Source organism: Rhinolophus ferrumequinum, chromosome 10 (genome assembly GCF_004115265.2).
Source record: "Rhinolophus ferrumequinum isolate MPI-CBG mRhiFer1 chromosome 10, mRhiFer1_v1.p, whole genome shotgun sequence".
Taxonomy (NCBI): Eukaryota; Metazoa; Chordata; class Mammalia; order Chiroptera; family Rhinolophidae; genus Rhinolophus; species Rhinolophus ferrumequinum.
In genome coordinates, this window is record NC_046293.1 from 27,387,908 (window position 1) to 27,459,996 (window position 72,089).

General features: G+C 40.3%; 2 protein-coding genes and 1 long non-coding RNA gene across 12 annotated transcripts; 2 read left to right on the top strand and 1 right to left on the bottom strand.

Moving 5' to 3' along the window:
* The first annotated feature begins 8,534 nt into the window (after nt 1-8,534).
* CREBL2 (cAMP responsive element binding protein like 2) lies at nt 8,535-25,878 on the top strand. The gene is made up of 4 exons (XM_033117727.1): nt 8,535-8,876; nt 19,691-19,888; nt 21,104-21,248; nt 23,386-25,878. Exons 1-4 carry the CDS (start codon nt 8,862-8,864, stop codon nt 23,388-23,390), a joined length of 363 nt encoding a protein of 120 aa, XP_032973618.1. The 5' UTR covers nt 8,535-8,861; the 3' UTR covers nt 23,391-25,878.
* A 5,610-nt stretch (nt 25,879-31,488) lies between these two features.
* Nucleotides 31,489-56,737, bottom strand: GPR19 (G protein-coupled receptor 19). Of its 10 annotated transcripts, XR_004424201.1 has the most exons (7): nt 56,394-56,737; nt 55,992-56,044; nt 49,862-50,018; nt 47,926-48,140; nt 46,985-47,092; nt 33,688-35,022; nt 31,489-32,313 (listed from the first exon to the last, which is right to left on the bottom strand). XR_004424201.1 is itself a non-coding variant. In XM_033118473.1 (6 exons), exons 5-6 carry the CDS (start codon nt 46,990-46,992, stop codon nt 33,753-33,755), a joined length of 1,239 nt encoding a protein of 412 aa, XP_032974364.1. In that variant the 5' UTR covers nt 46,993-47,092; nt 47,926-48,140; nt 49,862-50,018; nt 55,992-56,044; nt 56,394-56,737; the 3' UTR covers nt 33,186-33,752. The 10 variants fall into 10 exon arrangements, 9 of the variants coding, with proteins under 9 accessions (XP_032974364.1, XP_032974365.1, XP_032974363.1 ...); XM_033118473.1 differs by lacking the exon at nt 31,489-32,313 and having other exon boundaries at nt 33,186-34,983; XM_033118468.1 differs by lacking the exon at nt 31,489-32,313 and having other exon boundaries at nt 33,187-35,022; nt 56,519-56,737.
* LOC117029295 (uncharacterized) lies at nt 36,028-49,846 on the top strand. Its single transcript, XR_004424202.1, has 3 exons — nt 36,028-37,122; nt 39,533-39,653; nt 49,590-49,846. It is a non-coding gene; the product is annotated as an uncharacterized LOC117029295 (long non-coding RNA).
* Nucleotides 56,738-72,089: the final 15,352 nt, after the last annotated feature.

A 72,089-nucleotide genomic window follows, 5' to 3' on the forward strand; every position in this document is an offset into this window, starting at 1 on the left:
AGCTTATTAGAGGAAGGCAGCATTACTTAAGATAAAATGACTTTCTGTTCTACTTTAGAAAAATCTCTAAGAAGGTACAGCTTAAATGTAAAGTAAATCTATAAAACGTTCAATGACAAGTATGTACTCCTGTGAAAAGTAGAAGGAGGTTGTTGCTACTTTCGTGTTTTGAATCTCATCGTCCTGAGGGCAGCTGGAGTGTCAGGAGAGGCGGTAGCCCTCTTAAGACTTTTCCATTCCTATGCTGCATTATAAAATGAGTCCCGTAAAGAGAGTAACTAGTTGTATAAGCAGTTAGTTCCAATAATACCCTGGTGTTGGGGAATAAGGTGGCTATCTAAAGATCTATTTTTTTTTCTTTTTTAACAGGACTTTATTGGGGAACAGTGTGTACTTCCAGGACTTTTTTCCAAGTCAAGTTGTCCTTTCAATCTTAGTTGTGGAGAGTGCCATTCAGCTTCAAGTTGTTGTCCTTTCAATTTTAGTTGGGGAGGGCACAGCTCAGCTCCAGGTCCAGTTGCCATTGCTCGTCTCAGGGGGCGCAGCCCAACATCCCTTGAGGGACTCAAACCGGCAACCTTGTGGTTGAGAGGACGCGCTCCAACCAACTGAGCCATCCGGGAGCTCAGTGGCCGCTCAGCTCAAGGTGCCGTGTTCAATCTTAGTTGCAGGGGGTGCTGCCCACCATCCCTTGCGGGAGTCAAGTAGTTGAACTGGCAACCTTGTGGTTGAGAGCCCACTGGCCCATGTGGGAATCGAACCGGCAGCCTTCAGAGTTAGGAGCACGCAGCTCCAACCGCCTGAGCCACCCGGCCGGCCCTGAAGATCTAATTTAAAGAGGAAAAAAATGAAAGGATCAAAGAGCTTAGTATTTGCATGGAAAATATGTATATACCTATACAAAGTTCCTATAGATCACTATATTTACATGTCCCCCAAATTTCTAGTTGAAAGCCCCAGAAAATGTCAGGCAGCACCATGTCCAGAACAGAAATGAAAACAGAATCATTATTTCACTTCGATTAAAACACAACCAAACAAGCAGAACTATGGTTCATCCATATACATCCACACATGTGGGAGGTGTTACTGAGTCACTCAGTGACTGCCCCGGGAAAGAGAGGTGCCAGTGTCAGAAACAGCTCAGAAAAGGGCCACGGCAGAACTTTACAGGGGTCAGGTGTGGGGAAAGACTCTAAAACAGTACGTTTCATCTTGGATAGGTAAAGGCTGAGATAAATTTATATATGATATAAATTTATATAAACCATAAACAGTATGGGCAGAATCAACATAGTCTTGTTGACAAAATAAGGATGAAAGGGCGTCCTTTGAAACCCCTTTGAGATAAACTTAGAATAAGTATTTTTAGGACTATTTCACAGGGCAAGCAGAAAAAAAATCTTTAAATAACTTAGACACATTTATGAATGACAGACAGAGATGGCTACTCAGCAGAATTATGCTATCTAACTTGTAGGGATAATGTTAGCGAGAACAATCCTGCTGTTCTACCAAAAACTGCTTGTTGGTGACAGAAGTACTGTTAGCACTAATTGGTCAGCTTCCATGTGATAATACCTTCATGGCTATAAGATAATCACGCAAACAGTTTTAGAACCCATCAAGTGGTATTACCACTGCTACTCTTATATTTTATCACACAAAATATTAAATGCTATATCATTTAGGTAACTTTTTTTTTTAATTTTATTGGGGAATATTGGGGAACAGTGTGTTTCACCAGGGCCCATCAGCTCCAAATCACTATCCTTCAGTCTAGTTGTGGAGGGCACAGCTCAGCTCCAAGTCTAGTTGCCGTTTTCAATCTTAGTTGCAGGGGGCGCAGCCCACCATCCTATGTGGGAATTGAACTGGCAGCCTTGTTGCTGAGAGCTTGCGCTCTAACCAACTGAGCCATCTGGCTGCCCCACTGGCAGCTCAGCGGCAGCCTGTTGTTTTCAATCTAGTTGTGGAGGGCACAGCTCACTGGCCCATGTGGGAATCAAACGGGCAACCGTGTTGTTCAGAGCTCACGCTCTAACCAACTGAGCCACCCGTCCGCCCCCACTAGGTAACATTTTATTGACCACAGAAGATTGACATTAACCACCTTCAGACTTAAATGTTTTCGAAACAATTCTATGTGTAAGCAAAAGGTTTAAAGCTATATTCTGGAATGGAAGTCTTCCTATGTACATTCGGGAAGACTTTAAAGTCAAAGAACTTGAAAATAGGCTTTAAAAGAATTCTTAACCTAAATATGGAAATGAGTCAAAAAATAAATGAAGATATGTGATACTAGATAGAAAAATAAGAATATCCATAATATGAAAAAGTGATGCCAGAAAGAAGGAGTCGAAGGTCTTTATGTCTAACAGTAGATAGCACCTAATAAGAAGTGGGAAATACAACTCTTAAATTCTCACAAATATTATTTGTGGCTTTTTGAAAATATCTTTGGGGTCATAAATAGTAGGTCCGATAAGGTCCCAATAGTAAAATTTAGGTTGCATTTTTTTCCTTAGAAACAGAGAAAATTGAAGGAAAGTTTGGAGTAACTAAGGCTATTCATAAAATAAGAAATGGGTCCTCTGCTGCTCTCCTGAAGTCTGCAGGTACCAAAGCCACTCGTCCTCCTGGATAACCCAGGATACTCGTCTTTTGCTCCTTAAAAATACAAGCTCCAAAAGAGGAGCCCTGTCAGATTTTCCATTCCACAAACAACTCTGGGTTTACCAAACCTTACACTGGAAACAACCTCAAAAGTGAACTTTGATGGAAGGAAGCTGCTTCTGTAAAAAGGTTTCTGAGCAATAACGCAAGCTGTGTTTTTACTTACTCTATGCCATGTGCCACAGTAAGTTTAAACTTCTTCAGATTTGAGTCAGTAGAATAAAATGTGCTTGTCTAATGTGTGTCTGTTGGGTAATTCCTCAGAATTGTGAAAGAAGGTACCTGGTCACTTTTTCGTTCTGTATCACTCTCCTATCTGCCCCACCCTAAGTCTATCCAGTGTCTACTTGCTACTCTTTCACTGCTCAAAGCCCCACCAGAACAATCAGATCTACCGAGATCTCTCCCCTCCTTGTAATACCTATCCTCCCAAACCATGTATTCTTCTATTCACCCACACCTAAACTCCATCTTAAACTAATCTTTAGGTAGCAAGTAAGAAGGAAGAAAACAGCACATTCATACTAAAGAGTAAATGACTAATAGGGATGCTTAGCAAGCCATCTCTTATAAAGGGTAGTTCAGTTTTAAACAGTTACTTATTGGTTACAAAAAATACATTTCCTATTATTTCCTCAAATAAGGGCACACTTTATTCTTTTCTACATATATATGGAATAGCAGCAGCATTTGAAGTGGGAATGGTAGTTAGGACAACATTAAGAAAAGCTATTGTTGAGTTTGAGGAGAAGCTTTCAGTACGCTGGTGAAGGGGAAGAGGTTAAGGCAAAGCCTGGACGTGGAAGGTTTTCGTTCCTTGGGCTTCATTTTCTCTTCCTTATTTTTATGCTGACTGGGTTTCTTTTTCCTTTCTTGTCAACAGACGGCTTCAGTCTTTGGCGTTATTTATTTATTTTGTTCCTGCTGATAAGCTGGAGGCTGAGTTCTGTGCTCACTCTGAAAATGTTTCTTTAGGCTCATTTCTCTGAGCTTTCTAACCAATGCAGAGGACATAGGTACAGTGCTGGATGCAAATATAGGCATATTTGTCCGTGTAGGCCAAAGAAGGGGAGGCATTTTGCAACATGCCTTTAGAACAGAAACAAACTTTTGAGATGGAATATTTTTATCGCCTCGTGAAAAGAGGCTAAACTTTTTGGAAACAAAAAGTACAGAGGCATACTTATCTATACAATAAATTGGGAAAAAAAAGACACACAAAGCAAAAACGTGACTAATGCTTCCACAGTGAGCTCACCTCAAGTATTTCATGAATTTCACATGACCCACCCACTTTTTCTCGGTACCTCTCAAGATTACCATATCAGCAGCAATAATACTCTGTTGTTCCCAGTGTCAGATTAACATATCAACGTAGCACTGGCATTCCTGAATGTAACATATTGTACTGTTCCCCTTGTTTGTGGTTTCTATAATATGAGAAGGTTAATTTTTGTTCCCTTACCCTCCTCTCTTAATCTCATGCCACCCCCTACCTCTCTTCAATCAGCGATTTGTTTTTTTCTTTGAATAGTTTTCCTCCTTTCTTTCCTCAGTCTCTGTGTCAAATTTTGAACTATTCACGAATTCACTGTACAACATGCTGCATTTTAAAGTCTTTATCACTCAGCCATAGATGATCAAGTCTTTGAAAAGATAAGCCAGGGACAGAGAAGTAACAGCTGGTCACCTCTGGGAAACTCGATGATACCTTCTTCCCCAAATATACACTGTGTTTTAAAGTGGGTCAGAAGCTACCCTGGTAGATTTCATGGCCACTTTTGTTTCTTTCTTGGTAGGATTTGTTTTTCATTATTGCTATCTCTAGATTGGAGATGGTTCTACCAAAAATTTCCATGCCAGAATTGAATGAAACAATTTTCATTTCTAATGAAAGCTTGGAAAGGGCTGTATGTGTAGTTTTTACGTTCTTACGTTCTTGTGTGTCAAACTTCATGGAGAACCAGCCGGAGCCTAACAAGCTATCCGGATGAGCTTCCTTTCTCTCTGATGTGCCCCAGGGGATATGTGCCAAGCAGACCCGTGTGGCCCAGGGAGTAACATGATCACTTGGCTCTGTTTAGACACCTGTGCCCCTTTAGCCTAGCAGTAAAGGGAACAGGAGAGCGAGGGATGAGGGCAGGGAAGGCCTGCAGACCTAGTGGGAGTGGGTGTGTGCCATGCTGCTTAGGAATTCACTACAGAAACCACAGCAGCAGAAGAGGCTGATGCATCGCAGGGCAACAGTGCCTCTGTGTGGGGTGTCTGAGAGTATATGAAATGTGTCTGTGTGTGTCAGGGACAGAGCTGGCGGGGGGGGGGGTGGGAATAGGGAGGAGAAAATTATATGCATTTTTAAAAGGAATTGGAAGCCTTGGAGGTTCTTTTTGAGAAGGCGATATAGGAAGAAAAGATTGAAACCATGGATATAAAGAATGCCCAGGACCCTGAGAGCATATTCTTCTTCTAAACTTCCTCCCATTCCTAACTCACACACACAAACACACACACACCCGCGCGCGCGCGTGCACACAGAAAATACTTTTGCTGTGTTCACTTTTTGTTTACTTTTGGTTTACCCAGGAATGAGTCTGATGCTGGCTCTCCCTACCCACTCTGCACAACTTAGCACATAGATATTAAACTTGATCTGTATTATTTTTCACTGGATGCCTTGTTTAATGATTGTTCACAGTCTCTTGTATGTGTGAATTTCTCCTTCCTGGATTATAAAGACTTTGAGGATTTATACTAACTAATAGAAGCTAATACTCCCTCTTGTTCTTCCTTATCGCTTTTGAGAAGGCAATACAGGAAGAAAAGTTACCAAAAATTCTGGGTATTTTTCTGCAAATGGTTAACATATGACTACACAGTACTTCTTCTACTTCTTCCTAAGAATATCTTCCATTTGCAAGTCTTATTTCATGATGTGGTGTGTTTTTTATAAATTGAATTTTATTTTTTTTAAGATTTTATTAGGGAAGGGGAACAGGATTTTATTGGAGAACAGTGTGTACTTCCAGGACTTTTTCCAAGTCAAGTTGTTCTTTCAATCTTAGTTGTGGAGGGCGTAGTTTAGCTCCAAGTCCAGTTGCCCTTGTTAGTTGCAAGGGGTGCAGCCCACCATGCCTTGGGGGAGGAATTGAACCAGCAACCTTGTGGTTGAGAGGATGCACTCCAACGGACTGAGCCATCCAGGAGCTCAGTGGCAGCTCAGCTCAAGGTGCCCTGTTCAATCTTAGTTGCAGGGGGCGCTGCCCACCATCCCTTGTGGGAGTCGAGGAATCCCATGGGCAACCTTGTGGTTGAGAGCCCACTGGCTCATGTGGGAATCGAACTAGCAGCCTTTGGCGTTAGGAGCACGGAGCTCCAACCGCTTGAGCCACCGGGCCGGCCCCCAATTAAATTTTTAAAAAATAAAATACTTGGACACTTTCTAAGGTGAATGTGTTTACAGTTTTGTTTTTAATTTAATTACTATTTTAATTGTGTAATATTTGAAATGTACAGAAATATTACAAAGAGAACAATATAACATGCATTCCACCACTAGATTTAATATATTTGCTTCATCTCTTTGAAAGTTAAATATACAGCTAATGGTCCCAGGCCCTCCTTTTCCTATTCCCCTCCTGCCCTAGAGAAAACCACTCTCCTTAAACTGGTGTACATTTGTAAGTTTTCAGATTTTCATTACACGGTTCAAAAGATCTTAGTCCTCCTTCTGGAGGGGCTGGCATTGGGTCTGTGAGTTGCTTACACACAGCCAAGCATTGCCTCCGTGGTAGGGCAGGGTGGATAAGCAGAAGGCCGGTACACTTCTGACAGCTGGAATGTAGGAAGAAAGAGAGGCAGAGGACAAAACCAGGAGAAAAACAGTTCCACCCCAAAGAAGAGGGCTTAGCAGTGGCAAGGGAGTACCTGCGGAGGCACATTGAGGCCATGCTGGGTTCAAGATGGAGGCTGGAAGGAGGTGGAAAGAGACTCTTGGAAGTATTGAACAAAAGGGGTATTAAGTGAAGAAGAGGAAGAGAGCCTGTGAGCACAGACTTTTGCTCTCTTGATCATTAGAGAGGATATGGCTAGGCGACTCTCAGGCTGCCAGGAATGCAGTTTGGGAGTTAGGGGTGCACCCCTGGTTAGGCCCAACAGCTAAAACCCCAGCATGCCAGACCTGTTACCAACCACATGACCTGCCCAGGCTGCATTTACTTGGAAAAACTGACCTGCTTTGGTGCCTCTGAAGCGTTATACAGGTCAGACAGAGACGATTCAACTTGTCTAGTATTACTCTTCCTCAATTTGGAATTACCAGATAAAATAGAACACCCAGTTAGATGTGATTTCAGATAACCAATGCATTTTTTTGGTAAATGTGTCTCAAATATTGCACGGGACATACGTATACTAAAAAAGGGTATTTGTTTATCTGAAATTCAAATGTAAGTGAGTGTCCTATATATTTATTGTTAAATCGGAGAACTCTACTTCAGTTGAATTTTGGAAGGATTTAGCACTTTAGGAGTATTTAAAAAGGAGTACATCAAAGAGTTCTCCAGAGTAACATTAATGAACACACAACCTTTGTCACATTCTCAATGACCTAACATAGGCTAAAACACAAGAACAACCTTCCTGACTATTAAATCAGGAGAACCCAAAGACACTCTTAGCTATTTTTAATGGCTTGAGATATAATTCACATACCATAAAATTTACTCATTAAAAATGTATAATTCAGTGGGTTTTAGTATATTTACAGAGCTGTGCAGCCATCACCAAATCAATTTGAGAACTTCCATCACCTTAAAGAGAAACCCAGGGGGTGGCTGGTTAGCTCAGTTGGTTAGTGCGGTGCTCTTAACTACAAGGTTGCCAGTTGATTCCCCACATGGGTCACTGTGAGCTGCGCCCTCCACAACTAGACTGAAACAACTTGACTTGGAGCTGATGGGTCCTGGAAAAGCACACATAAAATAAAGGTTAAAACAAAAACCCAGTACCCATTAACACTCACTCTCCATTCCCAGCACCGCTCCCTCTCCACTGTTTCACAATCCTAGCCACTGGCAACCACTCATCAACTTTCTGTTTCTTTAAACACCTATTTCATTACATATGGAATGTACAATATGTGGCCTTTTGTGTCTGGCTTCTTTCACTTAGCATGTTTTCCAGGCTCATCCACATTGCAGCATGCATCAGTACTTCATTTCTTTATATGGTCTAATAATATGCCTAATTATATGCCACATTGACTTATTCATTCATCCATTGATGGACATTTGGGTTGTTTCCACTTTCTATTATGAATAAAGCTTCTAGGACAGAACATTAGTGTACAACTTTTCACTGTGGTCATTTGTTCCCATTTTTCCTGAAATCATTAGGCTACATGGTAACACTGTATGTCTAATTATGTGAGGAACTGCTCATTTTTCCCCCAAAGCAGATGAACCATTTTACATTCTTGGTTTTTTTGTTTGGTTTTTAGTAAGTTTGTTTTTTAATAAGGATCCTTCAAGGTTTCCTCAGCGTCCCTGAAGAGAGCCTGTGCCCAAAGGCCCCTCCTTCAGGGTTGCCTCGGCTGGGGCCCCAAAGCTCCTAACTCTTCGTGCACACAGCGCTGCAACCCAAGGGTCAAAACCTGCAAGGGAGCGCACTTTGGGAAATGTAGGTTCGCCTCGCGCCTGGTCCCGCCTCCGCAGCAATTGCGGCGAGAGAAAAACAGACGCTTGGCAGAGGCTATGTGGACATTGTAGTTTTCCTTCTAGTCAGCCGAGTACAGACTGCGGCAAGGAAAACTACAATGCCCAGAAGGCCGCGGTGCTACGGCAGCTGAAGGGGCAATTCCGCATGCAGCACTCCTGCCCACCCTCGCGTCCGCCGGGCTCTCCTGGGCGTCTGTAAACACACCCAGACTGTCATGGAGGGGGAGGAGGAGGCGGCGGCGGCGAAGGGAGGCGTTTTGGGCCGCCTCCAGGGTCCGCGCTGCCATTCCTGAACTGGTCCCTCGTCCCCGTGACTGTGGCATCAGGGAAACGAACTGTTAGGCGAGAGGAGGAGGCAGTCAGAACCATATCCCCTTCTTCCCCCGGGGCGGGGGCCGGGCCGGGCCAGGCCGGCGGAGCCAGGGAGGGCAAGGGGAGGGAGCGCCTGGCCAGGCCGGCCTGTCTGCCGAGATGGATGACAGTAAGGTAAGTCCTGGGGTTTGCACGCGCAGCTGCCGCCGCCGCCGTCTCCTGCTTGTCGCTAAGTGCTAGTCCCGCCGCTGAGTCTCAGCTTGGTAGTTCATGCCAACACCCAAGAAACACCTGCCGCAGACATCCCTGCACCTCCAGTTGTTACCCCATGGTACCCAACGAGGAAATCAGGGAACAGTGGGGCTGCGTTTTCCCGGACAGGGCCCTTTCCTCTGGAAAATTTTCACTCCCAGAGCAAGCCTGTTTGTCAGCTTTTGCAGATAGCGCAAACCCTACTCCTTGACTTGCCTACCAAGATAAGTGAAGAAACTACTCTGCTTTCCCTTTTTGCCTTCCCTCGCCTCCCTCCCAGCCTTTCTCCAGTTTGGAGATTTTAACTAGGGCACCCTGAACCAGCCCTATTCCCCTATGACGGCTCCCCTTTCTTCTCTCCGGCTCCCTTACTCAATGCCCCATTCATATAATCAGTTCACTCCCCCTCTGAGCTATTTTCCTGTGGTTGGTTGGAACACTCTGCTAAGCTCCTGTTGCTATTCCCCCAGAGTGTGGAATCTAACCTCTTCTAGAAAGCCCGAGAGAAGTAGTGAATTCTTTCTTGTTAATCTGATTATTTTATATCGCATCACCATCCACCTTTCCCTGTCCAAATCACTTATCCCTATGATTATAACAGGCAAGGTTATAATCATTGTTGGTTAATTCATATAGTTTATTATGTGTAACCTACTCTTTATGTCTATCCACATTAGTGTTGTGTAGTTTTAGTTCATGAAGATAGGGACGGTCAGCTTATTGATCACCAGACTTCTAGAATTTGCCAAGTTTTGAAGTAGAACTCACTCCTTCCCTACGCTTTCCAGAAGTCTTACTTTCCACAATCTCTGGCATGCTTCTTTTCTCTTTGGGTACCCTTTTTGCTGCCAGGTAACCAGTAACACTTTGCTGCTATCAAGTTTTTGTTTCATCCATGCTCAGACAGATTAGAAAGATTTCCAGCTTCTCTGCACTGCTTGTGTTCTACGTTATCTCTTCCTGTTGCTGCAGAAGGCGCTGAGAAAAGTGTGAGACAGACGGAAAGCCCAACGCAGTACGCTGGAACAGTTTGCTTGTGAAGTAGCAAACCCCTCCTAATAGGAAGTGGTATTCCCAGGACAGAAGGGGGGGGTCGTTCTCAAAGTTTTCCAGAAAAATCAGAAAATAATTTCTTGTAAAAGTCTTTGCTAGCTTGATCATTCAGTGTTAATTTTGAAATGACGTCTGAATACTGTATCCATTATCTTGGGAAATAATGTTATGACTGTTTATGGATGCTAAAATAACATATTGTTCTTTAATTTCCTTAATCTGAGACTGTCACGGTATGTTCTACAGAATTTTCAGTTTCCTTTGAAACATTTAATAACTTTCTCAACATCTTCAATAATCTCAAATAAGTCTAAGAAAAATATGATTTTGAGTTATTATGCTTACCTATAAGATCACATAGGAGTTATTTCTAAAACTAGCAAACTGTAGTGGGCGGGCGGGGTGTAAAATGTTATTGTTTTGCCTAAAAGATTGAAGTTAAATTTAAGGGGGTAGACTATCCAGGGCTTACTTCCTATTGGGTTCACAGGTACGCAAAATGAATTCAGTATTCATTCTTTATTAAGTCATTGTTTTTATGAGAGAATTTAGAAACTGGTAGTTTCTTAAATCTCTAATGATTATAGAAAATAAAATCCATTTCAGATGTCTCTGGATGAATAGTGCCCCTGTGAATACACTACTTTCACTTTGACTACATGTCATAGTTAGAGATGAGTAATGTTTACATGCCATGCACAACAAGACGGGACTGCTTTCAGCAGTCAGTGTGAAACTGCCCTGAAGGAAAGCTTTGGCGGCTCCCAGTCCTGCCTTTCTCTGTGCTCTAGTTGTTACAGTCCTACAAAATCGCATTGCCCTCCTAGTATGTACAACATACTCACACACAAAACACACTTTTCCCTCAAATAAGGTATGGGTGATGGAGTCTTAGGTTCCATTTTCCCATACATGAGGGAAGGTGAAGGTTGGGGCTTGGGAGGATGGCAGCTATGCTGGAGAGAGTACAAACGCTGCCAGCAACACCAGGGCAACAGGAAGAGGATGAAGCAAACAGAAGCAGCAGTTAGAGAGAGACAGTAATTGAATTAGGTCAAGAAACAGATGATGATGATGATGATGGGAGGACCTCCCTTTAAAAAGATTCTGTATCCTGAGTTGTTTTCGTCGGTGACAATGAGTTTGCCAAGAGCTCTCCACATTCTGCCGTCTAGCTTCCTGAAGTAAGAGCAGGGCTGAATTTTATGGGGATGCAGCTTTGCCTCCCAAGCGTCTAGCAACGTGCCTGATACAGAGCACTAGTTAATAGTAATTGAATTAAACTGGGACAGAGTGGCATTAGGGAGAATGCCCTGAGGTTCTTGGGTTTTATTAATCAGTGTGCTCCATATACAACCAGAGTAGACAAATGATAGCAAATGGGAAGAATAAAGCAAGAGATAATAGTGGGCGTCTAAAAGTGGGGCTTGGGAGAGTGATAAGGAGCAGAGCTCAGAAAGTGAGAACTAGGTCTCTGCTATGCCAGTTGGGAAGGAACACATCTTAGCTAAGTTATTCAACCTTTCTGAACTCGTCTGTTAAATGGTCAATACCTTCTTCACAGGCTTTATTGAGGATTAGAGGTAATGCATATAAAGCGTCAAGTACAGAGTCTAACACAGAGTAGGCACTCAAAAAATGCCATCCTTATTATATTACCTAGCAGTGAGCTCCTTGGTCCTTAGCACAGTGCAGTAAGCACCAGAGATGCTCATTTTAGTAATTCTTAAGTGTGTGCTGTTGCGTAACATTTGCAGCCCTGTTTATACCTACACTACCCTTTGCTCCTAACTCTGCCCCCAAATGGGACAGGAGCAATGGGATGGAACGTGCAATGAACTTAAATTGTGCCTTTAACTGTCAGATTACGTGAGAAAGGTTTCCCAAACCCAGACCTGTCCATTGGCCCCTGAAGTCCCCTCTGTTGGCCCTTAGCCATCTTTTGCTACAGTTGGAGCTACCCTCCTTGGGCAGTGCCACAAAGCTCAGACACTTTCTACTTTTTCTGTCCTTCGACTCTATCAGTGCTTTCCCCACGACTAAGAAGAGCCAGCTCATCTACTAAGTAAATCTCTGACAGTAGATGTTAATGCTCAGTGTGCCTTCCTTTCCTGTCTAGGTTACATGCACATTTTAATTAGGGTACCTCTACAGATAGTTTAACCCTAAGGAGTAATTCTAATACTACAGAAACCAGTTGAAATTGAAGTTTTAATGACTTTATTCAGAATGTTTCGCTCTGTTTTCAGAAAAGTTTGTTCATTTATTCATTAATTCATCAGACATTTGTTAGAAACCTACTACATACCAGGCATTATGCTAGACAGTAGAGATACAAAGATCAATAAGAATTTATAACTATTCTTAGGAGCTTACCTTTTGGTGGGCTAGGCAGACACATAGAAAAATAATGACAATATAGTGAGGTAAGAAATAAGGGCAATAGAGGCACAGTGGTTTTGGGGGCACTAAGAATGGATGCCTAACTATCTGGGTATGTCAGAATCGGGCTCACACAGTAGGAATGAATCTGTGAGGAAGAATCGGAGTCCTCCAGAAAATAGGAAAGAGGGAATGTCCCGTACTGAAGCACATTGCACTGGAAAGGAACTATTTTGGTACAAGCTAGAGCAGGAATTGGCAAATTTTCTGTAAAGGGCCAAATAGTAAATATTTGTGGACCATATGATCTCTGTTGCAATTATTCAACTCTTCCATTGTGGCAGGAAAGCAGCCTGCAGAATGTAATGAATGGGTGTGGCTGTGTTTCAGGAAAACTTTATTTACCAGAACAGGCAACAGGCTGGCTTTGGCTTGCCAGCAGGGCTGCAGTTTGCTGACCCCTGAGCTACAGCATAAGGTACAAGTAGAGGTGTGGGCAGAGATAAGGATGGGAAGATAATCAGGGGCGGGATCATGATACGCCTGGCAAGTTAAGCTAAGACATTTGGGTTAGTATTTTTCAGAGTGGAATAAAGAAGACACCTGCTGAATCAGACCCTTTGAGAATGGGGCCTGGGAATTTGAATAGGCTTCCCAGTTAAGTGGCTTATATGCTTACTGAAGTTTGAAAACAAAGGCCATAGCTGTTGGGATGCCACTGAAGTATTTTAGAGCAGAGGGGACAATAGCAGATTTGTGTTTTCAAAGAAAAATGCTAATGGCTATATGGAAAATGGATTGGGGGAGGTAAAGACGTTGCAACTGAGACAGACGAGAGTCAAATGATTTACAATTAGGAAAGAACATGAGTTTTGGCAATTAACCCGAGTTTAGATCTCATTTCTACCACTTTCAAGCTGTTATGATTTTGGACAGATTATTTCATCTCTTCAGAACTGAACTTCTTCACCTATAAATTGGGTTTTATTGTGTTAATAAAACCTTACTGAGTTATTGTGAGAATTAAATGTACTACATATGTGAGCCCCTATCAAAAGAACTTAGCACACAAATGGGTTCTCGATAAATGCTAGTCCTTTCTGACTCCTCACTAGGTTGGTTAGATTGCTCAGAAGAAAGGCGATCACAGTGTAGGCTGTGGTCGATGCAGTGTGCATAACACCCTTCACGGATGAAGAATGTGGACAGAAGACAGCTCCCCAGACAGAACCCCGCAAAACTCTAAGGTGATCAGAAGAGGCTGAGGAATAGGACTCAGCAAAATACACTGAAAAGGAAAGGTTAGTGATTCAGGAGAACCAGAAAAAAGGGACTTTTATGCCATCTAAGGGAGAAGAGAATTTGAAGGAAGGAATTTAGTCTATTCTGTAAGATCTACAAAATAACGTCAAGTAAGGTAAGGAGTGAAAAGATATCCATTGGACTTGGAAAGTGGGAGGTTGTTTATGAAGCTGGCAAGAGAAGTTTGAATGGAGAGAGAGGGCAGAAGCCAAGATGTAGGTTGAGGAAGCGGAGTGTGGGAGAGAAGCAAAGGTAGTTAAGTATATGCCACTCTTACAGAGTCGGTTTCTGACAGTTTCAGGCATTGCTAAATACATGTAGTGTTATATTTAGCTTCCAACAGTGGTGGAGGGGAGGGCAGGCATAGGGACCGGGAGAGGCAGGAGTTAACTCCCAGTCTGAGATGCCTACTTCATCTCATTTCTTCTGCTGTTGACTATAAAACCTGTTAGCAGCAGGAAGATGTGATTAGACTTTTTCTCTTTGTGAAGATCTCGTACATTGGAGAAAAAGCCTAACCCATAGCTCTGAAGGAAGTTATGGAGCCTTACCACCAAATGAAAACGCAGCTACTTGTTTTGCTTTTTCTTTAAAGTGGTAAAGAGTAGTGGCTGGGCACATTCATATCTACCTTATTTTTCTTTAATCAACTGGAGATACAACTTTTCACTTTATGTTTTTAAAAGTGAAATAGGCTCTTCTGCTGTTTTCATTTTTAGCTGGGGCTGATGCTACCACTTCATGTAAATGCAGTAAGTCTCTTAGACTTAACAACTTGAAACTTTTATGAGTTGCCTTAAGAATCAGAGCTCCAGGATGTAAATAAGTGCAAAAAGGGTGTTAAAATAATGAGTCCTTAATTGGTTTTTCAAACTTTATGTCCCTTATGAAAGAGCTTTTTTCCCTGTAAATTGTTAGTAGTGATATCAACTTGAATCAATTTTAAAATATTGCTAATTTTTCTTTGCATTTATTCATTCAATTATCAGTCTTCTTAAATAAATGCCTCTGAAATTCCCAGCTCTGGGCTGGATACAATGACAGCTTCTGTGCCTGAGGAGCTCACACTGCTGGAAGAGAGAGAACTTAAATCTGTGAGGCCACTAAAAAAGGAACATAACATAAACTCAGTGCAATATTAACTATAGGTTCCAGAAATTTGGAGAAGAAAAATGATGGCAGAGGGTGACTGTCAGCGAGAACTTCAAAAAAAGAGGGCTAGAGCTGATCCTACACAACGAAAGCATAATATGATTTGCCGTTTCAGAGGACAGGGCGTTTCAGAGGGCAGGGCGGGTGAGAGGGCACCTTTATTGAACTGATGAGACTAGGCAGGCATGCACAGGATGGGGTGAGGTCCCTAAGGAGACTGGCCTGACTTGGTAGGGAGGCTGCCTGTTGGCAATAATGAAGGAGAAAATTGTCTCGGTGAGAGGGAGCCCGGATGTAGTGGGCTGCATGGTAGCCCCTAAAACAGATATAACCATGGAACCTGTGAATATCACTTCATATAGTACACGAGTGAATATTGTATGTCAAAGTACTGTGATTAAGTTAAGGATTTTGAGAGGAAGGCTTTCTCCTGGATTACCTGGGTGGGCCCTCCCGAAATGCCATGTCCTCATAAGGGTGAGGCAGAGGGCAATTTGACAGCTGTGGAGGCAGGGCAACCACAGAGCCCGAGATTGGGTTAACGTGGCCACAAATCAAGGAATGCTGACAGCCACCAGAAGCTGAAAGAGGTGAGGAATGGAGTCTTCCTCAGGGCCTTCAGCAGGAGTGCAGCCCTGCAGACTTAGCCACCAAGCTTGTGGTCATTGTTACAGCAGCCACAGGAAACTAATATACTGGGTATGGTGACCTAGTAAGCAGTGCGAAGCCAGAGGTGTCCTCTTGAGCTGGAGAGAGACATGGCCAAAGAAGCATTCAGGTGCTTCCTGTAATGATCAGGTGTTACTTTTTTACAATGAAGAAAAACACACTCAAGTTATTGCAATATGCTGAAAAGAAAGGTTCATTTGAAAGTTTTTCTGCCAAGATGGATTAACTAGGGAAATGAGGGTGGAAAAGGCGAAATGGTAAGGAGATCCACTGGGAACCTATTGTAATAATCTGAGAGTAGGGCCCTCACTAATTAGGTAGTAAAAATAGAGAGGAAGAGCTAAATCAGAGATTTGGTGAAGGAATAAATCGGCATGGCTCCAGTGGGCGGGCATGGAGAGTCACAGCTGTGGAGGAGATTTCAAGGCAGCGTGAAATGAAGCAGCGTGTTTCTTAACCTCCTTGCCATTGCCCCGCGTCACGTGCCTACTGCCGGCGAGTTGGATTGAAGGAGTGACTAGATAGCATTAATACAGCCGTGCATATAAAGCACCTGTCAGCTTTAGAGCCTTTTCAGGGAATTATCTGTTCAGGTTAATGAGTCATACCTACTCTTGGAGGGGAATAGTCGTGCTTGATGATAGTGAGTTATCTTGTGACAAGTCACTATGATGCAAAGCAGGGGACTTGGGTTGTAGACCCTGCTCTGACATTGAAAATCTCTGGACTAAAATTTTGTCATCTATGAAATAAAGAGATCACTGTGCACCTGTGTGTGTGTGTGTGTGTGTGTACATACTACCAGCAACACGCCTGCATACACTGATATCCTGCCATTTATAATGTTATTGTCCATTTCATGTCTGCTGTGTTTCATGAGTCTCAATAAATACATTAAAGGCAAGGGCCCTACCTTCTTATATTAATAGTTCTAGAGTTTCACAGTGTTTGGGGCATAGTGGGTGTTCAGTGAATGGGTGATAAATAAAGGAATTATTTCCCCCTCTTTACCTGAAAAAGGTGAGGATGATGGCGTTACCTCACCTGAGTGGTGTGAAACACCGGGAGATGATTACAGGTAGAGCGCCTGACTCCAGGCCTTGTCTGCTGTGTGTTCCCTCCCTGCACATGTGCATTTAAGTTTTTGTTGTTTGTTCCTAAAAAGCTAGAAGTAAAATGATCCAAGAACCTTTGGAATAGGATTTAATCTGGCTGCCTCTTTTTAAGAAGCCTCTAAAGGGCATGCAACTACAATCATGGCTCCTCTGTCTGCAAAGTTAAATAAACCTGTTGCCTGAGAAGCCTGTGCCACCCACACTCAGGCTCGGAAGACTGGTTTCTGTGCTTTCTCTATAATGGTTAAATTTAGAATTATCAGGAGCTCCCTCTTGGCTAAATCCAGTAGTTTTTGTCGTAATTCCCAGCCTTTTTAGACACGTAAATTGGAAATATTTAAATATAAAATACACAGATGAGAAAAAAGCTTCCTCACAGAAGAAATAGGAGAAAGCAAGGGGGCAATGTGGTTATTGCTGAGTTTGTGAAAATTTTATGAAACATTGGTGAGAATGATTTTTGGCCCAGAGACATTTAAGGAATTTGTGAGGTGGATTTCAGTTTTAGTTTCTGTTCCTAGTTTCTAATTAACTTCCCCTATCCATCCCCTAATCTTTATGTTTTTGAAATTAATTTACATTTGCATAATACCTTTTTATTTACAAAGTGCTCTCACACATTATTATACTTAAAATTTACAATAATCCTGTGATGTACTTGGCTCTCTTGAAAACTGGTACACTAATCAGATTTTCGTTGGCACCAAAAACCCAAAATTCAGCCTGTTACTAAAGAAAAATTAAGCTAGAGAGGTGGTGGTTATGTGGTTTTAAATGTAATTTTATAGGAGATGACATAAAATACAGGAACCCTGGATTCATTTACTGTGCCTTTTTAATTTAAAAAAATGGAATAACATAGTTCCAATTTAAATATTTTGCTACCATGAAAACTAAATAAAAGGTTATAACTTTTGTTTGATTTTTATGAGTGTGCTTGGTTTGTTTAAAAAATCAGTGAAGTCTATGAAGTACTCTCTGTTCTCTTGCTGGCTTCTCAAAGGCAGCCACTCCTGAATTAATGAACAACAGCAATATATGAGGTATTGGATTATAATGTTATGTGATGACTCATTTTACTACATTAGATTTGATTACCATTTATTTCACTATAGATAGGAGTTTATGCTGTAAATATATTCCTTTTTAAAAACGTGGCAATAGCAAATACACTTTGTTTTAATGTAGGGTAATTTCAAAATATTGTGTTAAAATTGTGCAATTGATGTGATAGAAGCATACTTTAAAATTTAGCCCATAGTAATATTTGGATCAACTAGTCATCCTGCAATTGCTCATCAAATATTTTGACTGAGGAAAAATTTCCTGAGACGTATATTATTATATTGGAATAAAGACATGATGATGCAGAATAGAAAAGCTTTAAAAGAGCAGTTTTTGAAAAGTTGAAACTAATTTGGGAGTAGTACTGAAGCAGCTAGCTTTTAAGATGGTGGGTGAAAAGGAAAGATTTTTTTTTTTTTTCCCCAGAGCCTTGGAGTATTCGATATCATTTCAGAGCCATCCTATAAAATGCTAGATGCAATGTTGGCCATCATGTTATCACACAGGGTCTGGTAAATGTAGCAGACCCCCATTTAAAGTGTGTTTTTCTTGACCTCAGCATTATACTTGGTATTGATCTAATCTTTGTAGGGTACTGGGCATTGTCAATGTCTGATATTCATAGCGATTTCAAACAAACGAATAAATCAGAGTTTTTCTATCCCAATGAATATTGATTATCTGAGTTTTGTTACCTGGGGAGATTTCTACATTTATTCCAAAGATTTGCCAGTGTTTGAATTTTGCATCTTCTCTTTTAGAATTGCCACTAAAGTCTCAGCAACATTCCTTTCAGTATACTGAAGTTAATGACATTTTTATTCTCTGAGGGTAATTTTCAGAGTGAACTGGACATCATTCAGAACCCTTGTCAGATAAACAAAATGGATAATCAGATTGTTGGGGAATTTAAAGAAAAATGTATCACTCTAAAATAAAGTATGCTCTAAAGGCATATTGTAAGTGCATATTGTAAGAAACTGGCTCCAAAAGCACTTTCCAAAAAAAGCTTGTTCATTGGAATAAATGTACCCCCTTTCAAGGTGACTGCTTTAAAGAAAACTTATTTGATATATAAGTTCAGGTTCGTGTATTTAAAAATTCATTATCTTTACCTCATATTTGCATCTTGTATAAGACCTTGGGGAGGTTCCAAAGCTAAACAATGAAGATTAAATTACTTTTCCAGTCACGAAAACATTGTGCCTATACAAGTAAATGAATAACAGGGATATTGAGAGGATATCTTATGATACCAGTGGGAGCAGGTAGAAATCTACTGAGACAGCCTAGGGTTATATTAATAATTATAGGTTGCTAAAGACAGGAGAGAATTATCCTGAAGATTTCAGGGACTTCCTGTGTGTTCCTTTGAGTTCCACAAATTTGAAGAGGGACTTTATGGCCCAATTTCTTAGGATACGTATTTATTTTTATATATACATAATTTGATGTACAAATTATACATTTTTTCTAATTGTAAACATTGAAAAATCATAAAAAATACAGGTGAGAAAAAGCTATTTATAATCACACTTATCAGAGAAATACTGGTTGACGTTTTGTTAACATCCTTCTATATGTTGTTTTATAATGTTGAGATCATACTGAACTTACAATTTTGAATTTTTTTTTATTTATTTTCTCAAGTCAATAAAATTTATTGGTGAACAAAATATTTAGTGGCAATCTTTTAATATTTTTATTACCCAGCTACATATATGGTTTGTAAAGTTTACTGTTAAACTTTATTGTTGTTTATTATTGTTATTGAAGAAATGATGAAAAATTAATTATTTCTTCTCTCACATTCATGGTATCAAAACTATCAGAAACAAATTATGAAGCAAAGACTCAAGGCATTTTATGGGATTATGCTGCGTTCCGTAGGCTTCATTCATTTATTATTTGTAAATGTTTTCCTTGCTAATATGCAGCTGTAGTCACTTTCCTAGACACAGAATTAAGAGAAAAAAATTATTCTCTCACTTTTTGAAGGTGGTTGGAGGCAAAGTAAAGAAGCCCGGTAAACGTGGTCGGAAGCCAGCCAAAATTGACTTGAAGGCAAAACTTGAGAGGAGCCGGCAGAGTGCAAGAGAATGCCGGGCCAGAAAGAAACTGAGATATCAGTATTTGGAAGAGTTGGTATCCAGTCGGGAAAGAGCCATATGTGCCCTCAGAGAGGAACTGGAAATGGTAAGAAAGTCTGTCAATAAATGCATGAAGAAAATCAACCTTAGTTTAGCAGTCAAAGAAATATACATTAAAACAAGAATATATCAATTTTCACCTATCCAGTTGACATGCATAGAAAAGAATATTCATTGGTTAGCCAGAATGTAGGCAATAAGCATTTTTGTACATTGCTGGTGGGAGTAGAATATACATGACTATTTCATTGAGGGATTGTTTATAATAGAAAAAAATGGGGGAATAACCAAAATGTACAACAATAGGGGATTGATTAAATAAATTATACTCCATTCATATATTGGACTACTTTGCAGCCAGTAAAAAATCACAATGCACATCTGTATTTACTGATGTAGAAAGATGTTTACAATATATTGCTAAGAGGGAAAAGCAATATAACAATAAATATATAACAATATGCATAGTATGATAGCATTTGCGTTTAAACATTTATTTATTTGGCATGTTTTATTCATTCATTCATTCATATTTTGGGTAGTGGCTGTAGAAATGTAAAAGAGAATTAATTAAAACCCCATTACTGTGAGCTTAGGGGAGGAGGTGACAGGTTGGAAAAGACAGAGATAATACTACCATGATCATTACAAAACTGGGACAGGCTACCTCAGCTTTTTAGAAGGTAAGAAAAAAGGTTGGGGCATGAAGAGAATTCAGATATAAACTATTCAGTAGATTTTTAAAAATATATTGAATTTGACTTATGCTTTAAGTTATTTCCTGCCTTCTGCAATGTAAGCCACTTGAGGGCATAATCTTTGGGCTGATTAATCTTTGTATACCCCCAAACTCCATAGTACACACTCTGGTAGAAAGTAGATGTTTAGTAAATGTTTATGAAAGAGAAAGGAATTACAAAACTATTTTAAGGAGTAGAAATAATGTGACCATTAGCAAAAAGAGATGAATTCTACTTTGTGGCACACTATGAGGGAGATGTTCTTTTAACCGGAAGGGACTTTTTAATCTGAGCAGTACTCCAGTATATCACAAGAAGATTCAGCAGTAGTTTTTCACCCTCTTCTGAAAGATGGCAGGCATCATACGTACCCTAGATTATAAATAAGAAATACAATGGAGGGCGGGATTCCCAGCAGCCAATTTGACCTCTAGGTATGGGAATTCTTATGTCTAGCATTTCTAGTGGTTCCTGAACTCTGCCTAGTAAAATTTTACTTAAATATATTTTACGTATTTCAGTACAAGCAGTGGTGCATGGCAATGGACCAAGGAAAAATCCCTTCTGAAATAAAGGCCCTACTCACTGGGGAAGAGCAGAGCAAATCTCAGCAGAACTCAAGCAGGCACATGAAAGCTGGGAAAACAGATGCGAACAGCAATTCCTGTGAGTACAATACAGGGAGAGTTTATATGTAGAGGAGTGTCTTAAGGTAGGTTTTCTATTGGCCACTTTCCTCTGTATGTCTGTTTTTTTCCTGTGTCATGTCTTTAAATAAATAAAATGTTGATGTCATTTGTAATACACTAATAAACAAGTGAAATGGTGTTAGATTGTAAATATTGAAATGCATTTTACACAAAAGGAGCAACTGATGCATTTATGGAATTTTTTTTAAAGTAGACCTATTCCACAAATTCGGAGTGTACCATTCTAGTTATTGTTAATAATAATACCTTTTATGTGTATTTTGATTTATAGCTTACAAAATATTTTCACTTAAATTTATCTTGTTTCCTCCAATAATTGTGTTAAGGAATCATACTTTTTACTTTATAGATAAAGAAGTAGCAGAGGGCCTAGGTAAGTTACCCAAGGCCAACATAGCTATAATGGTAGAACCTGTCTTCACCTAGTCCAGGTCCTATCTAGCACAGTAACCCCTCACTGTGAAGAACTTTTTTTTCAATTGAGGTGAAATTCACATAGCATAAAATTAACCATTTTAAAGTAACAATCCATAGGCATTTATTACATTTACAATGTTTTAAAACCACCACCTCTATCTAGTTGCAAAACATTTCATTGCCCTCCAAAAAAACCCCAAACTCATTAAGCTGTTATGCACCAGCATAAAAACTCCAGCCCCTAGCAACTATGAATCTGCTTTGTGTCTCTATGTATTTACCTAATCTGGATATTTCATGTAAGTGGATCACATAGTATGTAACTTTTTTGCCTGGTTTCTTTTCACCCAGCATAATGTTTTCAACATTTATCCACATTGTAGTATGCATGTATCAGTACTGCAATCCATTTTACGGCTGCATGATATTCCAGTGTATATACTTACCACAACTTGTTTATCCATTCATCCATTGATGGGTATTTGTTTCTACCTTTTGTCCATTGTGAACAGTACTGCTGTGAACATCCATGTCCAAGTGTGTATTTGAGGAACTGTTTTCAATACTTTGGGGTATATACCTAGAAGTGGAATTGCTGGGTCATATGGTAATTCTATATTTAACTTTTAAAGGAACCACAAACTGTTTTCCACAATGGCTGAAATATTTTACATTCCCACCAGAAATATATGAAGCTTCCTATTTTTCTACATCTTGCCAACACTTTTTATTTTCAATTTTTAAAAACTATAGCCTTCCTATTGGGTGAAGTGGAATCTGTCTGTGGTTTGGATTTGCATTTCCGTAATGACTAATGATGTTGAGCATCTTTTCATCAGCCTGTTGACCATGTATATATCTTCTTTGAAGAAATGTGTGCTTAAGTCCCTTGCCCATGTTTTAATTCAGTTCTTTTTCATTTTGTTGGTGAGTTATGAGAGTTCCTTATATATTCTGGATTCTAGACCTTTATCAGATATATGATTTTCAGATATTTCTTCCATTCTGTAGGTTGTTGTTTCATTTTCTTGATAGTGTCTTTCGGTGCACAAAAGATTTTAGTTTTGATGTAGTCCAGTTTATCTATTTTTTCTTTTGTATAGTGCCTTGGGTGTCATATCTAACAATCCATTGCCAAGTCCACAGTCCTGATTTACCCTTACGTTTTTTTCTAAAGTATGTATAGTTTTAACTCTTATGTTTAGGTCATTGATCCATTTTGAGTTAATTTTTTCAATATGGTGTGAGATAGGGGTCCAACTTAATTCTTTTGCATGTGAATATCCAGTTGTCCTAGCACTATTTGTTAGAGACTGTCATGATTTTAGAATGAAGATGTCGTGTATTGATTTCTTCATCATTGTGATTGCTTTGGGAAAACTTGAAATAATTATAAGGAAATGTAACAAACTTTTTATCTTTTAAAAATGTTTTATAAAATTGAAGGATTGGCTTTTTGATAACTTTTATTAGGTGAAGTAATGTGCCTTAATCTAAATTGAATTAAGGAGAAAAAGCCAAATCAGCTCAGTTTTCTTTCAGTCTGTATTTTAAAATAGCCTTCTTGTAGATACCAAATTTAGAAAAAAAAAATTCGTGCATTTTAAAACAGATTAGCTAAACTTCATAGCCCTTAAAAACATTCTTACATTGGTAACTTTGATTTCTTTTTTCAGGGTGAAGATCATATAAAATGATGAGTCAGTGATTGAAGCCAATATCCTGATTCTTACGGAGGATGAATGGGCAAGATTGTACCTCTTGGCTCCACTTACTACCTACTGCTCAGTAGTCATCTCTGTAAATCTGCAATTTCTGCCAAAATGTGTGATCATAGATCTCAAAGGATTTTCCTCTAACTTTTAACACTTAGAAAATTTACAAACATTCAGACCTGTTCTGGTTGGTATGGCCACCCCATGGCACTTAACAAGTTGCAATGCTTGAAAACACAGGAGTAGAGGAGAATGGGTAAAGATTGTATTTTTGCACCTTAACTCCACATTGCTTTTCTGGTTAATTTATATTCTTTCCATATAATTCATGTATTTGTATGTGTATGTGTGTTTAGGTGTCACCTCCTTTTATGTTTTTGATTGCCCTGCAAAGAGAAACCAAACGGGCTAATTACTGACTAAGTTCTTAGCCTTTATGGACCTAATTTTATTTCTTTATATTTACTTGAGTAATGTCTATTTTCTGCATGAACCATAATTTCTCCTGTGAGCCATTCCAGCATAAGCTGTGAATATGTATTAACAAATATATACATTTCTATTTTTTTAATCCATAATGATATGCCTGTTTTAAATAACGTACATGTTAATAACACCCATCAGGAAAGCCCTCAAGACAGCCTCCTCTATTCAGTAAAACTGAATAGTTTTACTTTTGTAAAAGTTTTGTTGCTGTCTTCTCAAACTGTGTTTATAAAAGTTTGCTAGGGCCTAATTCATACTTGGAAAAATAATAATTGAAAAAAAATTTTTTTAAGCAAGAAATAACCTTTTAGGCATTTCAGCAACATACATCATCTTGACAACCCAAGAGTATATATGTATGTTTCTATTGTATGTCCATATATATATATATTATATATATATATATATATTATATATATATATATGGATAGGGCAGGAGTGAATGAATGTTCACACACATTTCCTTGTGTGGTCAACTAACTAGGAGAATTTTTCTAAAGAAAATGGGATGAAATTAGCTGCTGAGATTGAGTTTCTGCCTCAGGAGATCTGGAACAAAATGAGGGACAAATCGCTGGTCGATCTAATAACCAGAACACTTAGTTTCTCCCCCGCAGTGAGTTCTCTCACGAATGTGTTCTGCGTCGGAAAGAAACAGTGTGGGTGTGCGTCTCACGCAGCCCGGGCTGCACTCTGGAGTGAAACACTAGCTAGGGTCGTGCACAGCCGCAGCTCCTGGGCCTGGCAAGAGGTGCAGAAGGACAGAGTCGTTCTTTCCAGTTCCCATCACAGCTACCTTTACTTTCTTCCTGACCACCAAGTGGAGTGATGGCTGAGGAACCAAGCGCATAGTACTATGATACACTCAAATAGACCTAGGAATCTTTTGATTTCCCCATTGAGACACTTGATCACTCTTCTCTTTCCCCTAGTTAAATCAGGAGCTGTGTTCTCTGTTGCTGCTAAATTATAATTGTTCTTGGCTCTAATGAAGTAAATATGTGGCTTCCAAACACAATAATGCTTTGTTATGAAATGGCAGTGTAAGAGGAGGCATCATGGTTTAGATTGTCTGTGAGGGGGGAACTGAGATGGACCTCATAGTTTCAGATTACAAAGTACTTTGTCCCCTTCTCTTAGGCCCTGCATCTGAATAAAGTGCCTCCCCTTAGCCTGAGTTCCTAAAGATCTCTTGTGCTTAGGTTGCAAACTCAGATCTCTAGTCCAGTCCTGTGTGACTACTGATATACCACTAGCCCAGACTGTTGGGTCTCGCTGTGTTTTGGTGGACCGGGGGGTTTAAGAGTATTTAATGTCTTTTTAGGATCACAAATGTAGATAAAGGATTGTTAATATTCAAGCCTTCAGAGTTTAAGTGTTTTAACTATAGTGTTCAGATTGTAATGGGTATGTTTTGCCATCTGGTCTACTCAAATGTATATTTTTATTTTGCGAAACAACCCAAAATGTATTCTACGTTGCTTTGTTCAGTACCTTTTGAATTCCCCAGAAGAGTTGATTTCAAAGCAAACATTCCAAAATGAATGTGGCTCTCTTCAATGGAATGTCTCCATTGTGCTTGAAGTATTTCTTCTCTAGTTGTAATTTTACATTACAGGGTCATTTATTTGAGCTACCCGCCCTCCCGCATTATCTTTACAAGAGAACTCAGTGACTTTGTCCTTGGGTAGAGGATGTGTAATTTTTGGTGAAAGTAAATTAGTTTATTCCTAAATCTATCTCTTTGGTATTTTGCAGTAGATCAAACCAAGAGAAAGTTCCTTGGTTTTAAAAAAGGAATGTTTTGATTGCTTTGGGTATTGTGCTGGCTGCACACTTTGGCCACTTGTAGCATGTTAATAAATGTCACTGATTAAAACAGCTGGAACATTTCTTTCCCTGTTCCAGTTAAGGAGCAGCATACTGAAATCCCAGCGTCTCTCACTTAACTTGTAATGACAACTTGCAGCCTGAGAGGGAACAGAAGATGAGAGAATCAGTAAGCTCCATATCTCTGGATTGCTGCTGTTCTTGCTCTCTGAGTAACAGAGTAATGTTTTTCTTTTTTACCCAAAGAAAGGAAGGTAAGGGGAAAAATATGTTTGTATATTTAGAGTAGCCGTAATCTGTCATTAATTTAGCATAGACCTACCATATATTAGAGCAACTGAAATATAATATGGAATAAGTTTGACTAGGTCAAGTTTTAAGATATGATTGACATTCTTAATTTTTTTCTATTTTATCTAAAATCTTTCTATTATATTTAAATCAGAATCTAGCTTACTACAGCAAATCCGTATCACAGTTTACCAGCTAATTGACAGTAGTTATCAGCATCACCATGTAGCATTTTATTTTATCATCTTTGAATTATGGTAGACTTGATTTGGCTAATTTCAAAAAGTATAGGCTAAACTGGATTGCCTTTAGTTAAAATAGAGGGAAAGAAAATTAAAAAACGTGCTATATCTCACAAGGAATCTGTTGCATATTATCAATTATTTAGTGTTGACAGAGGAAGATTACTGTTAAACCACATGGTATTTGGGGGCATTGAAGGGATTTTTCTTTCTCTGAAGATCATTGTACAATTATATTTTTATGAAAAAATAAAATATCTTCACCAGAAATATCTCCAATTGTCTGTTTCACGATACTGAACTATGTCTCTGTAAGAATAGAGTAGTAAGGAGTGTGTGACAGGCAGAAGAGCTGGTCTTGGATCTGTTTTCTAAGTCACCTTGACTTATTTAATCTTTCAGCCTGTTTCCTCATCTATAAAAAAGGAGGAGGAGAACTTTCACAGAGTAAGTACCCTGTTTCCCCGAAAATAAGACCTAGCCGGACAATCAACTCTAATGTGTCTTTTGGAGCAAAAATTAATATAAGACCCGGTATTATATTATTTATATTTTATTATATTATTATGTTATATACCTGGTCTTATAGTAAAATAAGACTGGTATTATATTAACTTTTGCTCCAAAAGACGTATTAAAATCATGCTAGGGCTTATTTTCCAGTTGGGTCTTATTTTCGGAGAAACACAGTACTGTACAAGTGGAAATCCCAATACAAGAATGACAATAAAAGTCTATATTCTCAAGTATTTTGTGTATCCTGATTTTAGACCATTCCTTCTCAAGAAATATTTCAAGGGGGAAAAAAGTCCCTTTGGGGTTAAAGGTGAATAGAAGTAGCTCTACTACCTACCTCCCTTCCATTCAAATTCCTGCTCCCAATTATTCCTTCCACCTTGAGTCTGCAAAATCTCATCAGAAAAAAAAAACTAGAGAAGGAAAACTGGCACAATTTGAGTGTGGTATTAAAAACCTGTTTCTACTAGAGTGAGTGAACACATGGCAGTTGGGTGCTAAATGACTTGGAAGATGGAAAAATTCATTGGGTTATCAGTGACTAAAACTAACAATAACATAACCTTTACTGAGGGCTTCCCACGTGTTTGTAGTGTGCTGAGTGATTTATTTACATGGATTTGGGCTCACTGTATTACTACAGCAATCCTATGAAGTGATGGTTAGTCTTACATGGGAATTTATCTAGGCATATTACATTACCTAGTTATTTTATCAAACCCTAATGGAGGTGTTGCTGTGAAGGTACTTTGTCGATGTGGTGAACGTCACAATCAGTTGACTTTGAGTTGATTGTCTTTGCTAATTTGGGTAGGCCTTATCCAATTGGTTGAAGGCCTCAAGAGCAAACATGAGGATTCCTGGCTGTGGCATGAAATCCTGCCTGTTGGCTGCTCTGTAGTTTCCAACCTCAAGACTACAACATCAGCTACCTGGGTTTCTAGCCTGTCGGCCTTTCCTACAGATTTCAATCTAGCCAACTCCCTCAATCACAAGCCAATTTCTTAAATACTTCTTAAACTGTTATCATCTATCTACCATCAAACTATGTCCTTTTGGTCCTGTTTTTCTGGAGAACCCGAATACAGGTAGGCATTGTTATTTCCCCCATTTTAAAAGTGAACAAGCTGGGGTTTCAGTATAATATGCTGGGTTAAACAGGTGGTAGGCACATCCTGACCTTCGACACAGAAGTTGACTCCAGAGCCCTTGAAAGGACCCATCATACTATTTGTGACAAAGGAAAACTTTGCTGGCTGGATATATCACTGGAATTTTGTGCCTAATTTTTACTAATTTTTAAAGGGTCTATCACACAGCCCAGAAGTTTAACTGAATCTAGATTGATGAACAGAATATAAATCCATTCCTTCCAGCATTGTCCTGCCTACCCTCTGCCGTACAACTCTCCACATGTTTTTATGCTGTCCAGGTATCGGTGCCATGGTCTTACCTAACAGAATATATAGCTTTCTTAAAGAGAATGTTCTTTGGAGGATATAGCAGGGGAGCAGAATAAAGGACCCATTCAAAATCCCTTAAAGGAGTTTTAATCACCTATATCTACCTGTTGTGGGCAAGCAGCTGAAATTGCTTTGACTGCCTGTCTGCTGAAAACCAGATTATATTTTCAAGCTTCCAGACCTACATCATAATCCTGAAACAAGACTCGTCACTGCACAGCTCAGCATTTGTTGAGGATCATTTTCCTGCAGAACTAAAATCACACATTCTTAAAATTACAGGTGAGCCCTAATTGTATAATCCTAATTGTATAACTCAATTAGGGCTGATAGTTTTTAAAGCAATATATAAAGAGGCTTTTTCTGAGAAAGAATACAGAGCTTTTGTACAGAAGTGTTCAGTTGAGCAAAAAGTTCAAAATGGCCCAGATTGTAGGGGCTCAGAAAATGACAGAGGGTCTTAGGAAATGAGACGGGCCTAAAATATACTTAACTGCCTACTATCAGGAGCATAGGAACATTTATGGAAAGTCCAGATTTGCACTGCTATGAAAAAGTCCATGAATTCTCTTAATCAAATGATAAGCAGAAAAGATAAAGGTCCTCGTACGTGTGGGTGGCACTACTGCCAGTTTGGTGGTCTGACGGGTTTTTTGGAAAATGTTACCATTTGTAAAATGGGTTTAAAATAATATTTTGACAAGTGATTTCATGTCTGCAAAAGGTATTAATTATTTTGGAATTTCCTCCAGTGTTTAGATGCTTTGTGTTTTGAACACACTGATTGATTAATCTACAGCTGCTTCTGGGTGCTCAGCAATTTTCACGGGTCTTGTTGCTATGAGACGAGGACTTCTCTGAAATCGCCAATGTGACAGGCATCATGAAGAGGCGGTGAGTTCTGCCTGTTAGCCACAGTGCCACCAAGCGGTCATTCTTCAAAACAGTTCGACAAAGTCGATTTGCGTTTCCACTGTTCTCTAATTACAGCACGGTCAGGTCGTCTCTCAGATAAATTATTAGCAGGTTAACTGAACAGTGGGGTATTGTTTACTCTCTTCATATTCTTCTGCACACAGTGAGGATTTTTTCCTCCAATGAATGAATCATGCCATGGCAAGCAGGATGGAAAAAAGAATGGTGGACTGGTTGGCAGAAGGTATTTTAGTTTACCCCTAATCTGACCTCTCTTGGTTTTAATTTTCTAAACAATGAGGGGCTTGGGCTACATCTCCCAACGTCTCTTCTACTCTAAGTTTCCAATTCTTTGCTTCTTTTACAGTTCTTTCTCACAGAGGAGCTGAACCTCTTGGTTATGTTGCTTCCAAGTGAATTTGAGCAGGTAGCGTCCAGGCTGAAGGGGTAAATGGAAGGACTGGGCCTGTTATGCAGGGTCTCTGGTCCCGCTTCCCGCACATAAACACAGGACATGGTGAGGCCAAAAAGGAACACCAACGGAGCCATACATAGGGGAGTCATACCACTACATTCTCGCTGGCGGCTGGGTTGGAGGCACAGGAAACAGGCTTGTGGGGACAGATTCCCAGAGAGCAGTTTCCAGGCTCTCGGCCTCACGTGAAAGGTGCTGGCTCGGGTAGTAGATGGCCATCAGCTGTGACTAGTTTGCCATCAGCTGTTACCGGTTAGCCATTAGCCACTAATATAATTGCCGTGGCTATGCTAGGAGGTTGGTTGTTGGTTGGTTGGCAGAAAAGTGAATGGCGGATTCCAGTTAGCAAGGGGTTGGTTGGTTGGCAGGGAAGCAGATGGCAGATTGCAGGTCGTGTGGCTCCTGCTTCCTGTGTCTCCAACCCAGCCGCCAGTGAGAATATAGTGGTATCACTCCCCTATCTATGGCTCCATGGGTGTTCCTCTGGCAGGACCATATCCTGCGTCCTTGTGCCGGGAGCAGGAGCTGAGACTCTGCGTGACAAGGCTCCACACGATGTGCCATCTGCTTCTCTGCCAACCAACCAACCCACTTGCCAGCGTAGCCACGGCAGTTATATCAGTGGCTAATGGCTGACCAGTAACAGCTGATGGCCATCCGATCACAGTTGATGGCCATTTACTACCTGAGCCAGCACCTTTCCACGTGAGGCCGAGAGCCTGGAAACTGCTCTCTGGGGCTCTGTCCCCACAGTTCCCACCAGGAGAGGCAAAACTGCCAACCTTACGTGGCAAATGATTCAGCTCCCCAATGCTTGGTGGAAGCCCCCCCAGTGAAAACAGAACTGTGGCCCAGGGGATCAGGTCCAGGCACCTTGGGTAAACCTTTGATGCAGGTCCACAGGGCAGCCCCTCTGAGCAGGATGTACAGGCTGGTTGGAATAATGCTTTTACTGAAGATGAGAAGAAAAGGAGAAATTCGAATTTCACCCAAAGGATGCATCTCTGTGCCTTCCTCTGACAGTCTGTGGGAGCCTGGAGCCAGGTAGGAGAATTGTCTCTCCTCTGAACCACGTCCCCCAGTGTGACCTTTCTTGAACTCCTGTTTGGAGGCTCCATGAAGCCAGGTCCAGGGTGCATGTCATTGTGTACCTCGTAAGGAGACTGGAGTAATTTCCTTATTCCTTCCGAAAGCCTGCCTCCCTGAGACTTCACTCTGGTTCTTGCCAGGTAAATGTGAAAATGCTCTTGTGTCACTGAGATTTATGCAAATATTCATCAATCTGGGTCTTATATCCAATTTTCTCCCATTTTAAGATCAAGTGAGACAATAGGAACCTTGAATATTAAACTAAACTAAAATCAGTGAATTACCAACATGCTTACAGAGTATAGCTGAATTTTCATAGGTCCTATGATTTGGGCGTTCTCTCGATGGTGATTTGACTAACCCTTTGTCATGCAGGGAGTCACGCAGGGTGGCATGCGGCGTCTCTGGTCCTGCTCCCCACATAAGAACGCAGGATATGGCGAGGCCAAAAAGGAACACCCACAGAGCCATAGGTAGGGGAGTCATACCACTATATTCTCGCTGGCAGCTGGGTTGGAGACACAGGAAGCAGGAGCCACAGAATCCGCAATCCACACTCCACCACACTCAGCGCTTGCCAGCCACCATCTTCTTGCTAGCCCTCATTTTCTGCTAGCGTAGCCACGGCAGTTATATTAGTGGCCAATGGCTCACTGGTTACAGCTGACGGCCAACTAGCCACAGCTGATGGCCATCCAATCACAGTTGATGGTCATTTAGTACCTGAGCTAGCACCTTTCCACGTGAGGCTGAGAGCTGGAAACTGCACTCCTGGCTCTTTCTCCACACCCTCTTAATTTGTCATTATGTGGGGTATTTTTAAAAAGCTAGTACCTTCTATAACAAGAGTTTATAAGATGGTCTCACTGAATTTCCACTTACTGGCGTCAGCTCTTAGAACATTAAAGACAGAATGGAGCTTAGTAATCACGCAGTAATCTCTTTTAGTTTAAACTGAGAACTAAATTAAACATAAAAATAAATTTGAAATGAATTAAATTTAACTTTTTACAATCTAACTTAAAAAAATAATATTCCACTTAAAAGGGCAAAAACTAAATTATTTCTATTTTTTTTAACAAGCCTGAACCATAAAATTCAAGGGCCAAGTGACACAAACATCGGGCACACTTTGTCATTTTTAGAGTACCGTTTACTGATGAGATGAGTTAGGAATATGAGGAGAAAGAAAAGGAAGAAAAACATGAGCGATTACTTTTATCTTTTGAATGTGTTGAAACACCTCCAATTAAAAACGTCAGCTCTATAGATGTTTTGCAGATGAAATGTTTTATCATTGTTGCTTACCCCAAATATCAACCCCAGTTTTGTTTCATATCCCTGTGTCTGTGAGGTGGGAATGTACAGGCTTCTTTCCGTATCTCAGACATTCAGCACCACTAATCCAACAACCTATCCACAGCCAAGGAAAAGGTGAGGGCCAGCTCAGTAAATTTCATCTAGACTCTCCTTTTAAGAATGGTCAGGTCCTCTAAACATTAGACTTCCACCAGAGCAGCAGCCAGGAAGCTCATCGAGGCCTGGATGGGTTTGGCCACTTGTGTGTTCTTTAGAGAGACGTCTGTAATGTCAAAGAAAGAGCAACAGACTTGCAGTTAGAAGAGCTGCGTGTGAATACCAGCTGACATACCCCAACTTGGCAAGTCACAGAACGTTGAGTTCCAGTTTCATCTATAAAACATGATAATAAGCACATCACAGAATTCTTGAGAGGATAAAATGAGATAATGCAGGTAAAAGTGCTGAACCACTGGAATTATTATTTGCAGCTCTTGTTAACTAAGGTGTGAAAATGCATGCTTGTCTCGTTTGTAAGTCCTTTACTGTTTAAATACGTGGAAGAACATTTTAAAAATGTGCTAGTCCTAGATTTGAAATAATGGAGACCTGGCAACTAGAGAAAGAAAATTCCGAGTTATCACAGGCAAAGAAGAGTTTGAGCTGGCATGATGATATATCTTGGAGAGAGATGAGGGGGAGGAAGCGCTGGCTGGAGGAATGGCCTCGTGTCTGAGTCTTGAGGAGAAAGAAGGTCCCCTGGCTGTCCCAGTGTATATGGTTAGGGCCAGGCAGCCAAAGGGCAGAGTACATGCGAATGCCATCTGTCATTTTTCCCTTTGGCATTTTCTAGGCTTGCCTAGCAAGGGCACCTGCTCATTTGCTTGAATTTAACTTAAAGAAGGAAAGTAAATGTCTAAACATAGCCTAGATTGGACACCGATGTGAGAAAAACATCCCACTGACTTTAAATTTTCCAAGGCATCCTCAGCCGCTTAAGTTAAGGGAAAATGAAAACAAGAGGGAGGGAGAGAGGGAGGGAGAGAGAGAGAGAGAGAGAGAGAGACAGAGACAGAGACAGAGAGAGAGAGACAGAGAGATTAGGTTAACTCTGTAAGCTTTCTTTCCCTAAGAATCCTGATTAAAATTCAATCCCAGAAGACTGCCCAGCAAGGTCCAGTATATTCCAATACTGTATATGGAGTGCTTTCTATAGCAGATCTGGGCAGTGACTACTTAGAAGGTAATGTAAAAACATATACAATATTAACGATTCCTAAATGTTGCTTAGTAGAAGCAGCACAAGTCTCTGAAATGTGTGACAGAGGGGATTTCATTCGGAACAGAAGCCCACAGTTACAACATTTCAGTAGGGAGGAGAAAAAGGAAACAAGTAAACTATGTTGAATCATGAATCAAAGACTGTGTGTATGGTTTATGCTTTTTGAACCTAATGGTAATTAAAAAGTAGGAAAGCATTTTCTTTTTTTTTTTCTGTGCATGTAAATAACATAGTAAAAGGAGCTCAAGATGAATGCTTCCCTTAAAACAAAAAGGAAAATAAAAACCACAAAACTATCATCAATAAGTGAATGCATTTTACAAAAGAAAACATTCCCCTCAGAAAGTTGATTGAAAAAATATATAAATAGCTTACGTTTTTTATAGTTAAAGCTTTTTTAATCTCTGGCGCATAACAATAATTGAAAGAATTCTGAGAAATTAGACAAAAGTATTTGGTGGATTTGAGTTAATGGGCCAAGCAAGCTTTTTTTCCTTGGCTTCTCTATCAAATGAATCATAGATTGAGTCTTTGGTTATAGTTTTGGCCAGGGGAGGGATTTCTGAAATGCCAACATAGTTTTTTTTGGCCATCCTTGAACTGGTTGTGATAGTATAGGCATTGCTTCGGTAACATTTCATCGAGGACATGCAAAAAGTCTCTTTCATTCCTCTCCTAAAATTGGCATTATAAATTGAATACAGAGTAGGTTTAGAGGCTGAAGAACTAAAGGATATCCATGTGATTGCTGTGAACACAAGGGAACTTTTCTTATAGTCTCGTTCCTGGGGGTGCCACAGCTGAGCCACATGAAAAGGCAGCCAGGAGAGCAAAAACAATAGGTTTAAAATGAGGAACATCTTGATAGTTTTCACTTTTGTCCTTGGGACAATGTTCATTGTTCTCCTCACAGTTCGGCCATCAGTGCCTATTCTCCAAATATACTTTATGACCTTCTGGTAAAATAAGATTATGAGGACAGATGGAATCACAAAGCCCACCAAGAAGTGGATGACAGTATAGGCAGTTCCTTCCCAGGAGGAGGGGAGGAAATAGTTACAGTGGTTGTCCCAGCCGGAGCCGTAGAAAAAGAACACGGGGGTCACAAAGGCTGCATCAAAGACCCACGACGCTGCAATCATTTTCTTGGCTTTTTCTCTGGACACCTTGAAGCTCAGAGGGTAGACAATGGTATAGAACCGGTCTATGCAGATGGAGAGGAGCACATAGATCTGGACGCCTGGGGTGAGATACTGGAAATACCGAACCACCTTGCACATCGCACCACCAAGTGTCCACCTTCCGGTGGTGAACTGCAGCAGGACGAAAGGCGTGCTGGCAAAGCTGACGAGAAGATCGGCACAGGCCATGGAGACCACAAAGTAGTTGGTGGTGGACTGAGTCCTCCTGCTCCGGTGGATGACCAAACAGACCAAGGAATTGCCAACGATAGAAAACAACCACAGGGTCCCAAAGAAAATGCTGGCTGTGGCCACTTCCCCGGGTTTCAGTCCATATTGCAGGTCTGTTCTGTTGCTCATCCAACTGTGCTCCTCATATAAATCCATCAGGTCATGGTTTGGCAGAGGCGTAGCTGTTTCAGTGCAGCTGTGGTTTTGGAGAGGCACCAGAAGTGTCGGAATAACCAAACGTGGCTTGCGGTTATCCATTCTGTGAGCAAAAACCATATTCATTTTTTTTCTCTTAGTTCTACATAAGAAAAAAAGAATGAAGCCTCCTGTTAAAATGGTGTTCTACCGATTGAATTCTAAGGCTAACAATCTTATTTGACACTGAGACTGGCTGTCATTTCTCAATGAGTAGGACTTGTGCACTGGCTGGAAACCCTGACTACTATCCAGAAAAAACTCTGGCCCCACTTCTCTTTCACTTCAGGAGCTGTTTTTAGCAGATCCCAGCTCAGGCTCCCTCTGGCCTCACCCCCTCTCTTTCCCCTTAATCAAATGTGGGAGAACTCATGCCAAGCCCCACTCCTAAACATATCCTTATTGGGGATCACAGAGGGCTAGGGAGCTCAAACCTGAGTCACGGTAAGGGTGTTACCCCCATCTGAAGAGCTATTGGAATTCTGGGCAAGTAAGTTAGAAGTTCCTGAATGTCGTAACATTAAAGTAATGAGGCTGCAAGAGAGGAAAACTCAGGCAGATGGAAATACTCAGATGTCAGCTATGGAAATAGCTAACAGAAATCTGTGAATACAGACTGGCTGGCTACTGGGAAGGACCCAGTCCTTACTTATTGCAGAATTTCCATTACACAAGCATTATGGAGGCAGATGGAGCAACCATAACACTTCTACACGAGCCAGAAGTAGCTCCTAATTTAATGACCTCTGAAAATAGCCTGCTTTTTCCAAAAGATGATGTGGTTCAGGAACTAATAGCTTGCTACCTGTCAATGACATATTTTGATGCTATTCTTAGTTATTGTTTCATAAAATGACATAGTGACTGAAGGACATACAAGATGTCGTCTAAAGAATATAACCAGACTACTAGAAACTTTATGGCATTCAGGTGATTAAAAACAACCAAATATAGGGGGTGGTCGGTTAGCTCAGTTGGTTAGAACGTGGTGCTAATAAAACCAAGGTTGCCGGTTCGAGCCCCACGTGGGCCACTGTGAACTGCATCCTCCTTAAAAACAAACAAAAAAAAACCCAACCAAATATTACTCAGCAACTTTGTAAGAGCTTATGGTTCTTAGATATAGAATAATATAACGTTTAGTATTTATCTTGTACTTATTCAGTGAGGAAAAAAGTTACACTTTTGAATAGGTAAAAAGATTGTATAATTGCGGGCCACTCAATTAAAATCGAGGTGACTTTGGTCACAGGAGGATCATTAAAGTTTAATTTGCTCTGACTCTATTAAACGGAAGGAGAAAGCATAGCAATTGAATCCGTAATAACCAGAGCAATTCCATCTGGCCTGTGGCAGCAACAGGCTGTAGCAGGACCTGTGTCTTTCTTGGTGGGTTCCTGTGAGTACACCGCACAAAGAAATGTCTCTGAAGTTTTAGAGGTGGGATGAAAGAACAGTTCTTAATGAGAGAAAACTTAACCATCCAGTTTTCCTTGAAAGACGTTTGCACTGATTTGTGGTAGGGACCGGAGTGTCGTTAATATATATTGTCCTCATCAAGACACCACGTTCAACAAAAGTGTGGAGCGCAGGGGAACATACTAAATGCCAGTTCCATGCTTCCGTCAGGATTTGCATCCGTGAGGCAGCCCTACTTAATGTTGCTAAGAGAAATGTAAGACAATGAGACATCTATTAAAAGAGCTTTAAGCATGGCTAGCCAGTTGCTAGTCAATCGTAGGAAGAGCAGCCATACTTTCCATATTAAAACAATCAGGATACAGAGTCTGAAAACAGAACGTCAGCTCTAAAATTAGCACTGTCCTAGAAAATAATCTGGAATGCATGATCCTCATGCTTATAGAACTGAAATGTTTTCACCTTCATATGTGAAAAACTTACAAAATGCCAAAAGAAGCCCAATTTTTAAAAAGATGTCAAGTTTAAAAATAAAACAGAGGAGCAATTCTCCCAGACAGAAAGAGCTGTTCTAAACTTTTTGGGGATGGCTGTGGCCAAAATACAACAAGGCGTCAGTGGCACAGGCACTTTTCTTTAGTCAATATATACACTAAAACCTGCAAACTTTCTTCTGTTTCTCTCTTCCTCTCCTAGCAAAACTGCAGGTGAAACGCAAACTCTCGCCTCCAGCTCACGTGCTGCGAAGCCTCCTTTCATCACTGCCTCCAGCTCCTTTACCCCAGTGAGTGTGTCTGCTGATTTCTCCAGCCGACCATTTGGAAGCAGAGGGTCTCAATGCTCAGAAATGGGCCAAGGAAACCCGGGGAGTTCCGGAGTCTAGGTCTCCCCTGATGATGGCATGACTTTCTGACTCTGCCTAAAATTGCTGCAGCTCTGTTTATTCAGTCAGTAAACCAAGAAACTGTTCTGGGTACTAAGGAAACAAAGATAAGTAAGGCCCTTAAAAGGGTAAATGTATAAATAAACTGCCGTATTATAATTAAATTCCGGAATAATTATAATTAACTGCTAAAAAGAGACGAGCAGCTAAGTGCCAGAGAAAAATAGGGACCCAGTCGTGCGTAGGATTGGAGGAAGAAAAGGAGGTGAGGTTAGAACTGCGGATTTGGAGGGTGATAGGACTTCTTCAGGAAGACCAAGGCGTAAAAAAAAAAAAAAAAAAAAAAATCCAAGGGGGAGAGAGCATATGGAATGAATTTGGAGGTCATCTTTCTGGGTTGAGCTTTTTTGGGACCTTTTCCCCTTAGAGACATAGTTTCCTGCAGACCGTACCTCCTGGAGTATATAGTTTCTAAATGCCCTACAATCAAACTGACCTAAATTTTTCCCATGGTTACAATGAGAAGCTATATTTTCTGCATTCATGGGCTGAAATGCGGTCAGACAGTGGATACGAATATTAGCATATCCAGAATGGTTGTGGTATCCTTGTTCATACAACACTTTGTTAGTCCTTTACTGCAGCATTTTCTGTTTCTTTGGCTTTAGAACAATGATTCTCTAGCTTGGCAACACACTGGACTCTCCCAGGGAGCTTTATAAAAAATACTGACGCCTGGGTCCTACCCCAGGGACTCTAATTTAATTGGTCTGGAGTGCAGCCTGGGTATCGGGATGTTTCAAAGTTCCCCCGGTGATCCTAATGTGCAGCCAGGATAAAGAACCAGTGCTTCAGAATTACTTCCATGTTTCTTTCTTCCTCCACTAAGCTATGGGCTCCTGGGAGGAGCGTGTTATTCTTTTTCCATGCTCTACAGCTTCCATTGAAGTTCTTTACATTAATAACTGCTTATTAAATATTTACTGAGTTGAATCCACAAGGACAGAGAACTGAAATACATGATTCCTACTCTAGGTGGCTCTGCAAGGAGAATTAAACGCAGAGAGAGAAAATCATTGTGTATTCACAGGGAGCTGCAACACTGGTGACCATGGAGATAGGGGAAAGCATGAGAAGAACAGGGTCGGTGAACTGAAGTCACCCAGGTCAACTGCTACATGAAACAGAACTCTTATTTACGGCAGAGTGAAGGTAGCTTAGGTGTCCTCAGACAGGCTCCCGCACCTCGCTCCCAGAAAAAATAGTCTGCCGTATGATAACTAAATTCTAGGGTCCCAAGTCAAATTTTAGAAAGGTCTCCCCTGCTCCACTAATTTAGGAAGGAAATAAATACATCTTCCAGGGAGTGTTTGTGAAATACGAGGGCTGCGTAAATACTAATTATGTCCAAATCATCCATACGCAGTAATGTTGAGAGAGACAGGAAAGACCTCGTCACCTCTGTCCTGCTCAGCCTGTCTCCTCCCAACCAGTTCCGAGACTCCATGTGACACACTCCACTGGGTGCGGTACCGAAGGCCCTTATTAAAACATAGCTCTATATAGTCTCTAAGAAAGGACTCATTCGTGCACTGGGCTCTGAGACGTGTTTTAGCATGTACGGGGGGCAAATGGTAGACAACTAGGATTAGGTGGACCCCTGTAATGGTGGGATCCTAGAAAGCCTGGGAAGGGAATATACCTATCAGTTTGTATTGTAATTTTTATTTTGAACATTTGTCTCTCCCATTAGGTTTTAAGTTCCTTGAGGACAGAAACTGTCCTCAAGATCTCTACATCCCTGGGGCATATAGATACTAATAAAGGTTTATTGCATATATAAATGGATAGATATGTTAATAAAAATGATCCAGTGCTTGAAAACAAGTAAGAGTATAGCAAATCTTTTTAAAATCATGCTAGGACATTGTTAGATGGGCTTCTCCAAGGATTACTTCTCTGGAAGACTGTATCTGTGCTTGATTTTGCTATTTATTCACTATATGACTAGAATCCAGACATTGTGAAGTTATGTGTTAAAACGCAGATTTCTGTCTAGGAGAAAAATAATCCTACAGGTTATGGACTTACTGCCCTGGAGGACATTATTAATCGGTGTGGTGTCTACCTAGCAATCTTATGCTGACATTCTTTTAAAAAAACAAAAACCCCTATAAAAACTCATTTCTTCAAATGCTCTGGGAACAAGTCTTATTGTTTCATTGGTTCCTTCAGTAATAAGTTAATAAACCTTTGACATATGGTCATTCTATATTTGCATGAGAGTCATACCTTTATGATTTTTTAAAAGCATACTTTGATGAATGGTTGAATGGAAGACTGGAAACTAGTGAGACGACCACAACGAGGACTAGAGGAGCAGAGGTGACAAACTTTATTCACATCACAGTTCTGCCCTGCGCTATTCCTGGGTAAGTTATGCTGGTTAGGTTTCTTCCAGATTCAAAAAATCCTAAGGAATTATTTTTTATTTTTCTTTCCCTCCTGAAATTATAAGTATTTACAGACATTCTTAAAATGTAGAAAGACCATTTTTATTTCTGAAATTTGTTCAAAAATGTAATGTCAAACTAGAATCTTTATAATATTGAATTTTTACGTGATTTGGTTGTGGGGGAAAAGTGTTTTCTGTAGAACGGGAAGTATCTGCTGGACCTGAAGAGACACACAGGGTTATTTACTAATGAGCAGCAAGATTAATTACAAGGATGACAATAGTTATAATATCAATACTACCAAGAGTTGCTACTTATTCTGTGCTTACTATGTGTCAGACACTTTATATGTGTAGCCCTTAAAGGTAGATAACATTATTCGCCCTGTTTCATAAATGAAAAAAACTGAAGTTCTTTGCCAAGGTCATACAGTTGGAAAATGGTCACCCAGGATTGCCTCATTCCAAAGCTCATACTCTTCCCCACCCTGGTGCTTCATGCCCGGGGAGGCCACAAGGGCTGGATCTGAATTCAGAGGGTCACGCTGGTTATAAACAGATAGGTCTTTCTTGACTCCTCAGTCAAATACATAATATATAAATATAAAGCTACTCCCCACAGCCTCTTAACTACCTACAAATACATCTGTTGAATATGCTAGCTCAGAAATATGTGACATAGTGAACATTTGGGGTGGGGGCAAGTCTCTCTCACCATATACTGCATGGAAGCTTAGCATCAAAAGTGCAGTAGACATGCTGGTCTAGAAATACCTATTTTTTTCAGAATAAAGAATATCAGAGTTTTGGAAATTCATTCTGAAGGATGAGTAACTGTTGCCTTTTAAATGCAGAATGAAAGCAGAACTCTAGACTTCAGTCTAAATTAAAGTGAGATAAAATTTCGCTCAACGGTATTACCCCACGTAGGAAACTGCCTTTTTAAATTTTTAGTAGTTTTAATTCAGAAAATACCATAGTGGTAGATATTTTCTCTTAAACCTTTCACTGTTACGGAGACTTGAGTTGCCTATATGGGAAAATGAGAAATGCCTGAAGCAGTTGTGGGCTGGGACTGGCTTGCATGGGCACCTCAGAGCCAGCTGTGCACATTTCTTCCCAACTCCAAGTTCAATGACACCATGTTGGTCTCATGAATCTGCCATGAGAAGAATATTCACACTATAGAAATTGACAAGCACCACAAATCAGGTTTTTCTCCCTGAAGAGGCAAGTTGTTAAACATTTACTAGCTCACCACTTCTAGTAGTGGGAGGGTAACCTATCCCGAAACCTGAACTTACATCCCTGAATTTACAAATGGCTAAAGAGGCCACATAGGCTCTTTGGAAGCTTCCTGAATGGCTATATTCCTTTCTGTCCCTGAGCTATGGCTCTGGTGTGGACATTGAGCTAAGTGCTTTATAGAACTGGATAAGGCCCAGGTGGTCATTCACCAGCATGACTGTGGTTGGGGAACAGGAAAACCATAATGTGCCACCCAAATAGGGTTACCAGATGGAATACAGGATACCCAGTTAAATGTGAATTTCAAATAACAAATTATTTTTAGCATAAGTATGTTCCATGCAATATCCCATATTATTGGTGGCCTGTATTTTTATTCACGAAATCTGACAAACCTACACCCAGAACATATCTGTTTTTCATCTCACAATATAGGAATATTGCAAAGTGGTTATGTATGCAGGCTTGGGAGTCAAACAGCTGAAGTATGAATCCACCTCCATCACTCACTCACTAATTCTGTGCCCCAGGACAACTTATCTAATCCTCTGGAGCTCTAGTTGTCTTATCAACTAGATAATTAGTTCCTATCTCATTTGATTAGCATGAGGATTAAATGAGATAATATATGCACAGGAGTTAAATGAGTTAATGCAAGTCAACCTGCCTGGTACGAGGAAAATACTCAATAAGTGTTATTATCCTTGTATAGTTTTATAAAACACCTTAGTTCAGTGTCTGGTACATAAGCAAGTACTTCAAAAATTAGCCCTCTTACTACCGTCAGCCCATAAAAGTCTTTAAAGCCATATGACAAGCAAATATTAGTAACCATATCACACAACAGAATACTACAGCGATAATACTAACATTAGTCACATAATTTGGCTTTGTTAAGGGTGAATGGCTTTTGTGAAGGGGCCTTGGTCTACAATCATCATTCGCAATTAGGGTTGCCAGGTAGGAATTCCTGCCCAGTCTCAGGAATTTTTTTCGCTTTCCCGTTCCCGAATCACGAGATATAAACTGTTTTCTGTTCTCCACGATGAATCATTTCCACAAAGTTTTGGCCTATATTACCAACCATCTGGGTTCAAGGAGCCAATTTTCCCGATTTTCAAACCAACTTTTCTCGGGATTCGGGAAAGGAAAAGTGAAAAAAATTCCCGAGAATGGGCGGGAATTCCCACCGGGAAACCCTAGCGATAAACAGGAAAAATGTCTAAGCGATACATTGTGAGTAGTACATTTATTTCCCATTGTGGTTATTACTGGATTCAAGGAGCCGATTTTCCCGATTTCCCAACCAACTTTTCTCGGGATTCGGGAATGGGAAAGTGAAAAAAAATTCCTGAGAACGGGTGGGAATTCCCGCCTGGAAACCCTATTCGCAATGCTTTTAAGGGGAAAATGACTGAGGTCCAAATAAATAAACACAACCTTTCTCCAAGTTGGGGATGATTTTTTAGTTAATATGTTAGCCAGATTAAACTTTTTTCTACACCCTAAACCAACGTATGTAATATAACTGGATTGAATATGTCTTTCTCAAAAGCTTATAGAATCCACTCTGCTTAAATTATTTCTATTAGATAATTTTGAATAACTGCAAAAGAAACTCGTACTTCCAGTGAAAACAGAGTTTCCCCTCCACCATTTGAGACCACTAGTGTCACAGTCTTATAAGCCTGGAATTTCCTATGTTGCCCTTTTCCCTTTCCTCCTCTTTTATATAATATTCCTTCATAATATTTCAAGCTCTGTGCCTTTTGACCTGTCTCCCTACAGGGATCAGTTTCCTGAGATCAGACTGGGCGCATTTTCTTTTTGTTTGGATATTGGTTATGCTTTCAAGGGGAGCCTGATTTTTTGAACAGAGAGGGGTTTTCAAAACAGTCTCCTCTAACTTTACAAAATAGCCCATAACATAATTATTACAATATTACTGACTATATGGAGTGTTGCTATTAATTAAAGGAAACAATGTATGTAGTAGGCAGAAAGGCCCCTCCCGAAAGCTAACGCCCTAATCCCTGTAACCTGTGAATATGTTACATTCTATAGCAAAAGGGACACTGTATATATAATTAAGGTTACGGAACTTACAATGAGAAAATTATCCTGAATTATTCAGGTGGGCCCAAACGAATGAGCCCTGAAGAACAGAGAGCCTTTTCTGGTTGGTGGCAGAGAGATGCGGCAGAAGTCAGAGGTAGATTCCAAGCATGAGAAGGAATTGACAGGCTGTTGCTGGCTCTGAGATGCAGGGGCCCACGTGCGAGAGCCAGGGAGAGGCCTCTAGGAGTGATGGGTGGCCCCCAACTGACAACCACCAAAGGAACGTGCCCTTAGTCCTACAACCACCAGGCGCTCGATTCTGCCCACCGTGAAAATGAGCGTGGCATGGGAGTCATCCCTGGAACCCCCACAAAGGAACGCAGTCCTGCCAACCCCTTGATTTCAGCCTGTGAGACTAAGCAGAGAAACAAGCCTAGCACTTCAGACCTGCATAACTGTGACATAGAAATGGCTATGAACTTAAGCCACTAAATTTTTGTTCATTTGGTAGAGCAGCAATAGAAACTAATTCAATACAGCATTTCGTATATACCTGAGGGTAAAGACTAAAATTTATACCAGTCATTCTGTCACTTTCCACTATCCACCAGCATCTAGAATATTAGAAACCCTGAAATGCTTGAAGAGTGTACAGTGCTTTCTACTTCACCTTAAACATGGGACTGGGAGCTAAGAAACCTGGGTTCTGATTCACTGGACAGCAAGTCAAAAGACCTAGGTCTTACTTTTATATCAGTGTAAGGACCGTTAGTAAATCAATCTCACCGAATCTCTGTTTCCATGTCTACAATATGAATGAGTTGGTCTGGATGATTTTTAACGTCATTTTAGAAATGAACGAGAACTGATATGTAGACAAGGCGATAAGCAACATGCATCCATTGAACTTATAACCCACCCTTTCACCCAGCAGAGCTCATCCTGAGAGAGCTGCTGGGGCAGCACCGTGAGATTCTGACATCCAAGAGCAGTAGGATTGGTCTCCAAAGGAGAGATGAACTTTACCGAGGGGCCAGCTGAGCCATCCTCAATTGTCCTAGATGGGCCAACAATCTTCTACCGAAGACCCCTTGCAAAAAGACTTGCCACCTGTGTTTGCTCTCCATTCTAATACCTAACTTCTCAGAGGGGAGAAATACTTATTAGAACCCCTGATTGTCTTCTACCAGGTCTCCTCACCTCTCTTCCCAGTAGGGGGTCTTCTGAATTCTGAAAGCAATTTGGCGAAGGAATTTGAACCTCAGCAAACTCAATTTCATTCATTATAACAAACATTTTTTGAAGACCCGCTGTGTGCTCACTGAGTTAAAGTAAAGGCAAACAGTTGTTTTAGAAGTAAATGTTCAGTTTCATTTCCAAGCTGTAATTTCAGTATCAATTTCTCCAGTAGTGTGACTTAAATAGGACAGAGGTGAGGAAGCAAAGACCATACTCAGTGCACTCAAAGTGAAGAGCTGTACAAGAAATGTGATTTACAGCTATTTGAAAAGAAGGTGAAAGATTTGTTCAGAACCAAGTATAAGCTGAACAGGGAGCTACTAAGAACTCTTATTTTTCAGAAGCATTTACATTTGTCTCCCATCAAATTCACATCAACATTCTGGGTAAATTTTGATCTGCACCACTGTCCTCAATCTGGGTTTTCCAAAAACTTCAAGCTCATGGAGCAAAAGTCAGATTGGAATTTGCATTAATGTATATTTTTCATAGACAAATTATGCAACTATATGTATCACTGAAAATATGGTTGATTGTATATTTGCATGTTTCATATGGTTAATATATATTTTAGTGTCAAATATTTTTAGACATTTTATAGGTTAAAATGCTATTGCTATCATTTCTCAGTGCTTCTTATTTTAATGCACATTAGCAATGGTTGACCCAAATGACCTACACAAGTAATTTTCAACCTTGCTTCTTCAGAGGTAGACATGACAAATATGTTCATGCGTGGGACACACTCAGATATATCCAGAATTATATGCAACTCTAGAAGCTCGACCTATAACTCCAACACAATATTCAACCTAAAAAGTCATGATGAAAAGAAAATAATTATGTAGATATCCTTAAATTTATTATAATTAAATTAAAAAATAAATCACTGGCAAATTCTGGTATTTTATCAGCAAGCATTATTTGCGACAGGCATCTTTTGTTTAGGACACAGCAATCTATTTTGACACTTGGGTTGATAAGCACCAGATAGATAGATAGATAGATAGATAGATAGATAGATAGATAGAGAATAGATGGATGGATGGATGGATGGATCGATAGATATAGATCCTGTACACCTGAAATTTGAATTCTTCAAGGCTAAACGGTGCCTGGCCCAGAGAGCCAGGAAAAAAATAATAAGAGAAACATGATTCTCCTCCCCACGGTGTGATTCTATAAACCTGTTATGAAAGTCTACTAATGAGCATTTTTCTGGAAGTAACTAATCTCCCTATGATTGACAAAGCCACTGACATTCCAGGAAGGTTTCATAGCTTATACCTAAATTTAAAGGTGTATTTCCTTCTTTAGATGTGGAAGAAAATAACTCTATGCACATTTTAAATATGAAGAGGACGTACTGAGTAGTGGTTGAGAGCATGGGCTCTAGAGCAGTGGTTCAGAGGTAATTTTGCCTCCCAGGGGCCATTGGGCAATGTCTGGAAACATTCTTGTTTGTCACAACTGGGAAGTGGCCAGGGATGCTGCTACACATTCTATAAGAAAGAGGAAAGCACCCCCAACAAAGAATTACCCAAATGCCAACAGTGCCTTCGAGAAACCCCGCTCTAAAGCTCAGGCAGGTTTCACATCACTTATTACCTATGTAGCCTCTGCAAGTTACTTACCATCTCTGTGCTTACTGAGTGTCTTCACCAGGAAAATTAGGATAATAAAAGTACCCACCTTACTGATCTGTTGTGAGAATAAAATTATACAAGAAAGGAGCTAGCTAAGAACAATGTCTGGAACAAAGCATGTGCTCAACAAACGTTTACTTTTGTTATCATTATATGTGTTGAAAAACAGTGAGCAGAAATACACCAAAATTTTAACAATGGTTGTTTCTAGGTGGTGAGATCATGACTGATTTTTATTTTCATTACACTTTTATACTTCTCTGTATTTTCCAAATTTTCTGTATATGTATTAATCTAATATCCAAAAACATATATTTGTAAAGAATGTAGAGGAAAGAATTTTACTTGTGATATAGTGGAAAGAGCACAGAATTAGAAAGACCTGGATTCAGATCCTGGCTGTATTTGTGTGACTTCGGCCAGATTAGTTAAGCTCTCTGAACTTCAGTTTCCTGGTCAGACAGAAATTGAGGCTAATAATGCACATCATAGAATTTCCATCAGGATTAGACATGACAGACATCAGTGCCTAGGAAAGCATACTGAAAGAAAGGCTCCGGAAGATGACTGCTGTAAAAGTTTAGCCAAGGGAAAATCACTCTACAAACAGGGAAATATATTCATGATGGTAACTCCCCGTTTGCTTTTTAAACTATCCTCTTGGAGAGGCCACCTCCCATCTCATTCCATTTTTGCCTTGGTTCATAGAGGAGAAATTGCTTCCACACTCTGGTCCTCCTCTAGTTCTTCTCCCTCCCTGTTTAGATACCATAGGGAAGGATTGAATAATTCTGCTGGCAGGGCCTGACTCATTGAGCAGGGTTTACCAGCAGCGGGTAAATTACTGTGACCGAGAGGCAGGACCCAGGCTGCTTTTCTCATATCCTTCCCTTGTGCTCACTGTGTCCCTTCTCATATCCTCTTTCATTCCTGACTTCCAAACTGGAAGCATACTTGGCAAAGCCTCTCCTCAAGGGGGAAGCCTCTCCATTTTTCTCTCTTCTAACTTCTCCAGTTCAGCTGGTTAAGTAGATTGCCCCCTTTTAGATCTGAGAGGGATGAGTAGGAAGCCCACCTAAGGCTTTCAGATCAAAGCCTCTAGTGTGCACTCACATACCTGCTCATCTGAGAAGGCCCCCGAGTGCGGTGGGCGTGCAGCGCTTGCCAGGCTGTATGTGCTTCCAGCAGGGCTGTTTCTTTGACACAACTCACTCAGCAGGTACCACTGGAGGAGGAGCGAATAGGATTCAGGGACTCACACCTTACCCACAAACCCCACCCTTCTGCTCCTTACTTAATTAGATTGAAAAATAATAGAAAAGGTTGTATTTGTGTATATTATCAGGGGAGGTGATAATTAGGCTTAAAATACTTTAAGCTTAATTAGCCTGCTGTCTCAAATTCAAATCCTAAGCAACCTGTCAAGATGCTCTGAGATCATCTTTTGCACTCAGGCCCTGATTGCCAGGGTTTGGGAAAGGCAGTCTGGCTCCAACCCACTCTGACACTGAAGATCCCAGCGTTCTCTAGGCAGGAGTTTTGCAGTCCTGTGAGTTCTTGGTGCAATGTTCTGGGGACCAGGAGCCAGAGTTTACTAGGACTGCCTGGGGCAGGAACTGACCTTCTCAAGACATTAACTGTCAACCCGAGTGAACTTTCTCAATGTTGGGTGATGGTGCCAGGCAAAAAACATGAGAGCAAAATGAGACCGTTTGGGATGTCTCCATCTACCGTAGATATACATTAAAATATCAGAACTGCATTCTAAATATAAATAAAAAGTCAGGGCCATTGATAATCCCCAGGAAATGAATGTATGGATACGTTTCGAATTCTAGTGTGCCCCTGCTCCAAGGGTCACTCTGAGTGGCATACATAAATTTCAGGCATAATTTTGACTGCTGCCGAGTTTTCTCCTACTGTACATTTACTCCTCACTAGACTCCCTATAAACACATGCAAAACAAAATCGGCATGGGCCCCCAAACTGGCTCCAGCGGACTGCTGTCAGGCTGTGTCTTCCCATTCTTCATTTGCAAATACATATTGAGAGCTTACCATAAACCAGGCCTGGTGCTAACATGCTAAAAATCCAAAGATGGAGGGATACAAGAGGCTCCCTTCAGATGACTGTACAGTAATAGTGTAAAAGTGTTACTTGTCCAAGGGAAATGTAGATTTCAGCCGGGATCAAAGGTTTAAGCCAAAGGACTGAAGTTCAGTATTGAAGTTCAATTATCGACCGACTCTTCACAGTCTTCTTCAGTGAAACTCTGAAGGGAAACACCTCATTTAGGGAAGAATTTCACAAATTTTAGATTCCTATCCCTTTTCTTCCTCTTTGTCTCTCTGAGCTAATAAATTCTCTTGGTTTTCCCACAGCATGTAAGAATGAGATCAGTCATCTTTTATTGTCAATGGCCAAAAGGGAAACGATACAGACCGAAGGAAGAAAATCCTTGTATCTCAGAAATTCCCAAAAATTAAAAAAAAAAAAAACTTCCTCATTTCCCCTTAAAAACCTAAAATAATTTGTCAAGAGAGAAATCTATTCCCTTATTTTAAAGTATGATAACATTATTTTAAAGCAATAAACCTCATTAGTTTGATATCATAGTTTATGTTAATAATTTTAGAAGTTTAATCTATTTTGAAAACCAGGTAAGTGCTTTTAAAGATAACATGCCTAGGCTGGTCTTATTACTAGGTTCGAAGAATAGAAGAATGTTTCCTGTTTCGATAAAAAAAAAAAAAAAATCAGCCATGATGTAATTCTAGATTTCTTTTTTTCCTTTAGACATCATTTGGTCACCATAGTAACACAGTGTTTTACTACCAGATATCTATACAGCACAAGGGGAAGAGAATAGGCAATTACTTACTGGGTTCTTTGGGGGTACAGAATGTGGCTATTGGGATAATTCAAGATTAAAGACAGATTTCACTGGGGATCTGTGAAATCAGATTCAATCTTCTAGTAGCATCAGCTGAACAAAATTTGTAGCCAAATCAACTGCTGACATGTGAAATAACAGTAGAGAAGCAGCATAGTTCAGTGATTAAGGTCATGAACTCTGGGGTCAAGGGTTTTGGGTCCAAATCTACTATTTGCTTGCGTGTGACCTTGGGAGAGTTAGTTCCCGGAAGCTCTCTGTGCCTTAGTTTCTTCATCTCCAAAATGTGAGTACTAATAATACCTCCTTCACAGTGTTATTATAAGGATTAAATGACAAATTATTTGTGCTTAGACTGAGGCCTTACACGTCGCAAGAACTTTATAAGTATTTGTTAAATAAAGATGAAATAAAATTTAAATTTGCTAGCTTCCCTCTTTGTGCTGGGCAGAAATGGTCAAAGATACCGAGATTTGAGTGCATGGCAGATTATTTTAGCCTATAACTTTGGAAGATTCCTTTGAGAACTTCCTGGGGTCCTTCTTGGTAGCTATTCTATATGATTTGGAATTCAGTGGCCGTCTACTGTCCTAAACTAAGAGCTGGAAACAATCACAAGCACTCCGGCATCAGGAACATCAGAAGGTAGACGATTGCACAGCACAAAGAAACAGCACGCCTGCCCACTCAGGCTCCCTAAACCACTGCCAATAACCTCTGGGAACATGGGCACGAAAGAAGCAGCTGAAAAGAGATGAAACAGGATTTTATTGCAGTGACAGTGAAATCTAATTGGTTTCAGTTAATATTTTTTTTTCCTCTTTCCAGGATTCAAAGAAAAATAATCCTGATCATCAATGAGTGCTTTGTTTTATTAATTATCAATACAGAATTTCCATCTAATCTGTCTTCAACAGGCACTCTGGTGAATTATTCATTTTACGGAACTACCAAGGCATCTTTTCGGACCTGTAACAAATATAAAGCCCCAACCAGCAAATAAACCAAGACAAAATCTCCCAATTGCCTGGAAAAAAATAAGGTATTTTGTACTCTGAGCCAAATTTCAGCCACAATACCGCGGGATCTCTAGCACATACCTCCATCCGGACTTGATTTTAGAGACGGTCTCCTTGGGTCTTCTTGGTCAGGAATAGCCCTTGCTTGGGAGTTTGGAGAATGACATAAACCACGAGGAAAGCTTGGGAACGCATTCATATCTGTCTTCTGCTTTTCCCTTGGCTCACAGCCCGCTTCCTGGTAGGGAGACAAGATGACGCTTTGCAGGTTTGACTGTTAAACCATCTTCCCGCCCCCAGCCCCACTCACTTGGTGCCCCTCCCTTCCCCTTTCCAAGGCTCTGGAATGTGTCACATGGGAAATGGATCATGTGGCTCAAGGGGAGAATCTGGCCATCTTTTCTCTCCCTTCCCCCACTCTTCCTTTCAGGAGCAAAGCAGCAGAAATCTCCAACCTCATTGGCTCTGACCAAAAATCTCCATATGAAAAGGGGAAAATTCAACCATCCAAACCTCCAGGCTTTTCCACTTTATTTTTTGTTTTATTTTTCATCTGAACGTTTCATTGTGGGCATTCAGAGTTGCTTAGTAGAAGGGGAAACGATGCTTTCTCCCCAGCCCCTTTCTTTCTTATCATCAGTACCTTAACATGGCACTGTGTTCCTTAACCAGCCTCCGGAGCCCCCTGGCACATCTGGGACAAAGGAGTATTCAGCACCACGGACAGCATTACACCCCCTTCAGTGTTCCCTGAAGCCATGTTGTTGTCCATTTTCCTCTCAGGTAGATAACAATATTTTTAAAATACTTCCCTAAGGTCTTGTTTAGTGCTCCGACTTCCCATCAATTTACTGTTACCTTATGAATGCAAATGTAATTTTTATACATCGTCAAACCTAAAGGCCATCCATGCCTACCTCCCTGTCCCCATCCCACCATCCATCCTCATCCTTTAAAATATGTTGTTTTCGGGGAATTTTCACAGCATGATTCACTGTATGCCCATATATCTATGCTCACAGAAACACCACAGAAACATATGGGATTTCTTGAGTGTGTCTTGTCTGCTTGTCTTTAGCCCCATCACTGGGCCTCAGGCAGGGTTGAATTAGAGAGGCAGGGAGGGAGCCTGGTAGGAGCTGTTTTGTGCAGGATCTGTCCTGCTTTGCTGACGTCCTGGTTGCCATGGTGCTAGGTAACTGCTGAAGGGGATGATTTCTTTCAGAACCGGTCACCATGGGACCCAGCTGACTACAGAAAGGCAGAAGGAAAAGGGCTGAATTGCTGAGGAGGACTTTCAATTAACATTTTCAGAGCCAAATTTACCTAATGGGTCCTTTCCTTACTGAATTGTTACTGACCCTAAATCTTGAAAGGGTTCTAGGGATTTGTATGGACACTGTGATGGTAACTCCCGCCATCCTCCACTGCTTCTTTCCTTAAAGTCTATTTAGGTGAAATTGAGTGAAAATGCTAGCTTCATAGGCCTGTGCAGTGCCGTGATAGAGTGCTGGGGAGGACATGAGAAACGTATTTCTCCTTAGTTTGGGGCTTCTGACTTTTGTGAAGTTCTTCATCTAAGTCCTACAGCCTTAACTGGGAGATGCTTTAGAACCGCACCTGATGGTGACACTAGGAACAGTTTGAGATTTTTACAGGAGAAAAGATAAATATTTTGAAATGTGAGTTGCTAAATTCTTAAATAGATTTAATTATTAAGGTCAATTCCTTGGATGGCATTTGGACGACCCCAAATCAGGAATTTAAACTAGCTATATGAGTGTATTTGTCTCATAAGGCTGACATATAACTAATTATTTCTAACTCAGAATCCTAACTATGGCTAGTATGAAAATTTATACTGGGGGAGGAAATGCTGACTTGCAATGTGCAGAAATGCAAACTCAAGAAACAAGATAGCACAGGGGAGACAGAATATAATTTCAAGAAATTGAAGCTCCTTCCTGGCTCAACATCCAGAGCTTAATATGTATTTACTTTTTTTATTTTAGGAGAAGAGCCAGATTAATTCTAATTTTTCTATATAAGACTCACGGAGAAATTCTAAATGATCCAGCTAAATCTCATTTCTGGGTCTACAGCTAAAGGCAATAAAATCACTATCTCGAAGAGATGTCTGCATTCCCATGTTCATTGTGGCATCATTCACAGTAGCCAAGTATGGAAACAATCTAAATGCTTTTGACAGATAAATGGATAAAGAAAATGTGATACACACATGCTCATACACACAGTGGACTAGTAGTCAGCCTTTAAAAAGAAGGAAATCCTGCCATGATGAACCTGGAGGACATTGTACTAAGTGAAATAAACTAGACACAGAAAGACAAATACTATGTGATCTCACTTATATGTAGAATCTAAAAACTGTCAAATTTATAGTAACAGCAAGTAGCATGGTAACTACCAGGGGCTGGGGGGTGGGGGAAATGGGGAGACACTGGTCAAAGAGTACAAACTTTCAGTTATAAGATGAGTAAGTTCTGGAGACCTAATGTACAACATGGTGACTATAGTTAATAACAATGTATTACATACTGAATTTGCTAAGAGAGCAGACTTCAAGTGTTCTCACCACACACAAATAGTAACTATGTGATGTGGATGTGTTAATTAGCTTGACTGTGGTAATCATTTCACAATGTATACATATATCAACATCACATTGTATACCTTAAATATATACAACTTTTATTTGTCAATCATACTTCAGTAAAGCTGGGGGAAAAATATGACCCAGTCTCTCAATGTTCCGATCTAAATATTTAGGAGGCAGACAGAGTCTGTTAGAACCGGATCCAATCAGCTGTGGGCACTGAGTTGGAGAAGAGTTCACGTACTACCTTCTGAGCACTCTAACAAATTGGCAAATTTTATAAAAGAAAAGGGAGAGGAGAGGGAACAAAATGATTGATGGAGGAAATGTGTGTGTGTGTGTGTGTGTGTGTGTGAATGTTTTTAAAATTCCATTAACTCTCCATTGGTGAGACTGCCAACAGCCCTACTTGCACGTACACAATACCTGTGGTCTCCATTTCACTTCCATTTTAATCAACCATCTGAACACGCACGCCCTTCACACTGACTGTACTTCTCCGCACACACACCACGCTGTTTCATGCCTCCAGCTTAGACCTGACAGTTTCCTCTGCCTTGTCCACTCCCAAAACATGCTGGGTTTCATCTTCTCTGCGGTTCTGTCCCTCTTACCCCCAACCCCTCTAAAACAAGTTACTCACATCGGTTTTACTATAGTACTTCTTTAATTTTCACACATACTACTTCTGTTATTGCATATGTCATATTACACTGGGTTCATAGATTCCTGCAGGGAGGACTGTCATCCAATTCACAGGCTCTACCTACAAAACAAAGTAGGTGCTCAACAATAATGTTTCAGCACATTGAACAAGCATGACTTTTAGGACCAACCTAAAGCAACTTAACTTTTATTTTCCACTGTCCCTGTGAAAACAGACTGTAAGTGTTTGTTCTTCTCCCAATCCTGAATGAAAATTTGGGCAATCCCATTCCTTTTTCTGGTCGCTTTTAGTTAAAAGAAGTTACCAATTAAAATATTCAGTCTTGTATAACAGTCAAACTCTGTCACCAGACTTAAAGTTAAGGTTCTTTTCCCTCCACCCAGTTTGTGCCTGCTGTAAATAGGGAAACTTAATTTAGGGAAAGAATGTGGCTACTTCTCTCTTTCCCTGTTTGTCTAACAGCACTTCAATAATTTCATTCAAATATCCTCTTCACAACCCCTCTCCCTGTCTTTACCTTTCTCTTTTATGCCCTTGATTGGGGTAAGAGTTTAAAAGTAGTCTAATCAGTTCTCACCCTCTTCCATTTTGCGAAAGTCCTACAGAGTGGTCTGTCTTTGGTATCTCTTGTTGTAGGTCTCAGGCAGCACTCCTGTTTTAACATTTATAATAGCTTAACGACAGTGTCACCAATTGGAATTTTTCTATTTCTAACTTTCAACCTGCTTCTCTCCTCACCCAGAGTCTCCTATCTTTCTATTCCACTCCCCTCCTTTCTGCATAATCTTCTATTTACCCACTTCATAACCTCTAGTTACGAGGTTACGAGACAATGTTTAGCCATTTCACCAATTCTCTTGCCAGACAAACTAATATGCTTCTCAAGAAAAGCGACCCAATTAAAGACAGGTTACCTTATGTGACAAAAGATATTCCTGGCCATTATTGCTACATTTGGGTCTTGACATCCAATGACTCAAGTAGTAGTAGGTCGTTTCAACTTATGAGTAACTTATATTCCTTGAAACCAGAGTTGTCCTATTAGAAAGTACCTTGTCTCATACAAGCTCAAATTCCTGACCCAGACATGCCATCCCTCGTATTTCAAAGTAACTCTCTACTCACTGCAAGGCTACAAAAACAGGCTTGAACTTCAAATTTCTCATCGGTCAGTACCAACATAACCACTTGGGTAGTCAGAGCAGCCACATCAATCCTCATAGGCTATGGGAAGAGGCTTCGTTATCAGTGGCCTGCTGTACATGCTTTCCCGTGGGCACCTTTTCCCTGGACAAGGACATCCACATGCATACACTTCAGTGATGCCTTCATGCCCCTCCCCAACCAATCAGAGCAGGTTGTCAAATTGCACCCCACCCCACTACTGCCATTAGCCCTTGCTGATGGCCCAAAGTGCACCATGTGGTAAGGCAATAACGACACCATCCTCTCTGTTGCCTGTGCTAGATCAAAGGACCAGCTTAGCAGGCTCTAATTCCTCCTTTTCTACTACAAATCCTGTAATATTCCTGGGACCTGCATTAATAACCTCCTTACAAACCTTTTCCCTATCAGGATGCTTATTACCACATTCTTATTATTGCCTCTCTCCTGAAGGTAGCTCACTCTGCCCTACTCATCTGCCCATCTCAAGCTCTAGCCTTTTTTCTTCCAGAACTTTTCCAAATACGTAGCTATCCAAATCAGGTGGTCTTAAACCACAGGGCTAATTTCTTTTTTCTTCTTCTTCTAGAGGGAACTCTTCAAACAGTGGTTCTCAACCTTGGTAGCAAAATGAAGTTTAAGAAATATTGATGTTGGGGCTCCACTCCTAGAGATTTTGATTTAATTGGTCTAGGGTGAAGCCTTGGCATTAGGATTTTTTTTAAAGCTCTCCAGGTGATTCTAACATGCAGGCAAGGTAGATAAGCTGCCTTAAGGCCTTCTAAATTCAGATGGACCTATGCTAGAGCATCCAATCTGATGGGTAGATGGCATGCATAAATGCGGTGGGAGGCTCAGGGAAGAGATTCTCATTTGTTGATCATATACTATAAACCAAGTCCTGTGCTAGGAACTCATGCACTCTTTTCAACAGTACCCATTTCATCTTTGCAATCCATCCTATGAGATAGGTACTGTTATCCTTATTGTATAAATAGGGAAAATGAGGCTCAGAGAGGTCACACAGAGTAACTGGCAGACCCAAGAGCTAAATCTCAGATCTGATTTCCAATTCTACACTCTTTCTGTGACACCATACTGAGAGACCATGCCTCTTACAGCTGGATGAATCCCACCCCCTAAAACAAGACACCAAAGTTTCAACCCATAAATCCTATCCTATTGTATCCTATTGCATCCAAGGATTTTTTCCTGCAACATTCTCCCATGAACTCCACCCATACAAGCCCGGCTACTAGGCTATACTGTGGGCTGCCAAAATGAAGTGAAGTGCTCCAGGAAGAATTTGATAGGGGATAACTATGTCTAGGTCTTTCCTGAAGTACTTCTATTCTGCACCTGCTAGCTTAAATCCTGCAGCTTTCTGTACTTAGTTTTTCTTATAGATGAAGATGTATTGCTAACCTACAAGCCATTCCTTTTCTGGTCTAGTAAAACTGCGTACTCCATCAGCATCCTCTGCCTCGTACTCCAGGCAGTACACAAAGAATCAAAATATACTGACTAAGCTCCATAAGATGGCGACCAATATGAAGATGGATTCTAATACCTAGTGAACTGGGAGGCTAGAAGTATGTACTTTTGTAATGTGCCAGTAGTACACCTAAGTAACTTGGTAGCTAAATTCCACCTTTTCATTGCATAAAATCCACATTTCTTTCTGGCTGAGGTATAGGGTTGGTGGGAAGTGGTAGGGACCAGGGGCTTCACTGACAGAGAAAATGTCAGGTGTTGGGTGGTACCTTTAAGATGTTGCAGGACAAAATCCAATGCTTGTGCAGGTGTCCCATGTAGCCTGAGAGAGAAAGAAGTCAGATCAGTCACTCTCAAGACAGTTCCCAAATTCTTGATTGCTGTTACCTTAACTGTTTTTCCTAATCCCAACCTCAGCCCTTGCTCAGGACTATGTCTTCTAGAATCCTCCTTGTTCCACTCACTTGTGGACTTCCCAATTTTCAACTTACACATCATGGACTAAATGTGTGGCATTTCTGCCTCTCTGTTTACAAACGTGCATATATGTTCACACTGTTTTAAGGAAACTTCCTCCACTGCCAACAGTTCTGTCTTTCTAGTATCAAGTGTGCTGTCTAGTTATTGCCTTAATTTACCTTATTTCCCCCATCTCCTTCCGACTGCATTACCTTAATTCATTGTCGTGGTCTCTATTAAAATTTTTTTTTAAATATTAGCCCGTCATATTTATTCCTTTATGTAGCTTCCAATTAGCTTTCCAAATACATAAAAGTCATCACCCTTATTTTAAAACCTTGATCGGCTCTGCCACGCCCACTCCTTCACTGCTTGATTCGCTGTAACCCTCCTCTCACACAGAATTCACGGCCGATATGTAAGAACCGAGAGAAGGGACGACCATGCAGGTATGTGGAGTTGTGACCGCAAAAATCTCGAAGAATGCAGTATTTTGTGCTTGAATCCATCGGATCAGCGCGACCGACCTTTCTCAAGCGCCAAATTTGGTTGGCTATAACCAGGCAGGACGTTTTGAAAATTTTTCGCGCTAAAATGATTAGTTCCACGCAGGCGCAAACGTACACTTGGGGAGGGGAGGGGGGACCGCTTTTCGCGCAGGCAGATCTCGCGTTGTTTAGGGAAGCCGGAGAGTAGAAATGTTTTCTTGCGGCGTTGTGAGGCCTTTTTTTTTTTTTTTTTTTAATGGAGCCCAGATGGATTAGTACTGCAGTCAAAAATAATAATAAAAAAAAGATCAAGAGTCGATGGCGAGAACAAATGAGGTTCGAATAACTAGCCGACTCTAGCGGCAGGTCTCTGGGACCAAGGATTTCTAAGGACTTCTCTGCGAGGCCCCGGAGGCCGCACAGGTTCTTCATAGACATAAAGCCAGGAATGCGTAAAAGCACAAAAAGCCAACTAGTTTATCACCTTAGGACGCAGTGTTTTGTTTTATTTCTCCACTTTTCACTCTACGAAAACATCCCATTGGCTACCGACCAACCACTTGAACATCCAGCCGCCACTGCGCCTGCGCACGAGTTTGTTTACTAACTGCGGTGAGCGCTCGGTCCGGCTTTCAGAGCGCCGGCGTTCACTGTCTTGATGTGTGTTTCATAACGAAAGTCATGTTTTCAGTTAGGAACTCGGTGTGGAGGTTAAGAGCAGGGCAGTTTTAGTGTAAGTCTGAAGCCAGTGAAAATACGAACGATAATGAAACTGTAAACACTCAGAAATCGTTGCCTACTCAGACCTGTCCTGGAAGGTGTTGATCATGAACTTTACGAAGATGATAGCACTCTAACCATAACTAAGAAGTGATAAGCAGCAACAGTAAACCCAAAAGAGTAGGTAGTACTTAGGTACTACTTAAAATATGGACTCTTGTTATGGTAAAGATGCAAATACGCCTAAACCTGAGGCCAACCTCTAGCAATACTTGCATGATTAAGACTGACTTGAAGCCAAGTCAAAAAGGCAACCATGCAAATTTTGAAACTAAAAAGAGATGACTCTAGAAGCAATAGCCAGAAAAAGCACCAACCAACAAGGATATTTTTAAAAATGGTTTTAAGTTCCCTTCAAAGAGTTTCAAATGGCTTAGCAAGCTATTATGCTTAGAAAATGAGAAGATAGGGTGAAATTTTTTGTCATACATAGAACTGGATCCGTTTGGAAACAAGCAAACAAAAAAGGCAGGCAAGCTGATTTTTAAGTATATGGAAGAATTTCTAATGATGCATTTTAATGTTCTCAAAAAGAGCCTTAAATAACTAGTAGATTCAGCTAAACATTTATCTTAGATAAAAGTATAGATGTTAGCAATTTGGCAATTTTATTTAACTCTATTTGTCAAGTTTTAAATGACGAATTTGAAGACTTTAATGTGTAACAGAAGGTGAGATGTTCAAGTAGCATGCCATTAAATAGAGAAAATGAATAGACGTGTGAAATGGGGCCAAATTTCCAAGGCTCTGGATGCTACCAGCATCATTCACAGAGAGCCTTCATCTAAAAAAATTAGCTTCTGGAGTTTTCTTACTATATTCAATATGATAGTAAAATTTAGTAAATCTAGCAATTTGGATACTTACCTATTTAAGTCAAATTTGTACCAAAGTCAGAAGTGACTTGACTTGTTTCATTTTCTTAAGGTACGTTCATTTGGTTGAGGTAAGGCAGTAACCAGTTTTCAAAGCCAGGGTTGAATTGACATTTGCTTCATGACTGGCCTTATGGTTCATACAAATCAGGCACACTTAAGGTGAATTGATTCCTTGTTCACCTTAACGATCTAGACTGACTCATAAAGATGGCTTACTTTGTCAAGGAAATCAACTGTAAAATAAGCTGAGTACTTTTGTTGCACATGATGAGATGGCTCTAATGAAAATTAAGTATAGGAATTGTATGAAGAGTTAACAAAAGAACTGAATCCTTTGAGATGATTTGTGATGCAGTGATGAAAACGGTAGTATAAGATTGGTAAGTGGTCACATAAAACTTCATCTTTGTCCACTGAAAAAAAAATCCTTTGATGAGTTAAATAAACTCACTAGTGGATTGGCTTCCCATTCAATCTCTCATATGATTCAGGAAATATACTTACCAAAATTTCCACAATCAGTAGATGAAAAAGTTACCCATACCATTTCTTTAGCACCATTTGGGCACATGCTTCCATGATTCTTCTGACATTGTAAAGCAGCAAAAAACTACTGCCATTTGTATCCACATATTTATGTCAATCTGGGTTCTTAAATTACTGTGACCCCAAGATAAAGAAGAGACACCGCTGAACAATAAATCTGATAGGCATTCCCTACTACCTCAAATTGGTTGAATCAACACAATATAATCTTACTTACTAAGTGAATGATAGAAACCTTTTTTCATGATAGATAACTACTTTTTAAAAAGATAGTAAATTTTTAAAAAGTACTAAACATATATTTAGGCCAAATTGCAGTGTTTGTGCATGAATACTTAATAACAAACAAAGGACTTCAAAGAAATTTTCTGCTGCTTCTATCTCTGCACTCTTAGATGTTAGGAATAATTCTAGCATTCTTGTTGCACCTAAGAAAAGAATGTTTCAACAGATGGAAGGACATCCTGAGGAAGGGAGTAGGGAGGAAATGGGAGAAAATAGGGGTGAACTTGGGTTGTGAATATTAAGCAATGCCCATGAAGGACATCTCTGCTGAAGCATTCTTCCTTCTGCGAGGGAACTCCACTCACCCCTGCCTCCCTCTCACCCCCATATTTGTATGGCTGGCTTCTTCATTTCACTTACATCTCTAATAAGGAAAGATGCCTTTCCTGCGACCCACAATGTATTAAAGAGTCTTCTGTCATAGTCACAAGATGGCTGCCATAGCTCCAAACATCATGTTCTCATATGAAATGTTCCAAACAAACAGGAAAAAGTTTAAGTGAATTTAAGGCTTTCTCTTTGTGGCCTCTCTCTTCTTATCAGGGCCAAAAATTGTTCCCATATGACTTAACAGACTTCCCTTTACATCTCTTTGCTAAAAACTATATTATTTGACTACTCCTAGCTGCAAGGAAGGCTAAGAAAGTATGTGCAGGGAAAATAGGTACATTGTTTAAAATGGTTCACTAAAAATAACAGGACTTATGGGAAATACAGAATTAGGAGTGGGTCACTCAAAACCTATGCAACTTTGTTACTCAAGGATCATAAAAATTACTATACTAATAAAAAATACTAACACAATTAAATCTGCACTGGCATTTGTACCCAGCATTACGGTCATCCTTCAGAGCTACGCTGTGCAGTATGGTAGCCACTAAGCATGTGTGGTTATCGAGCATTTAAATGTGCTACTCCAAATTGAGATATACTGTAAGTGCAAAACATACACCAGACTTAGTATGGAAAAGAAGAATGTAAAATATCCATAGGTTTTATACTGATTACACATTGAAATGTGATTTCACCTGTTTCTTTTTACTTTGAAAAAATGTGGCTACTAGAAAACTAAATTGGGTATGTTTCACATTTCTAATAAACTGCACTGCTTTAGAACCTTTAGCCCTGTAAATATGCTTCCTCCTTGGACAAATAGATCCTTGAGGGCTTCTAATTAAAAGCAGTTTCATCAAAATTAAAAATCTGATCCAGGATTTAGCCTTCTCGATCAATCAGCCCACCACCACCACACACACAGACACACACACATGCACACGCACACACACACACACACACGAAAATGATTTTACGCCTTCATTTACACTGCAGCTTCAGCAGAAAATATTGTGAAAAGCTTAAACGAGCCTCTAAACAAGCCTCTATTTGCATTAAAGGAAAGTACTCCTGAAGAATTTTTTTTTTCCCCTTAAGGTCTTTATGTTGCTACGGTTTTCTATTTAATTTTGAGAAGATCCTGATTGCTCAAAATGTGTATGCTGGGGAAAATGTTTTTTCTGAAGAAATGTAATTTCTGAATTATATCAACATTATTTCCCCATTTACCAATTGCATATGAGCTAATAATGCTTTTATCTGGCATATAATGCTTTTATTGTGAGAGAGAGGACTGCCACTAGGCAAAAGGGAAGGAGAATTCCAATCCAATAGTTTTAAAGGGTTGGTATATGATTATGGGCTATCTTGGACAGTGTCAATGAACAAGAACGGAAATAAGATGACTGTTCTAGTCACCACGTTAACATTTAGTCAATTGTCCCATTTGGTTAACTCAGTTACCCCCCTCTCCCAGTTAAAATCTATTGGGTTCTTAAGATTCATGTCAAAAGCAACCTCTGTAGTCACTCCTCTGATCTCTAGAAACTTCATAGCACTTTGCTTATACCATCTTTTTATAGCACACATATTTGGCCTTGTATAAATGTTACTGTCTCTTTGTTTAATTTTTATATATAAAATAAAGCTCCCCCTATTGAAGACAGTGATTATATTTTATTCACTTTTTAGGCACATTTAAGTATTTGTTGAATTTAATTGTATTATATCTATCCTAAAATGATTTAAATAATAGAATATTTCTAAAATGTAAAGTAGAAGTTGGTATTTGATTCAAATCTCTAGTGCTTAAAAAAACATACAACAGAACCCCCTGTATAGAATAGTATTAGAAAATCAGATTAAGCAGTTAGAGTATGTACTGGTGGATTTTTAAAAATTTGTTATATGTGACTATGACTAATCCACAGTAAATATAGACCTATCATAAATCTGGATCCATATAGTGATGACTCATGTTTTATTTTTTATGTTTTTATTTATTAAATTTATTGGGGTAACATTGGTTAGTAAAATTATATAGGTTTCAGATGTACATTTCTAAAATGCATCATCTGTATATTGCATTGTATATTCACCACCCAGAGTCAGTACTCTTTCCATCACCCTATACATATTTGGCCTCCTCTTCCCTCTTTTACACCCCCTCCCCGCTTACTCTCTGGTAACCAGTAAACTGTTGTCTGTGTCTATGAGTTTTTGTTTCTTTGTCTTGTTTGTTTGTTGCTTTCAGTTTTATATCCCACATATGAGTGACGTCATATAGTTCTCGACTTTTTCTGTCTGACTTATTTCACTTAGCCTGATAATCTCAAGATCCATCCATGTTCTTGCAAAGACTCATATTTTAAAAGACTGGTTTTCTGGGTCTCCTTCATTCCCCCCTTCAGTGCCTTTCTCCTTTCCTCCTCTAAAAGTGTTAAACTCCTAATGTTTTCCTTACTTCTCCATTTTGATAATTGCTGAAAACAAGAGCTCAGTAAGAGATGTCTAATTTTTAAGTCTAAAACATCATAACCACATTTCAAAGCCTGAGAAGCCAGCATTCATGTTAAGTAATAGTTATGATGAGCTTAGTAACTATTAATCCTGTCCATCTAATTATATCATTCTTTGTCTCAGTAATTGAGGCAGTTGAGAACAATGATTTAATTCTGGTCTTTTCACTTGGGTATGCAATATACTGACAAAAATCTCATGTTGACTGATAAACTAGACTTAGAAGAGCTTCATCAATATGACTTAGAAGCAAAAAGAGAATTTACAATTTAGTCAATCAGTATGCAATTTCCCTAAATTTTCTATTATTTATTTCCATTCTTGTATCATGTTCCTATGCCTTTCCCACTGAGCCAGGAGCCCCTCTAATACTTATTTGTCTCTATTGCTTATTTGTCTCTATGACTCCAGCACCCACATAATGCCTGACACAGTGTAGGTAACCAATAGATACATAATAAAACCAATAGATACAGTGAGTGAAGTACAGCTCTGATAAAACAATCACATGTTCCATGTGAGCTTGGTTGGGATTGAATATGTTCTTATATTGGTTATCGAGAGTATCTGTTACATAATTTGAACTTATCCCTGATCAAGTGGTGATTGAGTAAGGTCTTTTGGCTGTAAGAAATAGTCTCCTTTGTTACCTCAAGTAAGGTGTGAAATGTGTGTGCATGGGTGTTCACGTGTGTGACAGGAATCTAAGCCATATTGCCAAGTCCTTAGAACATGGAAAGCCAAACTATGGGGCCCTCAAAGGGCCACATGTAAACAGGAATTAAAAGTTCATTTGGCACGTTGGAGTTGTAGACACCTTTGCCATGGCCTATATCATTCCAGCTTTTCTCTGTATCTGTCTGTTCTCTTTTCACGATGACCCTGTGGTTCTTATTATACTTCCCAGTCCTAATTCTTGAGTGAGATTGTAAGATTGGATTAGCTAATAACCATCTTCCTTCTTTTGGGCAGAACTGTCTGAACCAGGCCCCATCAAAAACCACAGCTCTTGGTCAAGAGCCCATGCCCTTCCTTGTATGGGGGTGGGGCACTTTCTCTTGGAAGGGGCTGTAGACTGATGGGTTCCATGACTGCCATATCTAGGACCCCCTAATAGGATGCAGTCGGAGCGATCTCTTTGGTCTTCACTGGCATGTGTATATTTGCCGATATATATTGGTTGCTACCTACTTTGTATTTATTTTGTTTAGAGGGTTAAAATTGGCCTCACTGGAGGATTCAAAAAGGTTAAAGAGTGTAGATTTATACCTGAAGTCAAGGTGAGTATGTCATAGAGGCAGTGTATGTGTTTGTGTGTGGGAAGGTATCTTTCTGAAAGAGTTAGGTTTAGTAAAAAATGATCAGGTTTAGGCTGATATCTTGACTTTGGCACCTACTTGCGACTGACCAGAGACAAGTCACCTTTTATCTCTTTTTGTACCTCCTCACTTGTGAAGGGTTACAATACTTTCCTTGACTGCACAAACGATTGCTAAAGCACTCTGCTATGATCAAATAACTGTTAAATTCAGATTATTGTGTGAGTAATGTATTAAAATAATCGGAAAATGTTGAATAGGTAGAATCTTCGCAAATGTAGAGCTCAATTACATGTGGTGGGTATTCAAACTCTTGTGTATGCATTTAGAAGAGTAGATCATAAATATGGTTGTAGTTTGGAATTTTTGCAGGGTTAGTTCAAGCTGACAGTTCTGGCCTTGTGCTGCCCTCCTGTGCGGCTGGTCAATTACAGTCCTGCTTTGCAAATGCTCTGTGGGGGAATTACATCTTCTGTCCTTATGTGGCCACAGAGGGCCGAACTATTCTGGATGTTTCTGTTTCTTTAGTAAAGGAAGAGAAGGAAACATTCTGGAACATTCTAGGTCAGAAATGTAATCTCAATGAAGGAAAAAGGCAACAAATTACATTTGACTCTGGAGATATAATTGGTCCACTGATATTGGAAGACCCTAAGCAGATTCTCGAGGTTTGGAGAAAAATACCATTATGACAGCATCAGGAAAGGCTTTTTGCCAAGAATAAGTAGAAATATAACTTCTTGCCCTTTTAATTTGCGAATAATTTATAATAAAGTCACATTGTTTATTTCGCAAGTAAGACAGTCTATTGTGGTGGGAACAGAAGATACTGTTCTACAATGATTTTCTAAGCAGAACATTAGCCAGTTGAAATATGAGACTCACAGGCAAAGCTAATTCTCAGCACATTCTTCAAAAGTGATTTCCTTTCAAAGAGGTTTAAGGTAATTTGTTGATATGACAATTTTTAGGAATTTATTTTAAAAATAAATGTAATAAATAAATGAATTAGATTGTTTAAATTTATTATGTATTATACAATTATTAAATTGTATAAATTGATGTTTAATAAATTTAGGAATTAAATAAATTGTTAAGAAAAGGTGTTGAAGGAAGCAGTGTGAAACCACGCTATGAAACAAGTAGAGAAGATAGTTAATGTGTAGCCCCTTTTTAATTTGCTTACTCACCCATCAGTCAATTCCCAGACCTCACGCCTGGCCTGCTTCCAGACTGGTTTCCTGATATGAGAACCTAGCTACTCTATCTAGACTAGGTGTATTCATGCACATTTTATTCATGTGGGTATACAACATGGATATACGTGACTTTCTCTCTTTTTAGTCCACCCCAGTCAGGCATTCATATCCTCCACTCTAGCAAAAGTACTCTCATCAAGAACATCAATGAGACCTCCATGGACAAATCCAGTCTTCATCTTACTTGACCTTGCTTGCCAGCAACATTTGAACCACTTGTTCTCTCTCTTCTCCTTGAAGCACTTTCTTTTACTTGGTCTCTGGGTCACCTCTCTCAGCTCTCCTCCACTCCATTGGTGGCTCCTTTCCAGTCTGTTTGCCTACATACTTCCCATCTTCTTGATTTCTACAAGTTGTAGTACCCTAAGTCCTCCTTACTGCTCAGGCTCTTCTCTTCTCTGTCTAAGCTCACTCCCTTGGTGGTCTTATCCAGTCCCATCGCTTTAATATGATCTAAATGCTGAAAATTTCCAAATTTGTATCTCCAACACAAACTTCTCTCCCCTCAATTCCAGACGTATATGTACAACTGTTTATTCAACATCTCTATTTGGATGTCCCTGGGTATCTCAAACTTAACACACACAAAGCAAAGTGTGTTCATCCTTCAGTCAATCCCATCTCAGGAAATTGTCATACCTTTCTTCAGTTTCTTAGGCCAAAAAGCTTTGGAGTCATTATGGACTGCTCTCTCTCATATACACACTCTACTTCCAATCCTTCAGCAAATGCTGTTAGCTGTATCTTTAAAAACACATCTATCAACTCTACCCTTCTTTCTACCTAAATCGCTACCACCCTGGTCTGAGGCAGCATGACCTCTTTTTAGATTACGTCAGTGGTCTGCTAACTGGTCTCCCTACTTCCTTCTTGCCTCTTTGAAATACTTTCCACTCAGCCGTCAAAGTGATCAAAGTTAACCGAAGTCAGATAAAAACTCAGCTCAAAGATAGCTTCCCTCCATCAGAATAAAATTCAGTCTTTATCATGGCTAATAACGTTTACATGATTTGGGCTCCTACTTCCTCTCTGATGTCATCCCCTACCTCTCAGTCCCTACTTATTCTATTTCTGGAACACAGAAAATTACATGGTCCATGCCCTCATTTCAGTCAAGTCTCTACTCAAATACCCTTTATTAGAGAGTCCTTTCCAGTTAATATAGCATCTGCCTTCATTACTCTCTGTACCCTCAACTAGTTTATTTTTCTTTTTGGCACTTATAACAACATGACATACTATGCTTATTTATTTGTGTATTGTGTGCCTTCCACACTTGAATGTAAGCTCTATTCCATGAAAGCAGGGACTTTGGCTATCTTTGTTTTCTGCTGTGTCCCCAGAGAGTTTGGCATCTGGTAAGGCCTCATTAAAAATTTAATGAATGAAGGAATTAACAAATATTCATGTGAACAATTATTCAGAGAGTGGTCGGGAGCAGAAAATGGGCAGTTTCCAGGTTTTTTTAGGGGTAAGTTTATGTAAACTGAAGACTGAGATCAGAATTGATGGAGGTTTTCTCCATGTTTTTTCAATGTAAAGAATAGAATGTAGTTAAAAACAGTGCATTGATCGTGTGAATTTAGTTTCAAATTCCATATTCTACTCACAGAAGTTGTCCACTTAGGTTCAATCATGGAAATTACATCACTTAAGTGGTCATGAACTCAGGTTTTGCTATTTATTTCCTATTATTTATTTCCTGTGAAACCAGAAATACCGGTAAACCTGCATTTGCTTACTATATTTTACTTGAAAATGAAGATTTTTCTCTAAGTAAAAATGCCTGTTGCATTTTTTTTTTTTTTAAGTGTGACCCCACTAGATCCATTTTAAACTGTTCTTGAATCCAGTTTCTTTCAAAGATGCTATTTTTCCTTCCAGGAATTTGAATCTCATTTCCCCCAGAACATTCTTTTTATGAATAGTACATTATAGGTAAATTATGCCAATGATGCCTCTAAATCATGTACAAACTCACCAAGTTATTGCATCTCCTACAAGAATTATCACAATGCACTCTGACTCAGCTTCAGAAGAGCAGGCACACTGGTCCTTGTGCCTTTTTTATTCTCTTTTGTGGCTTTAGAACACACTCAGCCTTCTCTATCCCAGTTCTCCATAAGCAAGAGCGGATAATAGCATTTGTCTCACAACTGGGGTCTTTTGGGTATCAAATGTGATGACAGCAGAGAAGCTGCTTTCAAATATGTGTTGTGTTCATCGGGGATGTCTTGGGTTCAACTAACTGAAACAGAAACCTATAACAAACTGGCTTGGAGCAAAGGGGGACATTGTTTTATATGCACAGGGCTGTTCAATATAACTTAAGTGCAGGGAGTGGAACCTCATGAGCTGCAGGATTCAGAAACTGGGGAGTCTTTGGTTACTAAAGGTTATCTATCTTTCTAAAACCTGTGGTGGTCTCTCTTCTCTGCCCCTCTTCACGTGTTCTTTTCCTTCTTCTGACACTCTACAGTCTTTATCTGCTTTGCTATAACATATGGCCTGAACACAGCTTTCTTAAATAATGGTCCTTTCAATCCCAAATCTATATTACCTTATTAATCTCTAATTTACAGTTTACTAATTGAAATTTCTGAGACCTGGTTCCAGATGTTCAGGAGAAAGAATTTGGTTAGCCCAGTTTAAGTCACAGAAACACCTCTCTTGTCATCTTGTCAGCTTCAGGAAGGGGATGGGAACAGTGTCATATAATCTGCTGTCACTCAGCAGAAGAGGCTAAGGGAACAGACAGAGAAGGGAGTATGGGACAGTGAAGAAACAGTGAATGTTGCATACCTCGAGTCTGACATAAAAACACTGAGAACACCATATGCATCCTTAGTCCCTTACTTTTGTAATCTTTATCTACTCAGGATCTGACCTGGCCATATGGTTAATGGCACATTTGCAAATATGGACAGGTCTCAGAGAGCTGCATCCCTTCACACTATGTGTCAGATTCACGTCTCCAATATTATCTCTGTTGCCCTCTTAAGGAACGTAACTTCCCATTCTTTCTTTGCTCAGGGATCCAATTAATTTCAATGCATATCCTGACTATATTAGGCCAAATTCTTAATCGTCCCTATTTCCTGTCTGCCAAACTTTTCCTCTGTATTAGTTAGGCTTGACTGTAAAATGCTATGACAAATGGATGCAAAAGGTAATGGATCAACAAAACAGAACTTTATTTTTTTTTCTCTCAGATCAGGTCAGGGACCCAGACTGATGGTGGCTCTTTCATCTTCAATATATGGCTTCTGAGGTTGCACTAGTAGTCACCTTTACAGCCCATGGGAAAGGGGGAAAGAGGCAGAAGTGGAAGGGTCATGAGACAGATTTTTCTGCACTAGGCCTGGAAGACACATACCACAGTTATTATATTCTGTTGGAAAATACTTAATCACCAGGTCATGTCTAACTGCTGAAGAAGCTGAGAAATTTAGTGTAGCTAGGCAGCTGTATGCTAGTTATATTTCTGAAGAAGACGAGATGGATTTTGATGGACAGCTAGCAGTCTCTGTTGCATCCTACCTCTCTAGTTAAAATACCAAAGCTTGGGTCCTTAAAGTCATCCTCCATTCCTCCCTCTCTCCCTGACACCCTTATCTGTTCTAACTACCTAAGAAACCCCACATTTATTCCTTTCCATCCTCCACAGCATTGCTTAAGGCTGTTGAATCTCTTGCTTGAGCAAATGCAATCAGCCTCCAAAATTACCTCCCTGTGTTAGCCCTGGAGAGGCTCATCACACCCACCCTTTACTCTGCTGTTAGGTGCCACTTCCAAACACAAAGGTCTGATTGTCCAAGACACCTTGGGCACCTTAACAGTTACCTCTCTACTCACTGTCAAGGCTGCGAGCACCACATACAAGGCATCTGCTTCTAAGCCTTTGTAGCTTAGGGGATCACACCAGACTGCCTCCTACTCTCTGTTCCAAACCATCTCATCCTGGGCTTGGCGCCCATACTTCTCTACCTGCTTGCCTCACCACCAGTACTCTGGCCAGCTTTCAGCTACTTTTGGATTAACACCATGATGGGATGTCTACCCAGCTTTTCATTTAGCTCTGTTCCTAGAGACTGTCTCTCAGGGCCCAGGCTTGCTCTTTGTTCAGGAGCTAAGTTTGCACAGTGATCATGTTATTCTTTTCACCAAAAGCAACATCAGTTCCCATTGCTTATGAATAAAACATTTTTTAATTGCATGCCATTTATGGCCTGCCCCTGTCTGATACCATCCCCAATGACCACGCCTATCAATAGATCCCTATAATCTTGACATTTTTCTCATTCTTCAAGATGTGACTCACATGTCCCCTCCCCCATACAGCCTTCCTCTTTCTCCCTCCTATGTACTCCATCTTTGTCCTGCATTCTTCCATGTATTGCTTTCTACCTCTAGTTTTTTGTGCACATGATGGTCTCCTTATGTCTTTGGGTGTACACGCCCTAAAGACAGGGATTGTAACTTAGTCATCCTTTCACTCCCCATGCTCCTGAGAATAAGGCGCTGGGGAAATACTTTACACATAGTAAGATCACATCATTCCACAGCTTAAAACCTCCTAATGCCCCAGTGGCTTCCCGTATCGCTCAGTCAGTGACAGAAACCCTCCCTAGGTCTGCATGATTGGATATTCCTACAACCTCTCTCCCCTTGCTCCTTGCTGCCTCTTGAGCACATCAGACAAGATCCCACCTCAGAGCCTTTGCACTTGCCGCTCCCTTTATTGGGACACTCTTTCCCCAGACACGGGCCTGGCTTGCTTTCTCAGTTCCTCAGGGCTTCTCTCCAATGCCACTTTCTCAATGGGGCCTTCCCAGACTATTCTCACATTGGGATCCTTGCAACATTCTCTTTCCCTCTCCCCTGCTTATTGTTTCTCCATATCACATATCACCTCCTTACATAATATATGCTTTCCTCATTTATCGTGTGTCTGTCTCCTCTTCCCCTCTACTGGAATGTAAGCTTCACCCTCGTTCAAATCTGTTTGTTTACTTCTGTATCCCCAGGATAAAGCCTGGCGTATCAAAGGCACTCAATAAATATTTGTTGAAAGAAAGTAAGATTAAGCAAATTAATAGAAGGTGTTCAATAAATATTTGTTACATTGAATGAAAAGCATCAGAAACAGATGACGTAAATTCCCAATTTCTAAAAATATGTCGGTTTAGGAGAAGAATGAAATTGAGTGAAAGCTGCCTCATTATAAACATCGTAGCGGAAGAATTAAAATTGTGTAGTTGTGGTGGGCGGGGCAACTGTCCATGTGTACAGTCGCAGAGTTGCTGGGGGCTGCTCAGCTATCCCCTGAAAGGACTGCAGCTGGGAGGCCAGCTCACCCCACTGTTTGCCCAACCACCCTATTTAGACACTGTGTACCACACAGGTGTTTTCTTTTTAAGTTATTTTGGTCTTTGCTTCTCTCCTCAGCTTGTGAAGGACACAGCAATCTTGGGTGGCTTATGTGACACTTCTCAGCTCTCAGTAGGAAACTACCTACTTAAAGTGAAAATGACAACAAAAATATCACCCAGGACTAAATTCTGGGTCTTGGGGAGCAAAGCCCATTTTAGAGCTGTACCGAATGGAACTTTCTGTCGTCTAACCTAGGCTCCGCCTTGTCACTGTTTATCCGAAATGTTTCTCCCCGCCCTACTCTTTTGCAGCCTCCTACTTCGCGCAGGAGGATGGCGCTCTGATCTCCACGTTCCTTCTTCCCGCAGGGACCCATAGTATTTTTTTCACGCTTCGCCACTACTACGGCAGACGCCTGCCTTCTCTTTATTTGCTGTGCAGATCTCCCGTGCCTTGACTGTAAACAAAACACTTTAGATCATAGCAAGGTCGATGTCAGCACAGGCTTTCTGCTGGCAGCCAGACGTCTTAAGGTGGCGTGACTGACTCGTTTACTTTTCAAGATTAACAAAGCAACAAAATGGTGCTGCTGCATATTAACTGAAGAAAGATTCAGTGTGTATGGGGGTAGAAGTATTACTTTTCCACTTTTATGTAGGCTATTAATTCCACGCATAAAATGAAACTGTGACAAGGTGTCATATTCTAGAATATCTCCACTCACATATATGTGGTAATTTGTGTATTAATGCAAGTGAATATGTGCTTACATATAATGTAGAATTCCTGTGTAGCCCAGCAACTAGTTAAAAATGTTGACAACAATGATCTAATTTCAGGGGTGGGGTATAAATTATGGTACTGAGGCCTACCCTAAGTGTCGAATCCCTCTCTCCCTCTTCTCCAATCCAATGTTAAGAGGGGCATTAAATGTAGAAAAATACAGAAGAGGAGACGGCCTACTTTGATCCCAGGTGAAATATTTTCTGTCCATCAGGTAGGAAGTCCTGACTTTGAAACGAGTTTTGGGCACTGTCTCCCTCGCTGCTCTCTTTAGTATCACCCCTGTCCTTTTGGAATCTGCAATTAGTGGATGGTGACACCAAAGGCCAGTGACAGCTGCATTTAAATATCAGTGACCACAGGCCACATCAAGGAAACATCTGCAGGCAGCCCAGGACACAAGAAAGAGCCATTGTGCATCAGTTGTAAGAGAGGAGGACCTACAGATTACAGCACAGGTGAATCCAGACAAAAACTTGAGCCAGTTGGGGCCATCAGAAAGAAACAAAACGAACCAGCCTAAGAGAGAAGACCTGTGGTCTAATCCTGGCTCTGCTACCGACTGGATATGTGGTCTCTGGATAGGAACGCTCCTCTCCGTCTCAGTTTCCTCAGCAGTAAAGAGATGGGTGAACTACAGGGTTCCGCAGGTCCCTCCCTGCTCTACCATTCTGTAGTGTAGGAGGTGAGGCAGGCACACAGAGTGGACAAACTGTGTAGTTAAGAAAACAAGTTAAAACTCAAACTCATCTGTAGCGTAGAAGCATAAGACAACATTGCTTCTGTGGACTATTAGAACTGAATGAGATTAGTTTCCAGTAAAATGTATTAACTTTGGCCCAAAGCAAGATCATATGTATTGGAGGGTGGGGTGGCGGTGAGGCGGTTAAAGACCCATTGAGATTTGTCTGGGGTCTGACAGCCCTGCCCACGCTGTTTTAACGTCTGCTACCCTGCTCAGGACCAGATTGATAGGTAAATTTCAGGTTGCTAAGGGGGAGCAGAACAATGCCTGAATAGTATCTGCCGTGAAGACATGGTTGTGGTGGTTTTATAAATCACCTCATAATCTGGACTTCCAGAGTATTTTCACCCTTCAACTACTTGTAGCCCTCTAAAAGCATTCACTTGGCGTCTGAATGTTGTTCTGTGTGGGAGGGAGCAGTGAATCTGGTAGGAAAAAAAGGTGGAGGAAGGAGCTGTAGCATTTGGCGGCCGGACGAAGGTAGAGGAAACTGCTATAATCAGGGAAAGAACTGAAAAATAGAACGAGGAGACGAGTTCCCACACGCAGTCCATGTCAATTGCCTTCACTGCTTGAGAAGCAAGAACTGGGCCAGGGGT

Bases quoted from the DNA above. Each gene is read 5' to 3' on its own strand.
- CREBL2 (XM_033117727.1), top strand. The intron at 19,889-21,103 runs GTAAGAAAGTCT...TACGTATTTCAG, and splicing joins TCAGAGAGGAACTGGAAATG to TACAAGCAGTGGTGCATGGC.